This window comes from Thalia democratica, chromosome 5 (genome assembly GCF_965202585.1).
Source record: "Thalia democratica chromosome 5, ktThaDemo2.hap1.1, whole genome shotgun sequence".
Taxonomy (NCBI): Eukaryota; Metazoa; Chordata; class Thaliacea; order Salpida; family Salpidae; genus Thalia; species Thalia democratica.
Window position 1 is genome coordinate 13,552,170 of NC_139169.1, and position 72,089 is coordinate 13,624,258.

The window sequence follows — 72,089 nt, forward strand, 5'->3', positions numbered from 1 at the left end:
AAAGAGTCGCCGTGCAAAAGTGTCCTCTCGTGCAAAAGTGACCCTTCGTGCAAAAGTGACCCTAGTGCAAAAGTGTCCCCTCATGCAAAAGTGACGCTCGTGCAAAAGTGACACCCACCCCTTTTTACTATATTGGTATAAATATTTTTCTTATTTTCAAAAACTCTTGAACAACTTATTAGTTTTAATCTTTTTTACAATAGGTATTTTAGTTAAAAGTATTCACAAGTACTATCGTCTTTTTTTTTTTTGAAATTTTCTCTATCATAATTCTAAAGCATTATACATCTTATAAATTCACTGTTTTGCAACTAATTATAACTTCCAAAAAAATTTTAATTATGCTTTAGATTTTGTTTTAAAATATCTTATTCATTATTCTAATCTTAACAAGAGTAATTATTTTAAGCTGAAAAATCTACCTAAAAATTAAAAAAAAAAAGGTTATTGTACATAAGTTGATAACTATAATTTCTCAAGACCATTAAATTAATAAATTTACTTTTCTTAAACAGACAACAATAAAGATCAAAATCAAAACTTTATATAATTTGGAACTTGTTGCAAAAGCATAACTATTATTGAACTTTAACTACAAGTTTAAAGACTAAATGTTGACTTTTATTTAAAAATCTACATAAATGTTAGCCTTAACTTTATAAAAAAATCTAAAAAAAAACTTTAAATACGAATACTGCTTTGTATTATTACAAAATATTATGTTAGAATTCGTAGCTTTATATATTTGTAAAGCTACAAATACTTTAAACACTAAAATTTATCAGGTAATAATAGCAACAAACTTAGTTTTAAATAATTAAACAACTTAGCTGCATAAATTAACGACGCATTTATTTTACTTTAGTTTTTAATTCAGCTAAACTATAACTTCAAATGATTTTGCGATGAATTTGCTTTCTTATTAGCTTCTTACTGACGTAATAACGCAATATAACAAGCTGTATATACTTCAAATTGTATTTGATTAAAACCAGTTTTACCCTACATTAAGCTTGTTATGTGATTCCACAACCATCAATTCTTTTAACTTTCTCAATGAAAGTTTACGAAAAATTTAAATAAATAAAATACTAAAATATATGACCTTTAATTATTTTCTTATAATTTTGAATAAGTTTTTAACTTAAAAACAACAAACACTTATATCGCTAAATTTTTATTTATAAAAGTAGTACTATAAGTACTTTATACTTAAAATAACAACTTCAAGTAAAGTACGACAGGTTATCAAATTTTTAAATTAAATATACTATAACTTTTAGTTGTATAAAATAATAATTTAAATTGATTTAAACGACATATTTTTAATACTCTGAGTAAAGCAAATCTTTATTTACTTTGTTTCTTAAGTTTTTTTACAAAGTGAGTAAAGCAAATCTTTACTCACTTTGTTTCTTAAGTTTTATACATAGCAAGTAAATTTTTATCGAAGTATTAATGTTTTAAATCATATTTAAAATTTTAAGTTTTCTGATATTTTTATAAATAGTTTGCAACACCAAAACAATTACATTGAGTTATTGAAATTTGAATTTTTTGGTTTAATATTATTTAAAACATATACTTTGTTTTTACTTAAATTAATTTCATTACAATTACTCCGCTATACGTGCAAAATAATTAAAAAATGAAGTATTTTTAAATGTTTTTAATTGAAACAAATCTTTAATAGCTTTATTTTTATTTTATAAACAGTTTAAAATACTTTATGAACATTTTTCAATCGATTTTTGATAATATTATTTTATCTTTTAAAATTTTGAATTAAATCTTCAAGAAATATACAAATTAACTTCTTTGTATTTTTAATATATTCAAAAATTATATTATCTGATTACTTTATTTTCAAGCTATTACTTTATTCGTTTATTATATTTATAGCTGTACATTACATAAAATTGCAACAGCTTGAAATGCTTCATAAACATTAAAAGACTTTAACATCTACTACAAATAAAAGCTAATTTAACTAAGTATTCTTTAAAGATAAATTACTTTTAGTACAGCTTAAAAGTCTTGTTGCACTTAATTGAATGCACGCATAATTTAAAAAGCGACTTACATCTAGACTGCTTCGTGACGTAGCAATACTATAACAACACAAACATTTAAACTACAAAATGCATTAAATTTTAAAAATTGTTTTAATATAAAGCTTTGTCGTAGTAAACAGTTTCATTAGCAAAAGACTTAAACTTCCTTAACTTGGAATTTTACATCTAAATAACACATTCACAAAACAACCTATAATATATATATATATATATATATAATTGCATACATGCCAAATTAAGTTTAAAAAATTCATTACTAAACAAAGTAACAACTTTATTAAACAAAACTAAAGTATTTTTGTTTTAAACTTTTTCAAACTAATAAAACATTGTAATTTTATTGTCTAAGAAAAATTTTAAGAATTACCTTAACTATTTCTAGATAAAAGTATATTATTGTACAACTACTTAAAAAATTTTAAACCTTCGACTCTAGACTAAACTATTGAACTACTTAACTTTTTGTAATTTTATCTTGGTAAAGCCGCATTAGGAAAATTATTTATCAAAAAAGTAAAATGGTTATTTTTAGTTATCTAATGTTTCTACTTTTAAAAGTTTTAACTAATTTTATTATATTTAAAACATTAAATTCTTTTTGATTAATAAAGTAGAGACATTTTAATTATACTTTAAAAGGTGTTTAAGAAACTATGGTAGCTAAAAAAGTTTTTTTTTTATAATTTCTAAAACTTTAGGACCATATTATAGACTTATGCTGTAAAAACTTGTTTGTAAATACATTACAGTTTTAAATTTCGTGGTTTATTTGAACAACTAGCTTAACTTTGAATTATTAAGCAAGATATAATTTTATACTAGTGGCGCATTTTTGTATTCAAGGTATTACTAACAAACTTGCTCTTAAAAATCTATCAAAATCAATAATTTTTACACATTATCTAACTAAATATTTTTTGCGTTTGATTATCTAAACTTAAAACTAAATACTAATTTAAACATGTACTGTTTATTATAAAATTATTTTATTCAACATAAGAATACTAAACTATGTTTCATTCTAATTTAACCACAATTGATTTCTGCTTAAAATTAAAAACTAATAAAGGTATAGTTTCTTAGTTCAAAAGTTTTTTTTTTAATATTTAACTTGTATTAGAATAATGATTAAAGTTTACCTACCCAAAAGGCCGTGTATATTTGTTTTAAAAATTGTCTTATGACAACTAAATGCTTGCCTACCCCTGTATTATAGAAATATATGATTTTGAACAGATTCGAAACTTAACCTTCTTTGCAAATTTTTAGAATAATATTATGCATCATTAAGGCAAAAGTGACGCAACGTGTTAAAGTGATGCCTCTCAAAAGTAAATCATCGTGCAAAAAAGACCAACTGTGCTAAAGTAACGCACTGCGCTAAAATGACAAACCGTGCTAAAATTAAACATTGTGCTAAAATGACCCCCGTGCAAAAGTTACGCATTGTGCTAAATAAGGACTGGTGCTATCATGACACCAACCCTTCAATTTATTTGTTAAGTGTAGTCATACAAAAATTAAACTAAGTGTAGTTTTTCAACAGTGAAACATTCTTTTGTTTTAGATTAAAAATATAATCTACAAATGTTTTTTAACAAAGTGATATTTCACTTATTTTGTGTAGTTCTTACGATGTTTAACTTAAAGATTTTAAATGAATTGTGATAGAGTTTAAACGTTTCATTTAAAGAAAGGTTTTTTTTTTGCTTATGATAATAACTAAAAATGAAAAACTTTACAAACTTTGTTACACTTTATTCTAATAACTGCAGAACTTTTTATTCTTGTTTTATTATTAAAAATGTTGTGTCTGTATAATAACGTTTTTGTTAATTTTGAAGTTTTAGTGCGTAATTCTAAAATACCTTAATTATTAACTAGTAAAGCAAGGTAAGATTTAATAATTTATATGAACAATATCAAACTTTGCTTTAATAAATTACTAACATATAAGCTTAGTATCAAACAATCATATCATATGAATTCAATATAGTTTTTCTTCGTTACAAAAAACACTATTGATTGTTTTTTTAAACTTAAACTTTAATTGTAAAAAATCTACATTTATTTTTTTAACATTTTGTTTAACTTTCTGTATGAAAACACTTAAAAAGTTATAGTGTTTTTTGACAAAAAACACAACTCCGATTGTTATTTACTATCTAATATACAGTATTACTATAATAAAAATTAAATTTAAAAATATATAACAACAGCTAAAAAAAATTAAAACTTGGATTTTTGATCAATACTTAATATTACTTCTTTATATTAGATAAAGTTTTAAATTGAACTAAAACGATTAAAAAAGTAAAACGATATAAGTAGTGAAACAAAAAAAAAACAAAGTTACACAGCTAATTATTTTCTAAAACTTACTCTACAAACTATAATTAATTATAACAAAGTTTTCTAGTGACGTCATGTATTTAATCTAAACAAAAACTAATTAGCCAAATTATTTAAATATAAAGTTCGATTGCATCAAAACAATGCAGTTTGCCAACTTGTAAAGATAGTGCTTAATTTTAAAACTTCTTAAAAGAAGTTTATATATGCTTAGTTTAAAACCTGATTAAAACGAAGTGCTGATTTTATACAAGTGAATAATATAATAGCACAAACATTAACTTTACTACTTTTATTTTTTGTAATATTTGTTGTATACTTTTTTTTACGTACACATGTTATAAATTGAAAATTGTAACTTTGTTAAATAAAATATTTTGATTTTTTTTAAAAACTTAAGAACGAAACTTTAATACTTGTTTAAAGTTTTTCTAAAACTTCACAAAAACTCATAAAACTTTTTGAAGCTAATAACCTATTTATACTATTTATCGTTTTGAAAATCAATTAGACTGAATAAAAAATAAGCTTTTTCAGCTAGTTTTCAATGTTTTTTGTAAGTTTAATAAATTTTAATAAACAAATATTTCGAATTTGTTTTGATTTAACAATTTGTTTTTTTTATTAGTAAAATAAAACATTACTGCTTACAAGTTTTTATTATTAAACTAGTTACTTACTAGAAACTTTACTATAATTTTCTGCAACAATTTGTAGTTTAAATATGCATAAAACTACTACAGCTAAACTTGCTTTAGATGAACTAAAATCTGTTGCATTTTAAACTATTTTTACTAAATTTAAAATTATATTTTCAAGTAAAATATAAGAACAAAACATAATGCTAATATATAAGACTTTGCTTCAGAATAACAATATAAACAATTTCGAATTGTATTTTTATTGGTAAAATAAAACTTTTGAAAATAACTTCGTCTGCAAAGTTTTTATTTACTTTATTAAACAACTTAGCTTTAAAAAGCACAACGTACTTGTTTTCTTAAGCTTTTACTTTTAGTAAATCTTAACTTAAAATACCTTTGCAAAAAGTAAAAATAGATTATTGCAGCTTGCTGACGTAACGGCAAGAAAACAACAATACGTAACTACCAATAAATATATCTAAAAAAAATGGTTTTTAATAAATATAATGTGGTCATATCTCCCCAATAACCTTTTAATTCTTTCAACTTTCTTTCACGGAAGTTTACAGGATGAACATAATACAAAAAAAGTTTTGACCTATATTTTTTTTTGAAATTTACATCTTTATACTAAATTTATGAGCAATGAACAATTATATACCTAAACTATTGTATTTAAAAGTAGTACTATAAGTGTTCGATTTAAAAAAAAACACTTTATTTTTAGCTTAAACTTTGCTAGTGGTTTTTAAACTCGAAACTATAAACATTTTTATCTAAAATAAATAAACGGTTTATTTGCCTAAACAACGATAGTATTTTGAGTTTAATCATAAACTAAAAGGAATCTTGTTTTAAAAAATATCTTACAAACAATTTTAAATTGGTAAGTGTTATTCGAGTAATTAAAAAAAGAGTCTTTATTCCAAAATCTTAGGTTGTTTTTTTTATTATTCAAACGAATCTAACTATAAATGCTAAGCTAAATGTTGATAATTATTTAAAACATGTAATATTATAAATAGTTTTAAACAGGTTTTATATTCTAAAGCTTTTTTTTTGTTTACCAACCGAACAAAAACACTAAAAAATTTATCAATTTTTTAAAAACCATTTTCTAATCATTTGAATATAATTATACATTTTTATTGATTAAGTATTTAGCAACAACGAGCTTAACATTTTTTAATTTATATTTATATTTATACTAAACATAAACAAAGAATACTAAATATTTTTTAATTTTAAACCATAAGTTTGCACATAAGCTATATTTATAATTAAAAAGTTGAAAAAAAAATTTCATAGTTAAAATACATTGAACAAGTTTTAAAAACTATAATAGCTGCTTTAGCTGTGAACGCATTTACTCAACTAAAATATTGTCGCATTAACAACTACTTTTTGTAAACTTTGAAAGTTTTTCTGTTGCTAAATTTTTACATATTTTTATCGCATTTTGCATTTATGATACTCCATGGCGTAAAAGTTAGAAAAATACAAATGTTTTTAGTTTTAAATGGTATTTATCAACAACAAATTATTTAATCGAATGTTTAGTTGGCGAAACTTTTTAGCTTCCATAAACTAAAAGTATATATATAATAAAATAAGATTAATTAAGTCGATATTCACTAAGCCTACTAAAAGAGCTTTTAAATAACTTGCTACAAAGTGAAAGCTTTTTAAAAAACAGTTCAGTTGTTTTTGCATACAGTCCTTTCTATTTTAATTAAAAAATAACTAATGTAAGTAACATTAGTACTCAAAATACAAAAAAAAAAGATTTTGACGTAATTACAAAGTTTAGTGCAAAACGCATATCAGAGCAAAAATTCAAAAACTTTTATAAAATCAACTAAAATTTCAATACTGCGGAATTTAATCATAAATCTAATTAATTTATTTTCAACAACAGCCTTTCGCTTATCACAAGTATAAAACGAAGAACAACAAAAGTTTTACAAAAAAAAAATAAACAATTAAGTTCACCGCACGATCTACAACAACAGCATCCGAGACAATCCTACGACCGGTTTCTTCCTAATTAGGACTCATCGGGTAGGAATAGTCGCGAGAAACCGCTGTTGCGAACTAACCAAGCGGGCTAAATACGAAGTACGGACTTTACTGACAAACGGTCGCTTCAGTACTTCGTACTTAAGCCCGCTTGGTTAGTTCACAACAGCGGTTTCTCGTATTTATTACTGCCTGATGAGTCTCCTGAATTGTTTCGGATGCTGTTGTTGTAGATCTTGCGGTGAAATTCATTGTTTATTACCGATGGCATAAAAAATCTCGTCTTTCTTGATGATTACCGAAATAAATAATGGCTACAAATAAAAATAGAAAAATAAAAATTAGATTTCTGTTTTTGGTAAATCTCGGTAATATGCTTTTTATAACTCATAGATCATCATCCCATCCTTATCATAAACATATATTTGTTTAATCAAAAACAATAAAATTATTGTATAGCTATAAATGCATGTAAATTCAAAAAATGTATGATCGGATGAGAATATTAAAAAACTAAAAGTAAAGAAAGAACTTGTAAATCTAAAACATGTACTTTGAACAGAGAAAGTTCTGCAAGCTATTTAATAACAAAAACATAATAAAAATAGACAAACTTAGATAATATCATTAATTACAAACTTTAAAGATAATTACCAGAATCATAAAACAGACTTCAACAACATACAAAAATTATAGAAAAGAATATAGTATAAAATTAATGACACAAAATTAATTAAACTGATCAATTTTGCAATACTACAAACTTTTAATTAAACCTTACCGACTCATAAAACTTAAGACGAGCGTGAACTTAGCTTAAATGGTTTTTTTTTTGTTTTTTTTTTAAGCAAATTTCAAAATTTATTTTTTTCAATTTCTTTAATGTTAATTTAAAACACTTTTTTTATTATTCTAAAGAATGTTCTTTTGCTTTGCTTTTCATAAAATTTCCATCGAATTGGGGTTTTACTTTTGTAGTAGGGCATTTAGAAATTTACCGTTTTTTTGCGTTTTTTTACATAACACCTATTTTCTCTAAAAATAATAATTTTTGTTTTAATTTTTATTTTTAAACATACTTAATAAACTGAGTATAAAGACGTTTTTTTTTTGTATTGTTTTATACATAACATATGCCTAAAAAAAATTTCAGAAAAACTCCAAATTTGCACGATTTTTGTTTTTTTGATGCATGGTTTTATTGCAAAATTATAATATTTCAATAATAATTTTTATTATTAACAGGATTAAATATTTAAGTATTATGACGTTATTATATATTTTTTGTAATTTATTATTAATTTTTGAATATATGACCCATATAAGCTTTACCCAAATTCTTAGCACTTAAAAACTTTGTTTACGCAATTTTAGGGATTTCTTGCTAAAGTGATAAGATTTTAGGTAAAACTTGTAGTGGTCATATATTCATAAAACGAGAATATATTAAATAATAACTTTTTTTAAGAATAACAAAAGAAACAACCATGCTTACACAGCATTGTATAAGTATCTACCTAGCTTTCATTATGTTTTGTATTACAGACTATATCGTTCTAGTAAATAGTTATAATAAACTCAATAAAAAAAGATATGTTTGTTTATGATAAAGTCTTATTCAAATAGAAGTCTAGATGAAAATAATGTCAACGGTACAATCAGTTTTATTGAAGAATAAGAGATGGCACGTGATGCAATGTCAAAACCTGCTGTTACGGCTCAGTTTTCTCATACAAATCTTTATAAAAAACCACACAAACACCAAGTGGTAAAATAACTTGTAGCATATGTAACTGATAAATTTGTTTGGAGCAGTAAAAATATGAGGTATATTGAGTGTTCTGCCTGTAAGCAATGCTGGATAAAGTCCCGTAAAAAAAAAATAAAAGTCATTAAAATTATGCTGATGAGACAAATGCACTTCTAGTTGGTGGATTGTATACACAAAACTTTGATAGATTTTGCAGCCAAGGTCGTAGGAAAAACATGTTTGAGCGAAAAACGGGAAGAAGAAAAAGGAGGTACAGGGACAGAAAAACGTACTTCTACACACTGGATGGCGACGAAAGTCGCACAAATCCCAAAGCAATATTCGCCTTCCTCCAAATGAACTATTGATTCCAAAAGTTCCCTTTGAATCGATTGTTTGTCATTATTTTTATTTCAAAGGGTGGTATTATTTTGTAGCTGCAGACAGACTTACAGGTTGGACCGAACAACAAAGAATAAAATTAGGTACAAATGAGTCTGGTTCAAAAGGACTATGTAAAGCTTTGCGTCGTATTTTTGTTACTGTTGGTGTTCCAGTTGAAATATCTTCAAATGATATTCTAGAGCTTTCAGCAAAAATTACCAAGGATTTTCTAAAACAATGGGGTATACACCAACTTATGTCATCTGCATATTATCTTGTGTCAAACGGTAGAGCAGAACAAGCAGTAAAAGCCACTAAGCCATTGTTTAAGGAAAACGTTGGTCTAAATGGTCAACTAAATAAAGACAGAATGGTACAACCTTTACTGTCGCAGAGATAAACGCCTGATCCAGGATGCAAACTATCCCCTGCACAGATCCTTTTGGGACGAAATTTAAAGAAGTCATTACCTTACGTCAAAAAGAGTTTTATGACTTAAAATAACCCGCAGATCTTAAAGTTTAGAGTGACATATGGAGTAAAAAAGAAGAATCTTTAAGTAATCGTTATTTTAAGTCTCTGGAAAATATAAGTGAGAACATAAATTGTTGCAACCACTGAATTGCTGTTGTCCCGAATGAGAATATATTTATATATTTTTTTGATAATAATTTATATAACAAAAACATCCTTTTAAGTTTTTTTCCAAAACAATTTTCATTATTCTCAAAATAAGCTTTTTCAAAACAATTTTTATAACTTCCAAAACAAAATTCTTAAAACAATAAACAATATTGTTTACTTAAAGGAATTACATGTGTTTCAGTGCTTAAGTACATCGGTTGGTGTTTGGTGTATTTCGTAATGTTGTATTATAAAATGTTTAAATTTAAGTTTGAGATGCTTCGTTTTCTTTAGTTTAAGATACTTTTTGTTACTTGTGTTTAATTTAGTTTTAGTTAGTGTGTCGTGTGATTATTTTATATTTGTAAATAAACCTTTGTTTACTTTTAAGTATCTTAGATGTATTTATCTTGTCTACTCATATCTGTCCCCATTTAATTACCTCTAATACTTAGATTGGTTCCTCTGTGATCACGTCGTGATACTGAATCAAAAAGGTAACTTTTCTAGCAAGTGGGGAAAAAGTGGAGTGATGGTGGAAGTGAAGGACTGCTATCAATGTGTTGTCAAGGTGGGTACACGACTATTCAAATTCAGACAATTCAAATTCCAATAATTCAAATTCTTAAAAATAAATTGAAACAGCCACAAATAAAAAAGTAATGTATATTTGTCAAATATCAAAATTATATATGTAGGTCATATTAATATCTAAAAGTAGTTTTTTCTTTTTGCATAACGTTAAATTTTTTTGAGATATGGCTTAAAAAAAGTAAAAAACAAAGTTATTTTAGTAGCTTTAAAACATCTTGAAAAGTATTTTAGATTTTGAAAAAAAGGAAAAAGTAGCTTGTATATATTCATAATATCTACATATATGTTTTTTATATTTTTTAAAGTTTTATTACTTTTTGAGATATATTCTTTTAAATATTTTTTTAAGAGATTGAATTAGCGAAACTTGAGTTGTTCGAATTTGAATTGTTATGTAACATGTTGATGGATCAGGTCGCTTAACTGTTCGAAATCGTAAGTTTCTGAGAAGATTTAACTCTCCTGTTTGCAAATCTCTAATTAGTATCCCTTATCTGAGAAAAGCAAACATACCACTGTAGAAGTTTGTCTTTTCTGGAAAAGTTGAGAAGAAAAAGATTTTAAAAAAAGTTTTGGTGTTCTGAACTCCCAGAAAAAAGATTTTATTTGAATAAGTTATTGTTGTTTTACACTGTGAACATGAAAAATAATAAAATTCTAACAAAAATTTTAAAGAAATTTTATTGTTATATTTGTGAGAAAACTTTCAAATATATTTTACATCTTACTAGACACAACAGGATTCATTCGGGAGTCAAACCATTTAAATGTGATGTATGTGAAAAGATTTTTAATGCAAAACGTAATTTTAAACAACATATGTTGGTACATAGCGGTAGAAAAGACTTCTAATGTCGTGTTTGTTAAAAATATTTTTTCTATGGAGTAGCTTAACAAATCATTTTGTCTCTCATACAAAAGAAAAAGTATATAAATGTTAATTGATTGACAAATCTTACTCAAAAAAGTAATGTCTAAACTCATATGTTAGTTCATTCTGGAAACAAAGACTTTAGTTGTGAAACTTGTGATAAGAAGTTTGCTAAAAAGGGTTATTTAAAAAGTCGTATGTTGTCATATACTAAAGTAAAAGCTCACGAATGTGATATTTGCAAGAAGATGTTTTATCGAAGAAGTAGTTTAGTCGATCATTTGAAAATTCACTAAGGATAAAAACCATATGGTTGTGCAGAATGTGGAAAATGGTATACAACTAGCTCTCAACGTTGTAGCCATATAAAACTTGTCAGAAAGGAGCTAACAAAGGAACAAAAATCAGAACTTGAGTATAAAATATGTAGAAACATTGTTTATGATTACATTGCGTAATAAAAAAAAAATTTAGCACTGTTCTAACATTCTATTTACATAAGCATTGTGTAATTTTCTTCTGTACTAATGGTTTTCTTCAAAATTGGTGTTAAACTGGAACGGCTCAAGTTTGCTTTGATCTATATTTCCTTGACTTATATTTTCTACAAAAAAAAACAAACAGACCAATAAAGTTTTTTTGCAAACAACAGCTTTTCTGTGTAAGACTTTATGATGCTTTTCAAAAGCTTCCTGTAAAATAATGTTTTAAGGTCTAATCGATGAATTTCAGTCCTATAGTGAAGTCATAAATTTTTTTTTTGACTTTGCAGCAGACTTGTCTAACAGCTGTCTGTTAAAAGTGATATTGGATTAGGACGCAGAGATTGACTTTTAAAAAGTCGAACTGTTGGTTAGTATCGAGAACTTGGAAAATGTGTGTAGCAGTATTTCCTCAGTGTTTACTGTAATCAGTAGTGCACCTTATACTTTGTTTGAAGTTGAAATAATAATAGAGATGTTTATCAGCGAATTGAGTGAAGTTTCAAGGTGGTTAGATGAATTGCGTGTAGTTTTGGTCTTCAACGCTGAAAACTTCAAATCGGTGAAGCAATTAAGTTTTGAATGCCGGTATTCAGCAATTGAGTGAAGAAAAGTAAAGATTAAATCTCATAATTTTTTGTTCGAGTTTGTTCGTTTAAATTGTAGTTTGTTTTAATACTTTTATTTAGTAGTTAACTAAGTTAATCGTAACTTTTAAATGTTTTTGTCATTTTGATTTCAATTTCGTTGATTTTTAGACCTGAAAGCTGTGTTTAAGTTGTTAAAAACTGTTTTGAAATAATTTTATTTCGCTAGTTAAATGTATCGTTTTATCTCCTTTGTAGATAAAATCTGGGGGAGATGTATAAGTATTTACCTAGCTTTAATTATGTTCTGTATTACAAACTTTATTCTTGTAATTAGTCTTTGAATAAACTCAACAAAAAAAATATATATTTCCTTAAACATAATATATTATTTATTTAATAAACAAACTTGTTAATTGTACAACGTTTTGCCACTAAAAAATCAAGTACACTTAGTTTTAATTAATCTATTTAAGAAAACTCAAACTTGGAAAAGAAAAGCTGTTAGAAAAAATTGAATATTTAGTAAAAGATAGTTGGTTCGCAAAGTTCTAAAAAGACACGAAATCTAAAAATCTTAATTATATTTATATCCTAAATAAATTTTAACACGGCTATTTAAGCTAAGCGACTATATTTCGGTATTTACCAGACATAAACCTAAGATTTTCACGTAAAAAATAAACAGCTAGTTTTTGCAATTTGAGAAGGTGGTCATAGTTAAAAATAAATTGATATTTTTACTAAAATTTACAGAAAAACAATTAAAGTCAAACTTATAGTAAAATAAAAGCCAAAAAATTAAAAGCTATTTAAAAATGTGTAACATAATTGAAATAAACTGTTTTAAGCATATATATATATATATATATATTAGTAGAAAGACCACAAATTAAGATTCTAAACACTCTGTATTAATTGTTTATAAGTTATAAGTTATTTATTCATTGTTTTAAAATTTTAATTAAAACACAAATATAGAAGTTGTAAAATATAGAAGTTGTAGTCTTCTTAAACTATCTTGATTGGACAAATAAAAGTCATGAAATTCAATTTTAAAACACTTATTCTTCATTGAAATTTAATTAAAACTACTCAGAAAAATAAAATACATAGTAAAAAACTCCTGAAAGCATTAAACTACTTCCTCTTTCTGTGGTTTTAAACCCTATTTAGTTTGAAGTTTAAAGAATTTTCAAGGTAAAAATTAACTGCTTTAACAATGCAAAAGGTTCGATATCTTAGATTAAATAATGCAATGCAACGACACATACCTAGTTTTAAATTGGTTTATTAGCTTAGGTAAATAAACTTACAGCTTTTATAAGTTTATTTTTTATGAAAAGAGCTTTATTTGTTTTTATCTCTATGATTTAAAGTTTTATCACTTTAATTTCTTCCTTGAACAAGATATTAAACTGTAGCCATGATGTACGACTCGATAATCGAAAGGTTTTTCGTACAGCAGGTCATTGGACTAAACTTTTTGAGCGCTTATATTTTGTTGTTGATTAAACAACATTGGTGTATCTAATGGTATACTTTCAAAATCCAATCGCGTTCAGAATCCACCCGATCAAAATCAACTCGAGTCAAAATCCACCCGAGTCAATATCAACCTGACGAAAATCCACCGATCAAAATACACCTGAGTCAAAATCCACCCGATCAAAATCAACCCGAGTCAAAATCCATCCGAGTCGAAACATTCACCTCGCTTTATTTATTTCTTTTCGAATCAAATACCATTATAATAATTCCCTTTAAATATTTAAAATCTGCGGCTTGGAAGCATCAAGCATTTTTAATTTTAAATTGAATGCGGCCCGCAAAATAAAAAGCTGCAGCCCGCGTGAAGCATGTAAATATAGCCTTCGAGCATGTAAAGTTGGCCTGCTAAACTAAACTGTATTTTAAATAGACTTTTTTTAAATAAAGACAGGTAGTAGTTCTAGCAGTTTTTTTTCAATGAACAATGTTATATTGAACAATAAATAATATTTTATTTTATTTAAACGAAATTTCTCTGCAACTTAATATATTAAAAAAACATAAAACGTTTGTAACTAACTAATTGAAAACATGCAGATAAGAACTTTTAACTCAAATTGTCGGAAATAAATTGAAAGACATTTATTTTAGGTAAATTAGAGGACCTAAATTAGTAAATTTTGAAATGAGTTTTTAAACATCAACTAATAGAGATTAAGTTTTATAAGATTACGTAAATCATCAGCTTTAAAACTGGATTTGTCCTAAAAAATTTTTTTTTATGGTACAGACTAGTACAAAGTTTTTATGAAAATAATTTATATTTAAAGTTTAAACTCTGTAGTTGGGTCTGTAGTACATACTTTATTTAATCAACATATATACAAATAAGACATTTCAAAAAATGATTGGAAAAATTGTAACAGTTTTTGTTTTGTAGTATTCTTTTAAAAATACAGTGCAATATCTAAGAAAAATAATATTAACTTATTTGTTTAATACTACGTAATTTAAGTATATATTTTCTCTATCTTTAGTCTAATTGCTAACTTTTTTGTAACACTTACAAAATAATAGAGCAAATTAAATGAGTTGTACATACGATGTTTTTTATGTAAAAGACTTTAGAATTGATAAAAAAATGTTAAGCTTTTAAACTTGAACTATCGTTCTTTTATTTTTATTTTATTTTTCATAAACACTTTGGTTAAAATTTTTTATATATTAGAATATAATGAAAATGTAAGTAAAGCACGACACACAAAACACAATACTATTTTTATAAAAGTTTTTTATTAACTCTAAGCTTATACTTTTATTTTCTTCTTTTAACTTGTTTTAAGGTTTTTCTTAAAATTACATTCTTTTGTATATAACTTTTTTGATTTTTTTTAGTTTAACGCTTAACTGTTCTTAAATATTCTTCTAATTTACTAATCTCTGCAGTTTTAATTTTTTACTATTATTTTTTATATAAACATGATTTTTATAAATTATAAATGCTTTGGGAAAATAGAATTAGGAAGGAATTTATTTGGATTAGTATAGACCGTAACTATTTTTCTTTTTTTTTAACTAATACAAATGTTATTGACTATAATTTTAAATACTTTTAAAATTATTAAAAGTATATATTTTTATACACTAGGTTTGATTTTTCAAACACTCAAGTTGTTTTTATAGTTTACCTTAAAATTGCAATTATTATTAATTTTTTGAATATTTTATTTATTTTTTAAAGTTTAGTTATATTGTTTTACTTATCTCTTTCATTTCTTAACTAACTGAATTTATATTTTTTTCTTAACTATTTACTTTTATTCCAATAATTGTTTAAACATATAAATACAGTAGACTACCGCTTAAGTACGCAAATTGAACCCGACCAAAAAATGCGTACTTAGCACGGGTAGTGCGTACTTTTTGACGACATAGTATAATATGAAATTTAGTTGTTTTTTTTTTTTACAACTAGCCGCCAAATAATTAAGCCAAATAAACAAGTCTTTTTATTTTAAATAACATTTAATAAATAATTCTAATGTGCAAAACTTTTTAAATTTTAAAATAATTATTTTTTATATAAAAAGTTTCTACACAAGTAATACATAAATTTAATATAGAAAGTTAATGTCAGTCAATGATATAAAAAAGAATACTAAGCCATATTTTCAATATTTTTTTGTTAGAGGGAAAGTATCAAACTACATTGTATTTACCAAGCAATTTTAAAACATCAATGTGTGAACATTTAAATTAAATTATGACTTAACTATGTTGTATTTGTAGGTTTTTTAACTTTGTCATCTATATTTATTTATTTTATAGCATTACAGCTCAAACATCATTATTTTTTTACTTTTCTGCAACCACTACATGCGTATATAGTTTATTAACATTTAATAACAGGACTGTCACAATCTCAGGCTACTTAGACTACTCAGGATTACTCACCCTAGTTTAAAAGTTGTGAAAGTCTCAGGCTAACTCAGCAGGTTAGCGATTCTACCTTGAAACATAAAATAATCAGGTAAGATTTTGTCTTTCTGGATAAGTGCGTACTTAAGACGGGTGTGTACCAAAAAAAGTGCGTACTTAAGCGGTAGTCTACTGTAGTTTCGGTATTCAGAATTCTGTTAGGAATTGGCTCTTGTTTCGCAAAAAAATAAACAAGCAAATTGCTGATCTTATACATTTTTGCTGAGTAATAGCAAAATTCTGTGCAAAAGAGTTTCCGTGCAAAATTTAAGGTTGTGCTAAAGTAGACCTTGAGTAAAAGTAACGCCGTGCAAAATTGTAGAAGTGCAAAAGTACCCACTTTGTGCTAATGTAAAACTGTCCCCCTTGGTGTAAATTCTACGCTGTGCAAAAATGGATCACATGTTAAAGTGACGCTAAACAAAAATGTCAACTTGTGCACTAGTGACCCACAGTGCTAAACCGACGCAGTGCTAAAAAGACGCACCCTGCTAAAAAGTTAAGCCGTGCAAACGTGCGATGTGCAATTCTGAACTTTCGTTGATTTGGGTTATATTAAACAGGTTAATTTTGATCAGTTTGATTTTGAACGGGTGGATTTTGACTCGGGTGAATTTTGAATGTGTCCCGTATCTAATACATAAAACTCTTAGTAATGTAATTTTCAAAATTTATTATGAAACAATTAATAGCTATTTGTACTTCTAAAGTTGAATTGGTACTTTTTAAATGTATCTTTAGTGCTAATTAATTTATTTTTTGTCATACTTAATGGATCTTTATTTTTTATATAGTTAGTACTAAAGTTAGATTTTAAATAATATTGCAGTTAATGTAGTGATTAATCCTTAAGAAAACAGCATAATCAACAAAAAAATTAGTTCAGCGGATTTAGTATAGAATGAAAAAAAAAATCATAAGTTTTAAAAGTTACTATAATTCTAACTTCAAATAAAAAGTTTCATTAATATATCTTTTAGTTTATTTAACGACAAAAAAAGACGCTCAAAATGTTTGGTCCTAAGACCTAAAAAACCTTTCGGTTGTCGAGTCGCACACCACGGATACCTTTTAATGTCTTGTCCTGGACTAAGTAAGACCTATAAGTACTCTATAAGTAAAACCTATCTGGTAAGTTTATCCTATTGTAAAGTTTAAATAAGAGTTTTAGTCACGATAAATGAGTCAAAAGAAAATTTTTTGTATTTAAAAGCATTTTGATTAGTATAATTCATCACTTGCATAGTATCTTAGTTTAAAGTCGTGAATTTATTGCCTTTACTTTGTTTTTCAAATATGTTGTTTGCAAAAGATGTTAGAATATTGATAATGCTTAATTTTTGTTGTTTTTTTTAGATAAAAAGTTTTGAAAATAACAATTATTTATAAGTGTTTTGTAGTAACGTTTATTATTATCGTAAATTTTATAATTTTTTTTTTAATTTTGACTGCTAAAATATACAAATGTTTTTAAAATGCTTTTCTTGATATGGTTTTAGTTCTAAATTAAGAAGTTTAAGTATTACTGAGAATAACTACTTTGGTTTTTAAAACACATATTAAACCTAAACGTTACGAATGAATCAAGTTTAAAAAGTTTTTTATTTTTAATATAGTTTTTGATAAAAATACTTTTTAATAACAGCTTAAGTTAACATAGTTATAAATTGTGTTAAAAACCGGCCTTAGTTAGGAAAGTCTATTTTGTTCGTATTATTAAACTTATTTAGATATAATATCGTTAGGTGGCAGTATGGATCAAGGAACGGTTGTGAAATTTTTAATTTCATGTGGATAATGTATTAAGGAAGAGAAAATACATTCTGTGATGAAATCAACAATAGGAATAGTCATGCTGAATTTTTTGCTGGTTTAGAGGTAAGCATTTTTATATATAATAGATTAAATTAGATAATAATTTTGTTCATTTTAGTTCAGTTTTACAGAATTAAAAGTAATTAACCTAAACCAGTTATTTTTTTAATTGATAATCACATAACATTCATCCTTGATTGAAGGTTTTTTACAAGTTTTGTCTAGGTATTACTTCCTAAACATCATTAAATTTTAATCATTTAATAAAAATATCATTTTCATCTATCTAATAAGAACTTTAAGAAAAATATAGATAGGTTTTGTTTTATGATATTTTAAGAACTCAAGATTGCTTAAAAGTTTTTGGCTTGTAATTTTCAGGCTTTTTTGATGAAATATACAGGGTTGCCACTTTACCTGGAAACCTGGAATTTGACAATTTAGGCAAAAATAACCTGGAAAAACCTGGAATTTTAACAATTTTCAAATGTTCAGTAGTAATTTCGATTTGACTCATAAAATCTATCATACTAATGAAAAAAATTTGTCATCATCAAATTTTTTTTTTATAAAAAACATATTCAAAGTAGCTTTACATTATACATACTTTCAATGTTTTAATTCTATCTAACACAGCTTCTTACCTTAGACTTTACTTAAAACTAAAAATAGACCCAAAAATGTGTACTTTTAAAAACCTGGAAGAAACTTCAAAAACCTGGAAAACATTTGGAAAAATTAAGTGGCAACCCTGAGTATAGTAGGGTTGCCACTCACTCAGGATACCCGGGGATAACTCAAATAGTTTTTTAAAATATTTGGATGACTCAGGACAGCTCAGGATAGTTTTGTTTATTATGAATAACTCATGGAAGTATTAGCTATTTTTAACAACTTCAAAACTACTTTTGAAATTTAGATAATATAGTTTAAACATTTTGTTATTTTACAAAGTAGATTTTTATTATTGAAATTTATTAAAACTTCTTGAAAATTAGAAAGACTCAGGATGAATTAGGACAGTTTTTTGGTCACTCAGGATAGTTTTTTGCTTATAAAAAAAGGGCAGCCCCAGCTCAGTCTACTTTCTGGACATCAAAGTTATATTTATTACTGCAAAGCTAGCAAAAACCTGCAAAACTGCTAGTTTTTGATTCTCCAGGCTTACTTTTTTGCTACAAAAGAGTGTTAACCATGCAAATGATATAAATTAGTTTAAATCTGTTAAGATAATATATGTTCATTACTTTTAAATTTTGTTCAAACTTGTAGACATTCTGGTGATTAGAATTACTCCAACCAGTTTCTTTCAATGCCCAACTTCCATGACCAGAGGTGTGGTGTATAAGGTATGTTTATTCATATTTGTAGTAAAGTTGATTTATAGCCTTAATAAACATACCAACAAAAATTTTATTTAATTAGAAATTTTCATAAATGTCAACTTCTAAATTATTGTTAAAAATCACTTTGATGATATTCAGTAAAGGTGAATTATTTTTTATTATCTATGATGAAATCCTTATTTGGATTTATTATGCTGCTGAGTTTTTCTACTTACAGTTCTTAGCAGCTGTTAGTACGGTTACTTAAGTTCTTTAACCAAGTTAAAATATTAAATTAATATATAATATCATAAAGCAAATCTCTCAGGATATACAGAGTATCAAATTAAACTACAGAACCTATCATTCCAACAATAACTAGTGCAAAATTTTATTTTTCTGAATAATTGTAAATAGTTGAGAGTATCTATGGAAAACTCATTCTAACTAAAATATGGCAAGCAGAGTTATTCATAAATTTGAAAAATATAAAACTTTTAAGCTTTATTGCTACTGATCTCAACATTTTCAGCATTAGTAACTGGATAATTTTATTCAAAGTTACTTAGCTACATTTAGTTTATTTGATTAACATGTAGTATCTCTAACAGTTGATAAGTGTAGATAAAAATAGTTAACATGCTAAAATGTTTATCTATACCAAAAAGACAAAAATTCCTGTTTGAATTAGCAGTGCAAATTCAAAAAAAAATAATATTTTAATGTTCAACAACATTCAATAATTATAGAATTTATTGTTTTTGTACAAAAGTACCTGCAAGTATAAATTCATTGCCTTTTACTAAAGTTTTAAACTATTTTCTTTAAAATAATTTTATTAACTGATATAATTGATTAGATTACAGTATTATTTGTGCTTTAAAAATGTTATTAAAACATTAATTATAGGTTATTGGCTAATACAAGTTACTCTCTAGTACCTAAATTGTTATATTGATACTTAAATTGATCATAAAAGATACACATGCAAATGTAGAAAATGTACTTTGATATGCATTAATTACATGTTTTAGAAATAAAAGTGATAAACATTAAATGTTAAAGAAAAAGTTGTTAAAACCAATATTAGATATAGCAACAATAGGGCTGCATCTACTAAATATTAATTTTTTTTTAGTCAAAATGCATAGCAATTACACTAATTTAATTTAATAAAAATGGAGCTTTTAAACTACCATACTGTATCATTTTTTTTATATAGAGATAATTAAAATTCAATTTTAAAACAAGACAATGTAAATTTTTAAGCCACAAATTTTAAGTTTAATAACAATTTAGTTTAATTCCACAATCACTTATCCTGGTAATCTTAATTTATTTATCAAACATTTTACCATTTGCCTTTATAGTTGTATTTAAAGTTTTTAGTTTACTAACCAATAACATAATAAAAATATTATTTATTATTATTAGTTGCTTTTCATATAGTCTGTTTTATAATAAACTTCTTCCAGACATTTAAAGTCAATTTCTTGATTTACATCAGTATACTTAATTTGTATGTTTGTATGTGTCTAAAAATAAACTTAAAACGTGGTATAAAATAAGTTATAAAAAATCCTATTTAAATTTATTTATGTTTTACATCTGATTTGAAGTTCTTTATTAAACATTCAGGTGCATTATATTTAATAAATAATTTTAAGCTGATATATATGTTTATATAAACTTAAAAATTAACTTTACTACATATATAATTTCAAAATTTTTCCATTTAAATGTGGTTTCATAAGTAGACTTTGTAGTTTTTATTAAACTGCGTTTTTATGTATATGTAAGTATGTATAGAAAATACTATTATGTTTTTTAAAGGTTCTCATTTATTATGAAAGTTCCTAATTTTTTTGAATTTAGTCTGAATTGTGTACTAAATAGTATATTTTTTTTAGATGACCAACTAGAGGCTCAAAACACACTTTCTACCACCTATCTTGTCAAAGCCCACAGAACAGTACTTACTTGATGATGTAAGTTGTCTAACTGTTTTAATTGTTTACATTCATAAATTTATTGTGATTATTCTAAGAATTGTGCTCTATGAACTAATAATCTTTAATATATAGTTACTATGTTCTTTTAAATCAAGCTCTACAGTTAAAAAAGCTTAAGTTTTAAAGTTTATTAATTTAGTTAAAACTAGGTGTGTTTTTTATCAAATATTATCTAAAATCAAAAATTATCATTTGAACCCATACAAATTAAAAAAAAATGTAAATACATTTAAAAACTTAGTTTTATTATAATAAATAATTTTTATTTTGTTTCAATATTATACATAATTAAAAACTTGAGGTGTATTTGTACATTAAGTTATTTTAGTTAGTGAAATTTATAAATAAGTTAAAAATAATAAGTGTCTACCTTTATGTAATATATAAACATTTTATTAAACAATAAAAAAATTATTAATTAAAAGTATACTTTAGTGCTCTGTTTTTGTATACCTATTAACATAGTAAACAAATATATTTTTTATTTATTACCAACCTAATGTTTATCATTATGCATTTTATTATTGTTGCATTTTTATAACTCTGGTTTTTCCCACCAATGAGAACATAAACAAGATTTGGTTTTTAGAAATTCAAATAAACTTGACCAAAAATCTAATATACTAATATATCAAACTGTAAATTAAATCCTAAAATTTTTCTAAATATTAATTTTTCACTTATTGTTTTATAACAGTTAATATTTTATTATAAAAAATAAACGGAAAAAATTTATTAAAAATTTAAAAGTGCCAGGGTATTAAGAAATTATTCAGCAGCTATAAACTAATTTTCAGTAAATAGTTTATTAATTCATATGTAAGTTATAAATTTGCAGGCCTAAATTTAAAATTGTTAAATATTTTTAAAATCAAGTGTCATATTTTAGATTAAATTAATTATAAAATAAAATTTAAGTCAGTGTTGTTTACTTTAATAAGAACATCCCTGATGCTTTGTATTGATTTAAATGTTATTCTTTAAGCAATCAATGTTTTAAATTTTACTTTTAAGAGTTAAAATTTATGTAAGACTAAAGATTTTTTATATGTTTGATTTTTATTTTCTACTAATAAGTGTATTCATAAAAATTTGTTAACCTTTAAAGATTATTTGCAATGTACCAAAATAGAATAAGTTTTAAATTTTTAACCAAAATATTATGTTTTAAAATTAAATTAATTTATTGTCTACTGGTCATTGTAAATTTTATAAAGTCACTGTATATATAAAAAAAAATAATTTAAACAGTAGTATGTTTAATATACGGGAAATATTTTTAACTAATGTATTAAAATATAGTCAGTATTTTTAAATGAAAAATACTTTTTAAAAATTCTAGAAAGCTTTATGAAAGTAAATATTACAGAGTACTATATGTTCTAAAGTTATTAATGACTTCGAAGTATTCGATTTTTAAAACTGTTTGAAGATTTAAGTATGAAATTAGTTATTTAATAGTTTATGTTTTTGATATTATTTTTATTAATATAATCTTGTTTTCAAAACGTGTTAATCAAATTATTATCATTTATTATTCAATTAAATTCTGGTTTATTTAAATGACGTTTTCTAAAAGTTTTTTAAGTGAAATTTGATTATCTACATTTTGTTTTGTTTTCTTGTTAATTAATTTTTTACTTAATTATGCTACTAAAGGGATATCTTAAAAAACTTGCAAATGTTTTAATCAAAGAAGAAAATTATGTGCATATTTACTAAATTAGCAATTCTTAAAGTTTTTTTTATAATTTTCAGTTGTTTATACCCTTACCCAAACATAAAAAAAATATATCTTAAAATAAAGTTTTATTAGTTAAAACAAATATGAAAAATTTTTTTTTTGCTGACACAGCAAATATAATTTGCTACTAAGTGTTAATGATTTTCTTTTAAAGTATTGTATTAAACATTTTTATTTAAGTATAGCTGAGTTTAAAAACTTATTACATATTTTTTCTTAAACCATTATATTAACAGATTATACTTATGTAGAAAATAATGATTACTAAATAATGATAATATGAACTTGAAATGATTGTAATTTTCACCAACAGAAGATGAACGAGGGGAATACGAGAGGAATAGTTGGAGGAATCTAAGAGGAGGAGCGGATAAGTAGGAGGAGTAGCCACAACAGACGAACAACAATGGAGCGGTAGCAGTCACGGAACAACAACCACAATGAGTTTTGATGAAGCAACAACGGAGCAAAGTACTGGACAAACAACAATCACGCGCTGTCGTTTTAATTAATGTTTTCTGAATAAATTACAAAAAAAATAATACAACATGTCTTGTTTTGTGTATAAAATAAGTTTTTTTAAATCAATATCTGTAGTGATTAGTAAGTTGTCCAATTATATGGTTATTGCAATTAAAAGTATCTGACATGATATGTTACTACTAAGGTATCAAAATGGTCATTTAATTATACTAAGATGTTACTTATCTCCTAAATCTAATACAATGTGAGAACTAATCCAAGTACTGAAAACTGAGAACTTTGGTTTACAGTTTATAAGCATCAATAGGATAGTTTCATAACTTGTAGAACTCTTTGTGATTATATAGTGATTTTAATGTTTACAAAGTCTGCTGCAAATTCTGATAATAAACAAGTACTATGCACCATTGAGGACATTATTTATTTTCTAAATTGCCAGACAAGAGTTCGATTTTAAACAAGGCATTTGAGAAAAGGTGAAACTGAGTCCTTTTAGATTAAGTTGGTCTTTGAAAGACTCGTATTTGTTCTCCTTTATTTTAATGTAAGAACTTTATAAAGTCATCACTAACCAATCATAGCAGCAAGTCAAATGATTAAAAACACTATTAAACAAAAAGCAAATTTTCCTGTTTCAACTACTCGTATTATAGTAATATAATAAGTTAAAATCTGTTTCATTCAGTCAAAGCTTGATTTAAGATGCGGTTAAGTAGTTAATAAGCCGCTATGTCGATTTTTTTCTAATTTAGCTGTTTCTTTTTTAAAAAAATCTTTGCTAGCTTAGATACGATTGTGAAATCTTTGGCTGTAATGATTTATTTAACATGGAAATTTAGTTGTTCTCAACTTATCAAGTCCTTTTGTCATGTAAATCGTAGATATGTAAGCATTGTTGACTGTGTTATTGGCTGTTATACTGTTAGGCATTATCAACTGTTATTTGCCTTTTTACCTCAAGGTAACTTATAGCTTTTTAAACCGCCTTTTTGTTAAAATAGTGTCAAACTCGTGTAATGCTGATTATTTATAACATAGAATTAGTCGGAAAAACGTTTTACAATTGACATTATTCAACTTGTAATCCACTACCACGCATGCTAAAGAAATATTTTAAGGTTAGGCTAGTTTTGAAATTGATAATAAAGTCTATGCAAAAAAGACGAAATGATAAATAAATTATTATAACTAAAGCCAGTCTAGTTGCAAATTATTTCAAAAAAAATGTAAGTAAATCATTTTTTAGTATAAACGTAGGAATTAATTAATACCTATAAGTTTTGACCATATCACTTTGAAGTTAAGAATTTGTAAATTTGACTAACATAACTTTCTTCGATATTTTTTATCTAAAGAAGATACTGCATCAATTAATTTAATATTAGTTTATTCAAGTATTTTTCTACAAACGTTCAAAAATTTGATAAATGAATTAAAGAACTTGTTGAAAGCAAATCTCAAAGCATTTTGTAAGCTTGTACTCAGGTTTGATTTTTTTAGACTGATTTTTCTACCATATTTACTACTGTATGTGATTTGAAGTACAAAAACTGTTTTATATATTTTTCAGGTGCAATAAAGGTGAGACAAAACATGTTAAGTTTACTGTTTGAACTTTTTGTAGCAGTATTATTTAAGTAAAAAAAACGTAAAATGTCTAGTGAAGCTTTGTTTATACATTTGATTGTAAAGAAATTTTGTAAGGTTAACTTATAAATAAGTTACATTTATACACTCAATGTAAGTGTGGAAGGTTTATGTTTTAACTGTTGAAACCATTAAATGTTCACTTGATAACTGTCCATAATTCAAACTATTTGTAAGGTCACCAGTTTTTGAGGCAAAAACAACCTGAGCTTACAAGAAAGTTGGAAAAACAGCAGTATAAGTAAATTTTTACTGATAATGAAGCTTGAATATATAAAATTTTCATTAATACTATAAGAACTTATCATCTAGAACAGAGATTAGCAGGCTGCGGCCCGTGAGTTATTTTTCAATTAAAGACTTAAATGAAACGTTTATAATAATGCTCTTATTTTCATAGTTACTCCTTACTAGTGCTATTTTTGGTTTAACAAGTATTTTTATATTTTATTTTTTAATTAAAAACTAACTCATGAAAAGTTTACAACTATTTTCTAAATTTCATAGTTACTCATTTTTAGTGCTCTTTTCGTGATATATTTAGTTTAACAAGTATTTTTATGTGATTAACACTATTTTTAAGAATAAATGCAGCCTGCAAGCATCTTTTTCCCTTATCTAAAAAAAGTATGTTAAACAAACCAAATTGATTTTATAGACACAAAATTTGATTTAAGAAAATCATTGTGTTATTAAATAGCTTGCGTGCGCGGCTTATGTCAATGTAACCATGAACTAAATTTATAAATTTCTTAAAATGATTATTTAAAGTATAAATTCAATGAAAATAAATAAGTTTTACAGGAATACTAGGTATAAAACCAATTTTTTTGGTAAACATCCTAATCCTATAGTCAAACAATTTATAATTAGTCATTAAATAATTTTGTGTTTTAATTGTGTAACACACATCATTTCAAGCAATTAAATTTTTACTTAAATTGACATAAAATTTTAACACATAGTTGTAGTGAGTATCTTTAATATCTAAGTACTTAACTATTCAACTTAATTTCAGTTTTGGTCAATTAATTAATTGTTGTTCTTTGTATGAAAACATTTGCTAAAATATTTTAAAAAAGAAGAAGAGAAATTAAAGCCACAAAACCAATAAAACTAAGTGGAATTTTCAGCTGTTTATTTGATGTTATCACTAACAAAATTTATTATATGCTTACAATTAAATTACTTATTTTAAATATTAGTGTATCAAGTTTTCATAGTCTACAAATAACTAGTTTTCAACAAAAAATAGTTTGTAATGTTAACTTAATTGTGAAATTTTAAGAGGTTTAAAAAATGATCGGAAATGATCAATAAAAGACTTGAAAAAATAAATTAAGTTTAAAAAAAAAAATAATTAAACTACAACTTATATAAAGTATTTGAGCGTATGTAAAAAAAAAACTCAACAAATCTGTTATATACGTAATTTATTAATTTAAAGCAATCACCATATAGAAAAATGAAGTGACTTTTAAAAACATCTTAATTTTGGAAGGATTCATATAACAGCTTAAACATTAATACTTTAATTAAAACGAACAAATATGTTAAATATAGTCACCTTTTTAATAATAAATATCAATACTTTTTCTAAAACATTTTCTTTTTGAAACATGACAAAAATATAAAAAGAGACATAAAAAAAGGTGTTTTTGCCTAAATAAATATTAGGGATTAGGGAAGAATATATTTTTTGAAGTATTTTTTGGAAATTAATAAAAATATTTGCAGCTTGCATCACACAAAGTTATGACGTCACAATTAGTAATGGGTTGAATTTTTTGGACGTCGCAAATTACCTAGGAGCATTTGAAACTTTTCTTTCAACCAAAATAATACGAAATAAAAAGATGATGACGTCATAAAAAGAACCACTGAATACTTTTTCTTGCAAGCAAAACTTTCTTGTAAAACATTAGAGTTCAGTGTAAAATTCTTTAAAAAGAAAGAAGAATAGTTGCTAATAAATGTTCTAAACTTTCATTTAAAAAAGTAGCATAAACTGTTATCTTCTTAAGTTAAAATATTTTTACTTATGTGTACTGCACACACAAGAATAGCTTAAAGTATTAGACAGCAATTAAAAAGAATTAAAAAAAGAAACTTAAATGTAATTTTTAGTTAAAGAACAATTAAAACGGATAGAACTTTTGTTAAAATAATTGAACATTTAATAGAAGACACCTACGTTAAAAATTTTCTAATCACCAAATTTTTACTCTTCATCAGGCTGATTCAAGAACAATAAGAATGGGTGAACCTGTTTATATAAAATTTGATTAATAATTTTTAATATAAAAACTTATAAGCTGTCTGTTACCAATTTACATACAATAACAACTTAAATACTTGCTAAAATATCTAATACTATTCAAAAATAAACTATATGCATGTAATACAGCATTGCAGAAATTCCCAGTGCTTTTCAATATAAAAATTTTTGGTGTCTTTATTCAACAAAGATGATCTTAATCCGAATTCAAATCAACTTGCATTGTAAAAACTTAGACCTTAACTCAATCATGGTTTAATACTTTTAAATTAACATACAATTTAAGCTTAATTTTTTGGTATTCAGCCCTTTATTTTTAAACAAAAGTTTAACAAATACTCCCACATACAAAATAAAAATACTAGCACTTAGCTATATAGACTTATTTTTCAATATTCAGATTTATCTTTAGAATGTAAGATCCAACATACCTTACTGATGATTTAAGTCATCTCCTTATACTAATATATGTATATTATACAATTTTTCCATTCATACCTGGCTGACGGCTGTTCCTTTCCCCTCGGGCATCTCCTTGCTGTCCTTCCAGCTCTCGTACACTTCCATTTCCTCTATGACGTCACAGTCGTAGAGCAGAGTGAAGGAGTTTTTGAGGATCATCTGCGGAGGTGAGGACATGCGGGTGTTCAGGTGCTGCAGTCCGAATAACACCTGTGAGGTAGGAAGCATTAAAAATAAAAATTCTGTGATTGATTATCAATTGATAAATCGTTGGAAACCTTAGCAAATAAATATATTTACTTCTATTTTCTTGTGAAAGTTTATTATTCTTTATGTTGGCTATGTCATTAGTTTCAACTCTAGTAGTTCTTTTATCAAATATTATATATTAAAAAAAAAAAAACTACACCAAAGATTTCAAGGTCAAAAATCATAGAAAATCAAACTTTATTTAGAGAGATTTTGAAAAACTAAAGTTTTTTTTACAAACCTGAGTCCTGTCAACAAAAATCTCCCTATTTATTTTTAAGTACAAACTTATTTAAACAAGTAAAAGTGCTAAAACTTGTTAACAAACCTGAGTCTTATCAACTGAATCATTATTGACGATGTTGGCGATCAAATCCGAGTTGTTTTTGAACCAAACGTCGCTGATATGCCATCCTTGAACGTCGTCCAAAGCTGGTTTGTTGTGAAGCCTCGACAACAAGTATGAATCGTCTACGTGAAGCGATGATTTGTCTGTAATTACATTTATAATAGTTGTTATAAGTGATACAAATAAAACATTTTTGTCGTATCCAATTAGGTTCAAGTATTAAAGCAGTAATTGAATCAGTTACTTTATATAAAATGGTTCGTACAATTTTCTAACCCTGTTGATCTACGCTCAATCGGGCTTATAAAAAGATAAAACTATGTAGTTTACTTATTGGTTATAACAGCGTAACTTATTAATAATAAGACTTTTTAGTACTTTTTTCAGTTTCAATGTATTTTATTAGAAAAAGCCTCTGAACATATCATAAAAACTTGATTTTTCATGAAACCGCTACAGACACACTTATTTTAACATCAGAGTGCAAGCTCACAGGTAAGTAAATTACAAAAATAAAATACTTTTTTAGAAAAATCTATTCTGTTCGAAAACAAATATATTCTGCCAATAGTGCCTTGATTTTAGTAAAGCTAAGGATAAAAGACCTAGTTTTATTAGGAAAGAAAATAACAATATGATGATATTATCAAGTTAAAATAGTTTACCAAAACTCGATTTAAAAATAGTTTTATTTTCGGATTACTCCTGAAAAAAATTAACCTGACGCGAACGAACCCTGAATTTATTATGTTTGAATATGTGTGAAGGTTTTGTTTAAAAATAACAAAATTATCTTAAATTTGAACTATATGAAAATTTTACAGAAAAAAAAATTATATCTAGAAAAGTATCAACACTAACAGTGAAGAATTAGTTTACTGTATACAAATCATTAATTTAAATACAATAAAAAGTATACACTGTTATAAAAATATTCAGTATAACTTTAAATTTTTGCTGCCTTATTTGATTCTTGTTTAAAAACTGCAACTAAATTAAATTCAAAATAACTTTGAAACTTTCTTTATAACTACACCGAGTTGAAATAAATAAATAAACTTCAGAATATGTTTAAAATTAAGACATATAAATTAAAACTTTGATGTATTTTAAAGTCAAAAACTGCACAACATTGACAAGTTCAAATATATCAAGCGAAAAACTAATTAATTATTTATTACAAACTTAAAAATACGCACTTTTCCTAAAACCTCTTTATAAAACACAACTTAATCTTTAAATTGAACAGATTTTATGATAATTTTAAAATAGCTTTGACGTTCTAAAATAAAAGTTTGAAATAATTCTGTTTTTAAAAGACAAAAGCACTATAAATATTTAATTTCTCAAATTACATAAGTAACAACCTTGACTTTTATACTTATAGAAATAGTTGATTGCCTAAACACTTAAAAAATATATTTTTTTATCTGTTCCTGAAATATTTTACTACTTAAACAAGTGTAAGTGAAATGTTATGCAATAAAATATTTTCAAGGCTTCGTTTTATATGAAGTCACAACTTCATTAAAAATTTATGCAGGCGTCTCATAAAAGCCGGGTATAAATTATAATGCTATTTTTACAATGGAAATCGTTAGTACTTTTATCAAAAGTGAGGTAATTTTTTATATAAGTAACTGAACTGTATTTTTAAACTACATACAGCACAAAACTTTTTTTAGCTGTCTATAATATCAAAAACTTTTAAAAATACACAAAAAAACTATTAGTTTTTACAACTTAAAACGTATAAACTAATAAAACAAATATTTTTCTACCTGATAATACTAACGAACTCCAGACAAAGGCAATGGCGAGTGATCTGACGAAACAATCGCAATTCATCTTGTCTTTGAACTGCTTGTTTATTTCATCTGAGCATTTCGATATTTCAACCTTGCCTGTTCAGCATATTTGAATAAAACATTTGTATTGTAAATAGTCACTATCAATTTTAAATTAGTATAAATAATATTATTTATATATGATGAGCAATACTGAATGACTATAACAATTGATGTCAATTGTAAAAAATTACGGCTATTAACTTATATAACATTAAAATTTGTCTGTATATATAGGTGATACGATTAAGCACTGTTGTACTATGAACTTTTATGTTGTATATACACACATATATATATACATATAAAGGTAATGCATAAGTAGCTTATATCATCATACTTTATCTTTAAAAAATAGACGGATTTCAAAGTAGATTAACAGATAATTTGATAAAGTCTCAAGACAATAACTTAAATCAAAATTGATAGATTATATTTACTATAAAACGAATTAAAAAGAGATTAAATATGACGAAATTTCTGAAACCTTACAAGAAAAAACGTAAGTTCGTTTTATTTTTAAACAACTAATACCAATGTTTAGTTATCAATTTTTTAAGTGAGAAATACAAAATATTTTATTCAACAAACCGGACTCTTCACGCATTGAAGACCTTTTGGTTGAATTTGATTGGATGATTTTCAGAAGCATTGTGACGTAATCAGGTAATTGGGCGAATTTGTCATTAGGCGATGAATCCGACCAATCGATTCCCACGAATCCCTAAAACAATTGTTTGAATTTACAATATTAAAATTTAATCAAAAAAATTTTTTTGTTGTTCTGATTATAAACTATCGATTCCCACCAATCATTGATAATTATCAGTTCTAATTAAAATATATGCATTAAAAAAATTAACTGTTGTAGTTATAACTACGTTGAATGTAGGTAAAAATTAATAGTTAAAATAGTTTTACATCAATGGTTAATACTAATTGAATAGAAAAATATTGTAGGTCTATACAAATGTAGGTAATTTATAGCTATAATAGTTATTTTACTATTTGGCATAAAGTAGTTTTAAGATTTAAAATAACAACGGTCTGTTTTATTTGACAGCTACTTATAACAAAGAACTTTTGTTTAAATATATTTTTTGAAAAAAAATACAAAGAAAGGTAATCTAGTAAAACAAAATACGTTGTTTGCAACAAACTAAAACATGCAAAATTTTGTTGTTTTTTTAAAGATATTACTAAACAAGATGATTAAATAAAATTATCATTTTATGTAAAACCGAAAGTTTGTTACATTCAATTTTATTTACAAAAAAACTTACAAAAAGTTCACAATGTTTAAGGTAAATCATATGATTTTTAGTAACTACTATTTATTTTGATTGCGGCTTACTTTATAAACTTGGGTGAACTGAAATTTTTATTTTATTAAACTCACTACTACTCAAACATTTTTATAAAACTTTTGTTTAAATCGTACGAACTCTTACTAAAGTTGTTTTATTCAAGCTTAGTTGTTGAACCACAACTATTTAATTTAAAAACACATGCATTTTTGATACAATAGTAAATTTTTATTTAAATTATATATTTTTTCCATTTAAATCAATTTGTCGACATGAAAGTATATATTTTTAGTTATTCCAAAGGTCATACTATTCGTACAAAAAACCCGTATAATTATTGTGAGAAACATATTGTATAAATAATTATGCAGTTGATGACGAAATTCGAATGATGTATTTCAAGTTTGACAGGCCGCGCGTAGACCACTATAAACGCATTTGAATAAAACAAACATTTGATTAGATATCACACAACTGTTTATTGTATTGATTACAGGTTGTTATAAAAATATAATAATCTTGCTTAAAAGGTTTTATGTAAACTATTATTTTTAATTAGTACAAGTACTAATTTATTGCAAAAAAAAATTGTAAATGGAACTTATTAACTATTTTTATAAAAGTAGTTAGTTTTTCTACATTTAAATCAATAATATAGTTTTAACTTTCAAATTAACGGATTAAAATTACTTATTAACACTACAAACTGAAAATTTACTTTAATAATAAAATAAATGCATTTTTAACTTGACTTTAAATTTTAATTTTGTTGAAAGCTAATATTACACAACTTATCTAAAAAAATAACAATATTTAATTAAACTTTGTAAATACAAAGCTTTAAATTACATACTTATATAAAAACACTGGGCTCATTAAACTTTGAGAAAATATATTGTATAAAATAACATTTACTGTAAACAAAAACTACATAAATACATTTCAACTTTGCACAGATTTAACATAAAATTACTTTCACACTGTGTGCGACATTCTACAATTAGCTTTATGAGAAACTAGACTTTTTACAACCGTATTGATTTTATGTTATAAAAGTAAATTTCATTATCAATGTGATTCAAGTATAAATTCTAGGCTAATCAAACAAGAACAAAGCAATTTGACAATTTTATTTATTTTTCAATTAAAAATTCGATTGAATTTTCATTTTATAAACAATCCCGCACAACAAGTATACAACATGAAATTTTCAACAAAATTGTAACTTATTTATTTCATTCCTATCAATAGTGATTTGTTGAAGAAAATTATTATTAAAATAATTTAACACATTCATTTGCAAAAGTGTGTGAAATAATTGTTTACACAGACAGGAGCTATTAATCTAATGTTGCAAATAAACTGGTAAGCTTAGTTGATTAATTTTAATGAGTTTTACACTTATCTATATATAGCTTTTATTTTAAATAAACAATTAGTTACCAAGCTAAAATTAAACTGATTTTGTTAATATTTAGAATTAGTAAGATGTTGTACCAGTTTTTATATCTTATAAGGTTTGTAATTATTGTTAAGGAGATTAATTAAATTAGCATGAAAAACTGGTGCTTAAGCTTAAATAATTGGCAAAAAATATTTATACTTAATGGATTACACCAAGATATTAAAATCAACTAAACTAAAGTATTAAATTTAAAAAACTCAAATGATAGTTTATTCCTAATTAGTTTAAAACAAGAAATGTTTTGAAATTTATATTAAACTTACAATTTATGCTGTTATTTAGTTGCTTCTCAAAAGACAAAAAAAAATTAATCCAATTTAATTGATGAAAAAAGTAATTAGAAATTAGTTTTTTGTTATTTTCGTTGCAGACTACTCAATGAGAACGATTTGTCTATGTATAAGCATAAAAATAATATAATTCAAACTTTTATTTTCTCCGGTATTTTATAAGAGTTATATAACTCACAATTGGTTTTCTTTTAAATCAACATGTTTCATACTAATTTTACTTTCAAAAATACTTCAAAATTTACAGTTAATTTAATATTTGACTTAAACTACTCAGTACTGTGTAAAATTAAATTTTAAACTATGTTTTTGCTCAGTAGCAGCTTAAAAGTTTTAACTTAAAAACTTTTTATTTATTAAGGATTTATAACCCTGTAGGCTACAACTATTTTTAGCACCGAAACATTTTAAACATCTTTGTTCAAGTAATTTAAAAGTTCAATTCAAAACGTTTATTTTTAAACTACGTGATTAAAAAATTATTAACTTTAGAATTACCACGCATTTAGTTAAACGCAAAACTTAGTTAAAAATTTAAATTTAAAATAGTAATGGAAGCAAAATCCTGATTTTATCAAACACTTAATCTCACATGTGAGTTAAACTTTTAAACATACTTAAAACCTTACAAGTAATTAAAAATATATATATATAAGCCATTTTATATAGCCAACAAAATTACTTAAATTATAAAACTTTTCAAAAACTCATTTATATTTAAAACTTATCTATTTTACTTATTTTAAGCCTGAAAACTTTTTTTAAACTAACATTAAGATTTTAATAATATGAGGAGTTAAAATAAAGGAAATTTTTTTAACAAGTTTATACAAAAATATATAATGTTATCTTAAAAGATTTAATTAGTCACTAAAATTTACTTTACTACCCCTTACACTTTATTTTTTTCTTAATTCAAATTGACAACTAAGCATTAATATATAACTTTTTTTTTGAGCTATTTTATCTGTATAATGTACATTAAGTTGAAAATACTTTTATAGTGTTGAATGAGAAAGTATTCTTTATATCATTTTAATATTGATAGATATCTGTATTCCTAAGAACTTTTATCTCAAAAACACTTTGCTTCCACTCTAGTTTCTCATACTTATAAGATAAAAAAAAATTGAGTGAAAATTTTTAATATGTTTCTACTAAGTATAGTTTTGTTTTTATTATTCTTCAGATTTTATTTTGTATAGACTATTGCTCAACCGAAATTTAAAATATTAAATAGGCCACTTGTACTATTGTGGTGAACTTTACGCTGAACTGATGATAATTCAAAGCCGGAATACTAACTTTGAATTGCGAAGAAACTTTCCTGTATAATGTATGTTAATGAAAACGAACATAAAATCATGCTAACAAAAAAACAACACTTAATATTAGTATTTTTATAAATATTTTACATGTTGAAAATGATAAATAAAGCTTTATGAATTGTTCTTATTACAAAAAACTATCTTTTAACAGAGAAAATTACTTGATAACAGGCAATAGATTTTACAAGTTAATTAAATGAAATAATTACGACGTTTTTCGGGGTCTAGAAGAATTTATTCATACAATTAACGCAACATCTAACAATTAACAGAAATAAAAATTCAAGCAAATTAAGCGATAACAAGCAACTAACTAAAACAACAACACTGCTATTCCACTGTATTATCTATAATAAAATTACCTACGAATTGCACTGCCAACGCTTATAAAAATCTAATTGTGAAAAGATGTGTAAATTTAAACCTTTCACACTTAAATGGCAGCTTATTTCAAGCTACGCTCGAACCCAATAAAAACTTTATAATTAAACAATCATTGGACGAACTTATTTTAACAAGAAAAGAACTATCATTAAAAAGAACTAGACCCCTGTTTTAATTGTGAAAAAGCAGTGTTTGCATGCATGTTTAAGCGCAATGCTGTTGGAATTCGGCAAAGAATTCAAGCAATTGATTATTTTTTACTTGTTCTTTGATCTTGTCCGCGACTTTCGACTTGTCGTCGGAGAATTTCGACCAGCTGGCCTGACTCTGCTTCCAATCTTCAGCCACTTTCTCCATTGTCTGTGAAGTAATAAAAAGTTTAACGGTGGCGTCATTAAAAATGATTTATATAAAATTTAATCCTTTCAAGTCTCAGAATAATTAACTCACCATTGTTTGAGTATGAGTACCAATACAGTTATCATCATAGACTTTTATAATATATTTTAAGTAATTTAAATTTACACAAGTTGTCCTCAATTTAAACAACTTATGTCAAAGAAGAATCAACTTTAAATCTGACTGTAACTTTTTATTAATTTTCAAATGTAAAAAGTATTTAAGTTACATAACACATTAGTAAACTAACGTATTTGTTCTTGAGAGCGGACAATATGTTGGCGATGAAGCTCAGCCTGAAGTCGTCGGTTGGAGGCTCGTCGTCGTCGACGGCTTTGGAGGCTATGGTGACGACCCGCTTCATCGTGAGCTGCTCGTACATCTTGGTGACGATCTGCGCCATGTTGCACCACAGCATCGGGTTGTCGTAGATGAACTCCTCGAATATCACGTACTTGGACGAATTTATGATCCTGTGAAGAGATATTTGTTGTTGAATATTTTTTATTATAATTTAATATTTACTTGGATGATGCTATGATCCTGTTGAAAAAGAACTTATTATGCTGTTTAACAGGATAATTTTTTCAGGTTTTAACTCGGAAATAATATCTAATGCAGTTTCAGGTTTTAAAAATCTGGGAAAAGAATTACTTGATGAAAGGATTAAAAAGAACAACTCATTTAAATTGTTCCACTATTTTTTCAGAATTAAAAAAAATAGTTGATAATATTCGAGCATAAGAAAATACTTAAGATAAGGATTGAATTGAACAAATTATTTAAATGTACCAATTTTTAGGAGAAAAAAAAGCATGAGTACTTAAATCTCTACGAGAAGTTATCAACTCAATTGCTTAAGCATTTTGTTGTTTTAATCTTCCAACTGCACAACAAACTAACCCTTCTTCGGCTTGCTCGCAGGTGACGATGTTCTTCTCGATGAGATGGTTGAGCATGTCTCCCACCTGCTGGCAGTCTGCCTCCTTCTTCTCAACGACGAACGTCACGCATTCTGACACGAACTTCACCCCGTTCGCCTGCATGTCCATCTCGTTGCAGCATGCCTCCGCTTCCTGTGAATTATAATAATTTCAACACAATCTGTATAAGACACTTTGAAAAACGAGGTTGAGTTTTTTTCGAGCAGAATAAAATATTTTTTTGTTGCTTTGACACTTTACCACATCTCACAATTACGTCACCAATTGTTAATCAAAAGTACAAAAAACTTTAGCTGACACTCTAACGATTTATCTGTTTTATTTAGCATGAAAAGTGGTTGAAGCTAAGAAAAAATACTTAATTACATACATTTTAAACACAAGTGACATTAGAATTAGACATATTCTTTCACAACTTATTCAGGTTTTAACAAACGACCTATGTTATTTTATTTTAATAAAAAACTTACATTAAGATCGTTCAATGAAATGTATTCTTTCACGACTCCTTGAGCTTTTCTCTTCAATTCCTCAGGACTCATCTGAGGCTTTGGAGTGGAAGGCTTTGGTGCTATTATAAAATATTTAGTTGTTGAAACATATAATTAATTCTATGGTTGCCTAAAACTTTTGGCTGTTTAAAATTTTATCTGACATTTTCTAAAATGATATACGGGTGAAAACTCTTATTTTAATTAAAGTTTTGTCATTGCCTCGATATCCTGACTACATAAGTACCATCAATATAAATAAAAAAAAATTAATTTATCAATATTATACATACGTGCAGGCTTGGCGAACTTATCATCGTCTTTTCTCTTCATGGCTTGCTGGCTCGAGCTTTTCTTAGCAGGACCGCGTTCTCTTGATGGGTTCCTAATAAATGTTTTATTAAATTTACTGGTGTAACTTACTTAAATTTAACGAGCATGTTGCAACTAATGAATTTTTACAGCTGTTTAATGAAGTTAGTGGCACTTTGCAAGTTTTGATGCTTTAAGTTTATAAGCTAATCAAGTTTTGTTGATACTTAAATTAACGTATTTTAGTAATAGCATGGTTGCCAAATGTTTTTTGACAAACTTCTCAGGTTTCATTTCAGGTTGTTATCCAAGATTTGTTAGTCCTTTTTATTACAAAATTAGATTTGAGAAAAATGAACTGAATTTATTAGTATAATAACATTGAAAAACTACTTGTGTTTTTTTTATTAATTTTTTTAATGATACAATTTTTTTTTTATCTATATGGTAGATTTGTTGTATCTAGTAAAAATATTATTACTTTACAAATAAAAGGAGTTGAAAAATAATTTTTTAAATCCAGGTTTTTCCAGGATTCTTTTTTTTTTTGGCAACCCTGTTATACTTTAAAATATGAACATATTACTAAGCTTAACATTTCTGATGTGGAATGCTTTTATTGAATATTTATTTGTTATATTAGCTTTATTCATAAGTTGAAAACTAAAACTTGTATGTTTAATATGCAGTTGTTAGAAACGTTTAATAGAAAACATGTGTAGATTTTAATTAACGTCAAAATACGGGGTTTTTATTTAGTGGCAAATACCATAACATTTTTCAATTTATGCCATAAAAACGTATATAAATATTATTAGTTTTTAACAAAGTTCTGGTCGATAACGCTGACAAGTTAAATTGTAGCTAAATATTTATTAGATTATATAATAAACAAATAGATTTAGACGGCCGTTTCGTATATATATAGATTTATTTTTTTATTACTAAATTTATTTTAATACTTTTTAATAAACTTTAGCTTTACTGAGGATCATATGGGACGTTATATCTCATATACGAAATGGTCGTCTAAATCTATTTGTTTATTATATAATCCAATTAATAAATATATATAAATTATAAGAAAAATAAGATTTCAAAAATACTGGTACACGTGTTTCATAAGACTAGACGCCTTATTAATAAGACTTAGTTAGATTAAGGCGTCTAGTCTTATGAAACACGTGTACCAGTATTTTTGAAACCTTATTTTTCTAATAAATTATTTAAAAGCCCTTCAAGTGTGGCTCAGTAGAAGGTGTTCAAGTTTAAATAACAACCATATTTTATATACACATTGTTAAGATAAGAATTACTAAATTAGTTGCTTAAACAACATACACAACAAGGGCTTTTAAAACATCTTAGTATTTTTTCAAATTAATTAGCTATAACAGTTTAGTGGTCTAACATTTAAATGCTTAACGTTTACTATTCTTTTAGTAAATATTTATCAAAACTCTTTAAAGTTTTTATTTCATTTTTTATTAGTTTAATATTTTTAGATATCTAAAATCATTTAAGCCTACTAGATTAATATTACTTTTCATGTAGCTATTGTTAAAAACATAATTTAAGTATTAATTTATATTATTATTTGACTGCATTTATAACTTAGTATTAAAAAACAGTTTTAAATCAAACAGAATTACTGAAATATTTTAAGCATGTATAAGCAGTTGTGTTGTAAATAAGCAGAAATATTTGTAAACTATCTGAGCGTGCAGTAAACCATGCTAATTCATGCAAACAAAAATTAACAACGCATCAAAAAGAAATATGTTGCGCAACTTTACCGGAAAGCTTTAAATATGCACACAAAACTGCACTTTTGTTTGTAACATGGACAATATATTAAGTTGGTTTTGGCACTGATATACAAACATTGCACATTTAATGGCAGCAGAGCTTTTTTTTGGTGTTAACAATGCTTATATTACAGCCATACATACACTTTTAACAAAACGATTAATACATGTATTTTGAGTAGACTCCCCCCGTTAGAATTTGTTTCAAAATTTGATTATCATAAGGTTCAGTTTAAAATTTCAACAAGGCATATTCTACTTACATTGGGTGGATAGTTTGAGATACATTATATGTATTTAGATATAACTGTAACTTTTTAAGAAAATGGTTAAACCCATAAAAACTTAAATAAATGTTTTACTGTTCATTTTGGTTAAAACCTTTTATGGACAAAAAGTACACATTTAAGGGCAAAAAATAACCCTTAAAAAACTCAATTCTTAACTAAGTTTTAAGACAAGAAAGTTATAAACTGATCTGGTTTGCAAAGTTAAAGCAATACATACATGTGTATTTTGAAAACAATTTGTTTGCAGTTAAAGTATACACTTCGGCAACTCAAGAAAATTTGGACTTTAATGTATATAAAAAAAGCTTTGTTTTTAATTTAATCGGCCTTGAAATTTTAAACAGTTACCCTTCTTCACTATGTTGAATTTAATCCCCCTACATTTAATTTGCTTGTGAAGATTTTTATATGTATGAGGGAATATTAACTATTTAGGCAAAGCTATTTAATTTTTGAATGCTCTAAATGTTTGAATGCATTCTAGCAGTTTAAGGGAGCCTACATTTTATTTTAAACATCTTACACATCATTACCTTGAATTGTTAGGGCTGGAGCCACTGTTGGGCGACAAACTGGGATTATTCAGCGCTGAAAACCTGTTCACATCCAAAATTGTCGTCAATTTGTCATCAGATAATAAAAAAGAAATAATAACAACGTGTGTGCAGTGAGCTTTCGTGGTATTCAAAAAATTACAATTATTCAAATGATAGTTTTATTAAACATTCACTGTGTATTAAATGAGCAACGAAATCGAAATATTTGTGACAATTAACAAAAAATGTGTGTGAAAATTTCAGCTATGTGCGAATTAAATTGTTTTTAAAATTTTGTGCTTATTGTGTGCTCGATACAGTGTAATTGTTTAAACTTTGTTATTGTTTATCTACATACTTGATTGTCGAAAGCTCACTGAACAAATAACTTAAATAAAAGAAACAAATTAAAAACAACTCAAAATTTTGAATTAACAAGTCACAAACTAATTGAAGAATTTATGAATATTAAAAGTTTCTATTATTATTAAAGCCACCCGAAAAAAGCTAAGCTTTTTGTAACACACTAAAAAATCAAGTCCTACAAAAAAATTAACACAATTTAGACACCATAAAAAATTTTCAACCCTTAAAAATAACTTTTAAAAAGTTTATGTTTCATATTTATTTAAACCTCAAAATATTTTTCCCCAAAAAAAAGTTTTCTTACCCCATTTATTAAAAGTAAAAAGTTTTTAATTCCCCCAAAAAAAATTAACTATTGATTTAACTCCACACTGCAATCATTCCAACTATAAACATTCCAACTAACAACAAACCTGTTTGACAGCGATTTTGTTGACGCGGGATGTGGCTGGTTGTCCATGAGAGCCGAGAACTTGTTCATGGTGTGGGTCATGTTGCTGTTGCTCTTGTCCTTGCCCCTGGAAGAGTTGCTGTCTGTTGACGCGTTCTTCGTCATCGAACCGCTCTGTTGTTTGATTTTATTTTTAATAATTTATTTTAATCTTTAATTTTCATTTTATAGGATTTCAATATATTTTCAAGTCTCAGAATTTTATCAACTCATCATTGTTTCATATGAGTACCAATACAATTATCATCAAAGACTTGAAATATATTTATGTTTTTTGGAACGTATGCAGATAGTATAAGTTTAAACGTATTATCAAAACACTACCTTGTTGCTGTTGGTCCACGTCTTTCTACTTGGTCCCAACCTGACGTTTTGTCCCTGAGAAGTTGACGAGTTGTTGCCGAAATTCCTCATTCTGCTCGGGTCGTACCTATCAATATAAGCAAGTAATTCCACTGTTCTTACTTTAAATTAAACTTGTATTATCCTCAGAAAAAATTTAATGAAGGAAAATGTAAGTAAATGAAACTTGTTTGTTTAAAATTTAATTTGTTACACAACCTAAAAAAATGTTAAGCAATTAGTTATTACACTGGGGTAATCTTTCTCGCCATACAAGAGTATGAGCAGTACAATTCATTGTTTCAACAATTTTTTTTACAACTCTCTGCGGAGAAATTAAATAAACGAAATATTCATCTTACCCATTGCCTTTTTCTTGGTTGGTTCGTCCCCACGCGTTTTGTTTACTCCTATATCTATTTATTTGTACAAAACGCACTTTTTAGTATGAGTTATAAAAAAATCAAAAAAAAGTTAAAACTTTCTAGAAATAAAACTTTTAACAGTTAAAAACAAAAAATTTCAAACATTTTAATTCATCAAACATTTTACATCTTTATCTGACCAGGCGCCTGTAAAAAGCATTAGAAACACCAAGCAATAAAATTTATATTAATTTTTAATTATATTCAATTAATTAAATAATACCTGGGAGTCTTCTGCACGGTGTTCCACTCATTGGTTTCTTTCTTGTCGTTTTGGTTGCTGTTGTACCTGCCGCCTCCTCTCGACGACTGCCTTCCGCCGCCGTAGTTGCTCCTAGGGTCGCGGTAGTCTCGGGAGGTCTGATATTTTATTAAACATCGTTTTTTTAACTTTAATTTCGTACGGCTAATACAATGTTTAGTCTAATTTGTTTGAAATTTTAAACACCTTATCAGGCGTTTAACACATTCATAAGGCCCTGTATGAGTTTGTTAGTAGAAGACTAATGATTAAAATACTTATTATTCGTCTCACGAGCTTGCATGTTTTTATACTAGCATGACTCTAAGCTTTTCTTTCAGACAAGGGCTTTTTTAACTTTTTTTATAAAAAAAATCAAACTAACAGATTTGCTGTTTCTGTTGTATCCCATCGACGTGTTCTGCTTGGCCAACTGTTCCTTCTCATGGTCCCTGTGGACTTCGTTCAGCTTCTTCGGTCCCGCGTCCTTCTTTTTCTTGTCGACCCAGTTGTGCCTCGTCCTCAGATCTATCAAGTCCTGGAACATGAACCTGGAAAAATAAAAAGCTTTTTTATTTAATGTTCAGAAAAAAACTGTAAATACCATACGTTTGTGAGGTGTATGCCAGGGTTTCCTAAACTTTTTTTCATGAGGCCCCCTTTAAATTAAAGATTAACTATGGGCCCCCTCCAACAAGGTTACTAAAAAAACTACCATTAAAAACACCTTAGAGTTTTTTTTGCTCTTTATCATCAACTCCAGAATGTCTAGTGTAAGTTTTAAATTATGGCCCCCTAATTTTCTGTAATCATAACCATCAGCTAAAACTTAAACTGTTTTAGATTATCCTTCAAACTAAATTAATTTGCAATACAAACTGCTTCTTACCTGATTCTGCTGGTTTTGAACATTTTCCCTTGCACTCCGGCCCTGAACTTGTTGAACAAGTTGTCGAAGAAGTCCTTGGTGGATTTCAACTGAAATTTGTGTTCAAAAAGCTTGAAATCAAAAAAAAAAGAAGAAAAAGTTAAATTCGTCGTTGTGTTAATTAATAAATTAATTTAAGTAACTGGATTAATAACTTAATGGAGAACAGAGCTCTTCTTGTACTTATATTAATTATTCCACATGTTTTATACCATGTGTACTAAAACTTGAAATCATTACAAGACTAAAAAAAAGAATTTTAAACAGTATTAAAATAATCAATAAACATCAAAAACCTTCTTTCTTTGTTCTTCCATGTCGGCACGGTTGCCATTTTGGTATATCTGAATAATTTATTATTAATTAATTTAAAAATTATTTATCAGAGTACATATGTATACGTACAATTAAAAAACTATTCAATTTTTAGCTATGTTACAGCAATAAACAAACCATTTAATTTTTAATCTTATCATCAACCAAACACCCTCAGTTATAACAGCAAACGCAACACACAAACCCTCTTAATCCAATTTAATCAGACTTGCAAAACTAAATTTTTTATTCAATCTAAATACCCTCTAGTTTTTTTGTTTTTTGTCATAATGACATATTAAATACTTTTTATTCCGTGATTTAAAGTCACTAACAAAAACCCTTATATTTTTAACAAACCCTCCTGTTCTCCATCTGATCGCCCACGGTGCTGACCAGCTTGCACATCGTCTCGTAGTGCTCGTCCGTTCCCGCTTCGAACAGCTGCGTGATGCACTGCTTCATGATGTTCTCCGTCAGCATCCTCTGCTTGAACAGCTCTCCGATGAACTTGATGTTTCCCGTCATCCTCTTCCTGAACGTCTGCATCTTGTTTCCCCTCTCCTCCGCCATCTCTTTTTTCTTGTCCTGAACGTTTTGTTTCAAATTTAACAACTAGTCAATGTTCTTTTTAATAAATTGAATTAATTAATAATGAATTAATAATTAATAAAAAATTAATAAATTGAAAATGTTTGTAGGCCTTAATTTGACGGCGATTAATTAACTTAGCATAAAACTATTAAGCTATCGACGACATATCAAAGTTTATAAATTATTTACAAATAACAACTTTATCTGTTTATTAAAAGGACTAGTAGGTCATTTCACGTGGCCATAGCTTAAATACAGTCTTATTTAAATTAATAACTAAGCTACCATCGAAATGTTAGATTTTTGTTTATCTATATACTCATTTTACCTCATTATTTTCAATAGCAATTTTTTCGTCGAACTCTCTGAGATTGTCGTGCAATTTCATTGTGTATTCGAACTCGTGTTGACACCTTTTAATATTAATTTTTTATAAGTACAAACATAATGAGACAACTTTATTTTTAACTAGCTTATATGAGAAAGTGCTTAAAAAAACTCACTTCTTATCAAAGTTTTTTTTTAAGCTTTAAAAATTTATAACTACAAAAGTTGTTTTATTAAATATTTTTATTGCCTGTGGTTGGTGAATACGTGTAGGACTCAACTTCAACTTAATATATTTTACAATAAATGCTTTAAATATCAGACGCAAATTGATAGTTCAAAAACTAAAGTCGACAAGCGCAACCATATAAGACTTGATGAGGCAAATTTAACAAAACAAACTTTGTGAGGATTTTCTTTCTGAATTCGGAGTTGGCTTGCGTTTGCTTTTTCCTGCCGAAGCTGATGTGGTGGCACATCCTGGAGTAAGTTTCCGCGAAAACCGACTCGTCCAGCGCCTGTGAGTTGAAATCAAGCTTTTGATTATTTAAATTAATTATTTTTAATCTAAGTTGAGTTTACTTTGGTTGTCCAACGCCTGTAAAATTAAACTTCGGTTACCAGAAAACAAGAGGACTTGATGAACTATGATTACAACTTGAGTGGAATTTTTATTTTAAATATTTTATTCAACCTTTTGCAAAAACTTATACAATGCCTAAAATATTTTATTGTATAACTAGATTTACTAAATTTTTTGGTAAATGTTTTTTTTGTATTAAACATTGTAAAACATTTTGAAACGCCTGATTTAAATTTAGGTTTTGTAAACAAAATTGTAATTGGTAAATTTAAGCTAAAAAATTTGATTGTCGAGAAAAATGCAATAGTTAGACCAAAGTTAAACCAAAGTTTAAAAAATTATACACTTACTTAGCAAAATGGAGAATCTTGTTTGAGATTCAAATTATCACATGAAAGTATGGACAAACTTTTTCAAAGATGAGGCTGATGGTGACTTCCATTTTCTCCTCATTGTCCAGTTCAATGCCGTCCACCTGCTTCATCAGTTCGTCGAATTTTTGCGGCGCCAACTTGTTCAACACCGAACGAATCTCCCTTTGCACGAGCTGAACGAAAATTAATAATTTAAATAAGCAAACTACAACTTGTTCAATACCGAACGAATCTCCCTTTGAACGAGCTGAATAAAAATTAAAAATTTATCAAAGTAAACTACAACTTGTTCAATACCGAACGAATCTCCCTTTGAACGAGCTGAATAAAAAATAAAAATTTATCCAAGTTAACTACAACTTGTTCAATACCGAACGAATCTCCCTTTGCACGAGCTGAACGAAAATTAATAATTAAATTAATTGTGTAAAATCGCAACTTGTTCAATACCGAACGAATTGCCCTTTGAACTAGCTGAATAAAAATTAAAAATTTAAATTGAATTTTTATTGACTAATATCCTTGTGCCTAACATTTTCACTGCAGGGTTTTGATAAAACCGCTACAAACACCTAATTTACTTTTTTAATTTGTGTCTTTATAGTAGCTTTAAAATAAATAGAAAAAGCTTCATAATAATTGAAATAGGAGCTGATTTAAAAAAAAAAAAACAGAACAAATTCGAACCGTAGATAAACCACATAACTATTAAATTACTTTCACATAAAAGCTATAATTAAAAAAAATCGAACCTCGAGTTCGGAGTGGTCCTTCTTGGATTTGAGCTGGTAGGCGTCTGCGGTCCTCTCCAGCTTGGGCTGGTTGTGGCCCCTGTCCTTGAAGTTGAAGGACCTGTTGTTGCTTTTAGGTTGGTTCCTCCTGTCGTTTCTACCACCCTGGTACCTTCCGTGGTGTCCGTGGCCCGGTCGTGGCTGTTTGATTGAAGCGTTTTTAATTAATTGTTTTTTTGTAATTGATTGGTTATTTAAATAGAAGGAACTGGTGTGCATGCTTAAAAAATGCTTGTTTTTTAACTAACTTTTTATTATAATTCTATTAAATTATATGAAAAATAAAATTAACTATAGATTTTTTTAACTATAAAATTTTAAATAAAACCACTAAAATTGTTTCAATTATATGCGGAACACAGCAAATCTAACACCTCTAATTACAAATAATTTGAAATACACCAATCTTCCTTTGGAACACATAGTGGAACACAAACAGAAGATCGATGTATTTCACATCAATTAGTAAACTCACCCCTCTCATGTTGGGCCCGCCGTGGTTTTGGAATGGAGGGCTGAAGGGGTCGTCGGGGTTGTTGTAGCCGCCTCGGTGGAATCCTCCGGGTCCGTTCTGTTGTCATGACAACTCGGTTTATACGGGGTCCGCACATACGGTGATGGTTGGTTTTAAGAAACATTAAAAAAATGTCAATGGTACTTTTTGTATTTTAAATATACGGAAGGTTGATTTTCATAGGTTTAATCTTTATTTCTTATGAGATGAATTAATAGGGGCTATTAATAAATGTTTATCTTATTACATCTTAATGTTGAAGTAAAAATTTGCTATGATAGCTGGGTTTTTTAAGTTGTTTTATTTTAGGGAAATCTTGTAAATTTTCTTTTAATCAAAAAATAGGTTTGTGTCAGTAGAATTATTTTTTTTTTTTTGAGTTTTTAAAGTTTGATTAAACAGGTGATTGGGTGTACTTTTTTCTACTACTTTAAAGTTATGCAACTCAATGTTACTTTCTCTTTCGTGGTTCTTTTTTTATAGGATATCAAGAACTATATGTTACTTCAGTCATCAGATTTTATGGTTAAAAAATTTTATACTATACCTCAACCAAAACATCTACTAATTGTAATTAAGTTTGCTTTTGTAACATCATTTTTAGACTAGTACCTTTAATTTCAAACAAGCTAAAAATGTATTTAAGTTAAGATTAATTATAGTTTGACTTTTTTTAAAACTTATTTAAATTAAAATGTATTAGTTACAAAAGCATAACTTAATTAAAAAACCCACAACCATACTACAATTACAATTGAAATTAAATTAGTACAAAATTCTACCAAAAAAATAGTTATTTATGACTTTAAATTTTTTTTATTATGTTAAAAATTTTATCAGTGTAAAAATTTATTTCAGAAGCAGTATCTAATTAAACGCATTTGAACGTAAATTATCATTTAATTGTACTTGTAAGTCGCAAATACATTAAAGCATTAATATCAAAAAACTATTAAAATAATAATTAATTGGTAGTATAAAAAACAAAAAACAGTGTTCAATTGGCATTTCAATCAATGTACTAACCCTCCTGTTATTTTCCGACCCGGCGATGATCTCCGGCGGTATTTTCACGTCGATTCCCATGGGCTTCTTCATGGAGAGGGCGTTGTTGCGCATGTTCCACAGGAAATTCCTGCTGTACACCTTCGTCTGCGCCTCCTCTGGAACGATCTTCACCACTGTGGGTTCTGTTGGGAAATATGGTGAGGTTGGAAAATTGTTTTTTGAAATTTTTGGTCTGGATTGTTGGTTTAAATTTTTTCTATACTATTGTACTCAGACTTTGTACTTTTTGTGGTGTTAGAAACATATATTTCAGTTTCAACAGAAACAGTAATAAAGTTTTTCAAAACTGACCAAGATATTTGTGAATTTTTTGATTTTAATGTTGCCAACATGGCAATCTATATTATTTTTTATGAAAAAGTAAGTTTGACAGCCGAGTCGTGGAAAAACTTAAAAAAGTAAATAAATAAAAAGACCATCGTTGTCAGAGACAATTTCTCCTTCCTCCAAATCATTGTCTGTAGCATTTGAAGGATCCTTATTTTCGTCATTACCTGAATCTTGTGATGGTTCTTCTACTGATTTGGCCGGCTTCTCTACTGGTTTCTATTGAAATTATTTATTTATTACAAAAATACTTATACAGTTACTACTTACAAAACGTTAGTTTTTATCTAATATCTTTAAGCCTTTTAACTTAATCATAAACAACTATTAACCCTATCTTTTGGAAGAAAATGATGTCGCTCTCCCTTACGCTTCTGTTCAGAAAAGCAGCAATAAATCAAAAACTTTATTAATTTAATGGTGTTTATCATCTATTCACAATGCTGCATAGTTGTTAATTGTGTTTTATAGAAAACTCAACCAACAGATCTAATTAATAAAAGCTGTTATCCCAACAAAATTTTAAGAACTTTCTATCTAAAAGACTTCAGTCTCTTAATTCCCTATACTTGTACTACTATCACAGCCGTCTCAGACAATTTCTTTATTAGTTTAACACAAAGGTAATTAAATATAAGAACTAATAACAAATTTATCATAAATTACCTCTTCTACTTTGGGTTCTTCAGCTACTACAGGCACCTCCTTTTCCTGTTCTCTGACCTGTTCAGGTTCAGGAACTTTCACGGGCTCCTCAGGAACTTTTACCTCTGCAGGTATATCTGCTGGTTCCTGTGGGGTTTTAACCACTACGGGTTCGGGTTCTGCTGGTTTTTCTGCTTCGACTGGTTCTGGAGCGCTGGGCTCAGTAGTCTGTTTGGTGACAACATTTAATTTAATTTACAAAACTGCTAACTATGACTCCACTTTACATTACTGTGTATTTAAAGCTCTAACAAGAAATGTTAAAAAAAATTCATATTATCAACCTTTGAATAAATTCCAACGTATTGTTGGTATTGTTTAAAAAAGCGGTGAAGGTAAACTTCAAAAAAAAAATTATGTTAACATTTATCGACATAAATGGTTTTCTAAACTTTATAACATTTATATTTATTCTTTAATGAAATTTTATTTATTTTTAGATATGTTTTTAATTAACATTTATCAAGTTTATAAAAAGTGAAAGTAAATTAAACTTAGTACAAACCTCAGCGGGTGTGGGGTCAACTTCCATAGGAGTTACTTCCACCTCTTCCTTGGGTGTTTCTTCCACCACTTCAGCAGGAACATCCTCTTTTACAGGTTCCGCTTCAGCTGGAACGACTTTCTCCTCTGCGAGAGCTGTTTTCTCATCAGCCGACGATGCGGGAATCGGCTTCAGGTTTTCTTGCGAGGATTTCGAAGAACTTTCCGTCGGTTGATCGTTGATCTGAGTATTGTTTAGTTAAGAAGTTTAAACATCATCTGATTCATTTTTATTACTTTGCTTCCAATAGCTTAAGTAAACAGGTGGTAATTTTTTTGTTTTAAAATCAATAAAATACTATAGAAAGCCCAGCGAAATTAAACATTATTTATTTACTTAACCTTTACAGACTCAAATATTTAAACTTATTGAACATTTGTAAGCCTTTGAGAGAGCTTATATTTTATTCATATACTTAAAGTTAATTATAAACTTATTATACTAACCTCAACTTTGTCAAGTCCTTCAGCGAGATCTGCAACCTCGTCTTTTTCTTCCGTCGCATCTTTCTCCACCACTGAAGGTTGTTCTTCAACTTTGGGCTCTTCTTTGGCCGGGGGTGCTTCAGTTACTACTGGCGGCGGTACTTCTTCTGTTTGCTCGGGTTCATCGGGAACCTTTGGTGCTTCTTCGGCAGCTTTTTCAGCAGCGTTGGCTGCAGCCAACTGTTAATAAAAAAGATTTTTAAGCACAATTTCAATTAATTTCATTTGTATGAAAGAATATGCAATGCATTCAAGTATTAAAATAGCTCATCATTCTGATTTTATCTGTGGAGGTAGTCAACCAGGTTTTTAGTCCCCTTCCGTGTACTTAATTTTTAAAATAGTATTATTTTGCTGAGATAAGTTTATTTCTTAAAACTTGAGTGTCATAACGTTAGTTTATCCTAACTTAAAAATTACGTTTTAATACTATATTGTACCTGAAGTTTACTTTTACCTGAATTTTAAATAGCTAGTCTGAAAATAAAACACCTTATACCTTGCTTAATTATTCAAATAATTTTTGTTAAAACTAAATACCAATTGTTTTATTAGTTTGATATATATACTTTGTTTTGCTTTTTCTGTTCTTCTTTTCTTCTTCTCTGTGCTTCGTTCTTTTTCTTTTGCCTCTGAGCTTTACTTACCATACTAATAAATATATTTTAGCACTTTTCTATTCTGAAAATGTTCAAAATGTTTTTAAATTTCAATTACATGGGCAAACCACACTAAATAAAATTGCTTCAGCTAAATGTGTCTATCTACCAATGAAAAAATTGACAAAAAACAACATCAAAAAACACACAACAACATTTAAACAAGTACAAGCTCTGCTCATAAGAATTATTTTTAAGCAAAGCAGTAATAACAATGATGTAATTTTAGTGTTTTAAAATATAATTAAGCTTTTACAACTTTGCTAGAATGTTAAAGCATTAAAACCTAATTAAGAAGCAATAAAATTTTTGTGATTCAATAAAAGTTAGGCCTAAATTAGATAATTTATTATGAATCTTTTACTATTTTTAAAGCAATAATTAGAAAACTTCAAATTGCGTTAATTTAAGAAGAAAGTTATTCAAATAATTTATCATACAACTTAAAGTGAGTGTTTTATCAACAATTCACATAAAAACTTAGCTATACTTTAGATTGTGCAAGAATTTTTTAAATACCCATAATTAATTGAAAATAAAACAATTAAAAACACATCATTTTTTTATTTTATAAATATATGCATAAATAAAGCTAAGCAAACCGAATCATTAGAAAGGCTTTTCACAAATTAAGACATTTAAACTTTAAACTTTTGTTAGATTTTGAACTAATATACACTTATTAACTGAATGTAAAAACCAGGTTTTTCAAAATGATTATCATAACAATAACTTTAAGCCTGTATAAATCTTATTGTTAACAACATTGTTATTAATTTTTTGTTATTATAACTATTTATATTTAAATAGTAGTACTCATTTAGTATTTTCAAGCTGTGCAATATAGATACAACCTATAAATGAATTTAATTAGTTTTAATCAAATTTAAAAAAGAACTTTACAAAACTTAAAGAAACTTACATAACTTAGAGAAAATTATAAACTTTGAAGCTTTTATCATATCTTGAAGCTACATCCGTTTTAGTTTTTGGCTTTGTTAAACACTTGCTGTTTAACATAATTTAATCGGAAATAACAAATTTACAATACATTACTCATTAAACAGTTTTTATTATAATTTTATTTGTTAAATTAATTATTATTTTTTTACTTATTTATATATATATATATATATATAGATAGTTAAGGAGATGATAACTTCATTTGAGTAAGCTGTTCTTGAGTGACTTGATTTATTTTGTTTCAGTTTAGTATTACGGTTTATGAAGACATTTATAATATTATCAGATATAGGTTGACTCGATTTAAAATATTTACTCAACTACACTACCTAGTGGTCAAAAATTAATTTAGTAAAATGTTTTTTTTTTCTTTTTACCTTATATGTTTACCAATAATAGGCTAAATTATTTCTAGATTGTACTTATATTACACTGCCTTTGATAAAATTAGCAAAATATAATCATTTAACGCTTGTTAGATTTTACTATTATTTGTGATAACCATTCCGAAAAGCTTAATCAATCCTGAGCTTTAATATTAACAACTTTAGCACCAAATCAAAATTCTAATAATATTTTTGAGTTCAAAGTCTTATAACATATCAAATTAAATGTCATGATGTGAATTTTCTTCCAACGATAAGTAGCTTGTTGTCATTTCAACTCAGCAGAGGTGGTGTCGTTACAACTGAGAGGCATGTCAAATCTCCAGCGACGACTTTTCTCCTGTTCTTAACTTCTTCACACGACTTTTTTACGCAGCGACACTTTTTAACATTTGAAAGTTTAATCTTTTAATTGTCGAGCCTTCCAGCTTCAAAATTTTGGATTTCAAAATCAAAAACTCACTTGAAGTACTTTAGGCTGTTTAACAAAAATAGATCTATTTAAACTTTAAATTTCCACAGAGATGTTGTTTGTGGGTCATTGAAAAATGTCTTTGCAGTAGAAAAGTTTTTCGATTCAAATACATAATTGAGTGATAAAACAAAAATGAATGAAACTGTCATATGCTGAAGAAGTTAGAATGTTAAAAAGTGCCGCTGGAAAAATTGCAGCTTCTTATTGTGGTGACACCTACGTTCGGACAATACAAAACATTCGTGTTAATGAGTGTAGAATTAAAAATTAGAGAAATCATTCAAAACGTAAGGAAAGTCAAAAATTTTGTTGTGAGGCAAAAAGTTATGTTAATGAGTTTATTTTTTTTAAGTCTTTGATTTGATTTTATTTTCAAATTACAATTCATGCTTTGTCAAATATTTTGTTGCAGATTTTAATTTAATAAAATTGTTTAAAATGGTACAGTAAAACAAGTCAGAGTTCCACAACCCGAATAGACTTGCCTTAGTTTTAAAAACTATTAATTTTAGTTTTTTTTTTTGAAAACTTCATACAAGATCTTCTTGAGAATTTTACTGTGAGTATGCAATCATCATGCAAGTTTGAGATTAAGAATTATCATGAAAAAAACTTTGTTGAACTACGATTAAAGGCTAATATTTGTTAAAAAAGTATTTTCTTTTAGCCCATTGACCAATCAGGGTTGCCGCTTGTTTTTCCAAAATTTATTTTTAGTTTTTATAAGTACACATTATGGGTCTATTCTTAGTTAAAACTTAAGTTTAAGGTAAGAAACTGTATTAAATAGTAAAAAAAACATTGAAAATATACTGTTAAGCTACTTTAAATATGTTTTTTAATAAAAAAAATTTTGATGATGAAAAAAATTTCTTATTTATATTATAGATTTTTGATTCAAATTGAAATTTCACTACTTAACATGTGAAAATTGTTAAAACTCCAGGTTTTTCCAGGTTTTTTTAGACTAAATTTTCAAAATTACAAGTTTTTCTAGGATTCCAGGTAAAGTGGCAACCCTGAACTATTAAATAAATTTTAACTATTTTTCAAGTTTATATTTATTGATTTTTTAATTTACAGGTTGCAGAACACTGACTTGGTTACAACTAACAATTATTAAGAAAATTTGAAAAATCCCAAATCTAATTCTAAACAAACAAGTAAACTGTCACCATGCCAACAAAACCTCACCTTTTTCTGCTGGGGAGCCTCCATTTTAGGGGTCTTGGGGTCAGCAACTACCTTACTACCCATGCTGGGAGAAGGGACGTCCCCTACGCTGGACCTGGCCGCGTTGGTTACCATAGCTTTGAACTGCTGGGAGATATCAGACCCCTGGTAATTTAAATTCTGAACTCTTATTTTGTTCAATATTAACTTGTGAATTTTCATATTGTTTAATTTGATTTAAGTTGAAAATTTTGTTCATTTATATGTTATTAAAAAAATAGAGTTATTAATTATTTGAGAGTTAATTTAATGTTACAGTTTAACTTAAATGTAAAACCCAGCCCTGTTTATTTTATTTAAACTCAATGTTTTAAATTATCATTTAACGTTTCTTTATTTTTTAACTACCATTTACTTTTCATTCAAACTTATTTTTAAATAAAATATGATTTTTGTTTTAAATTGTCTTTAAACAAATGTTTGGTCTGGATTTTTCTAATGTTTTTGATTATTTTTTCTAACTCACTTTCTTTTCAGGTTTTCCCTCAGTCTTGCCACTGTTAGCAGTGGCCGCAGGCTTGTCAATAACAACAATCTCGCTCGTGGCTGGATCCTTAATTACCAGCGGCTTCTTTTCCCTTTTTGTGGGCTGAAAGTTTACATGAACACTTACTTTATGTGTCTTAAGTTTGAAAAAATTGTAATACATAACTTTTGTCTTTCATATTTAATTGTGTATTGATAACAATTTAATTTGTGATTTATCTATACATCTTTATTTTTTTTATTTTAACTGTCTGTATAAGCGCGTATGATCATTGGTTGTGTGATATGTATATGAAAATCAGCAAGAAAAAAAGAAATTAAAAACAACATAGAAAGAAAGTTTAAGCATATATAAAAAGAAAAACCAGATATCAGATAAAGAAAAACAATCAAAATCAGTAAACAACACAAATCTTTTGTCAATTTTTCCTAGCCTGATTTTCCTTTACTCAGATCAATTGTTTGGCCAGTACCTTAAACTAAATTTTTTAATGATTTCATCTTTTATACTTAATTTCAATGATCTTATTATTTATACTTAAAATTTAATGAAAGCTAAAAATAAATTCTCACTAATTTTACTTTTATTGCCTTTCTTTATTTAACTTCTTCTAACTTGATTTCAACCAAAAAAAATGTATTTAAGCACTTTGCATTTATCTATTTTTAAAATACTTAAGACTATAGTAAATAAACATCTACTCTTTAAAGTTATATGGAAAACTAAGCAGTTTTTTATTTTCAATCAAGTCACTACAGAAATCTACTACAGAACATATTAGACTTTACTATTTTTATATTAGATAGGCCAGAATTTTAATAATAACACCAAAATTTAAGTTGATAACTACTTCACTAAAAATTGCAATAACCAAGGCAGCATCACCAATAACAGCCAGTCTGAAACTTTAAGCTTTTTAATTATTATTCAAACTTCAATGTGTGAACTACAAGATCAACAATTTCATTGAAGTTTAAAAAGGATCAGTTAATTTTGAACTAACTTAAACAGCTCAAGTTGTTATCAACTACTCCAAACTATTTGTGTCAGAGTAAGAAACACTATCTTTTTTATTATTGTACCTAATATATTACCTTAACTATATTACTGTCATCGTGTTTCTTCTTATTCAATTCTTGTGGCGGTGCAAAAATGGGTATGGCCGCACTTTTATTTGCAGGAGATTTGCCACAGAAACGTGGACTGATCAACGGCTTCTGGTTGGAAGAAATGAGTCTCCACGAGGGTGGGTAGTGGCAAGGATGCAAGTGCTGGTGTCGGTAGGCCATGACGTGGGAAGGACAAGGTTTGACAATCTGCACGTAAGTGAGCGGCTGCTGATGGCACCTCATTATGGGGATGCAGACCTTTGAGTCTTGGCAGGCTGTTTGCTGGGTAAGAAACAAACAAGAGAAAAATATTTAGATTTGACATTAAAACATAAATTGGGCATCAAACGAAAAGTGTGCATATAAGAAAAACAAAGTGGGTTGTAGCAAGAAGAGGACAAAACAATAACAAAATAAAATCATACAAAATAAAGTGTGCTTGTGTGAATAGTGATAGTCGAATAATATTACTATATAATTTTAGTTATTTATTCAATTATTATAAATAAAAACAAACTTTGGGCTGTTGTTCAGCTACCGGCTGTTGGGGTTGCATTGGAGCAGCCTGGTAAGGATTTTGATTATACACTTGAGGGTTCACTGTATAAATAACTTATTATAAACACTATGATAAGAAACAATTTTTTTAATATCAAATGAAAAAACACATTTTAAAACTACATATGACAGTAAAAAAATTATAAAAATTTAAAAAATATATACAAATAAAAAAACTTACTACAGTACATGCCTTGAGGAGCTTGGTAAGCAGGGTACTTCTGTAAAAAAGTTTTAGTTATATTATAAATGTTACTTTAAGTTATATTAAACTTATAAATTTTCAAAGGAAATTTAACAGACATAGGGGGGTCCAATGTTTTGTTCAGAAAAGTTAACAACGGCTTTTAATTTATAAACCACAAGTATAAAGACTTTTAATTTTTTAAATAATAAAAAGTAGCAGGTAGCTCAATTATTCTAAAAACAGGACTAAAAAAGTGATTTACCATATATGCCCTCAATGTGTAACACATTTTATTTCTTATATCATTTAAGGCCACAGGTGTTTAAACATTTTAGATAAGTTAACATCTGCCACCACTTAGTTCTTAACAATAAAATATAAAATACTTTTTTTAGTATAAAGAAATTTGGAACCTATTACACCCTCCAATTTAATTTATAGGTGTTAACCATAAAATATAATTTGCTTTCTTCCGTATAATAAAATTGAACCCTCCAATTTGAAATTTGAAAGGTGATAAAAAGCTACTTGTAGCTAGTAATGTAAAAAAGTGAAAACTTTTTTTTTATGTTTTGGAAGTCATTGATCTTAATTTTACACTAGATTTAAGTTTGTTTATACAGCAAGTTTAAATAAACAAATCAAGACCTTAACAGTAAATTATATTAAGTGTATATTTAAATGCATCTCTAACCGGTACGTATTGTTGAGTATAAGGATTGAACTGCTGCACGACAGTCTGTTGAGGCTGAAATAATAAAAATATCATTAACTATTATTTTTTTAATTATTATCACACAAACAGCATTATAACAACATTATATTTGCTACTTACTTGTACTTTTAAAGTTTAAATTTCAAATATAATAATCAATGTTAAATACTCCTAAAAAAATTGTTTTGCCCTGTACGGCTCTTTACTCATAATAAAGTTCTTATCCAATTAATATAAAATCTTATAAATAAACCAAATTTATATAACTATTATTTATTAACTACCTGAAAAGGTCTGTAAAAATTGCCCTGAACCTGTCTGTTCTGTCTCATCTGCTGAGGGATGAACTCCCCACCCCCCTGCTGCTGTGGAACGGGGTGGCCAGGCTGCGGTGACCTGCCGTAAGCACCAGTGTAAGGGGAGCTGGCCCTGGGAGAGTTTGTGACCTGGGACAACATTATAATAAGACTGAATATATTAACTTAAATGTCTTACATAGAATGAAAACTCTTGCTGATACTTATTTAATAATTTTAATTTGAAACTTCTACCTAAAATTATCAAAAATGAAACATTTTCTTTTGATGAGTATATAAATAAACAAACATTCTGTTGAAACTGCTGGTACCTAGGACCTTGTGGCTGCTGCGGGTGACCCTGGTAGCCCTGACTTGGGACAGGCCGCGGCTGCGTACCTTGCTGTTGACTTTGAGGGTAACTTTGAGCTTGGTATTGTTGGTTGATGTTGAAACTTTTACTCATAATAAATATGTCAGTTACAATAAAAACTTTCTACAATGTACAATTGGGTGTTATTGCTGTTTAATGAAGTTATATAAATATGATTTAAGTATTTTTTAAACTAATGTTTTATAAAATAACCAAGCTGGCCGAGTCATCTTGAGCTTTTTTTTTTCAAACTAGCCTGAGTTATCTTAAGTGAGTGGTAACCTTAAATAAGTTATTTTTATTATTATCCAAACGTGAGAAAAAGTCAATAAAGTGCATACGGGAGTCCAACATTTTTTTTTACAAAGTGAAATGATTTAGTTTTGCATATTGTTTAATCCTTCTATTAAAAAGAGAGTCCTCAAATGTTGTTGAAAAATTTCTTCCAGATTTTTCAAGTACCAGCTTTTGGGTTTAAAATTAATTAAAAGTAAAAACTGTCTTAAATAGCATTAAAAAATTAAGATAATGTTAAGCTTTATTTAACACAAAAAATTAATGATAGAAAAAATCTCTACGACAGATTTTTTTTATCAAATTGAAATCTCATTACTTAACATGTAGAAATTGTTCCAGGTTTTTCAGTAACTTTTGTTTAAAATTCCAGGTTTTCTAGTCTAAATTCTCAATTTTAACATTTTTCAAGGATTCCTATTTTTTGGCAACCCCCTTAAGACCATATTAAGTGTTTAACTTTGGTCCAGGTTCTTTGAATTAAGAAAAAGATCTCCTAAGAGAAAAACTGTCCTGGGTCATCTTGAGTTTTTTAAGTCCTTGAAAATAAACTTTTAATAAAAATCTAGATTTTATACAAAATTAGCTATAGATTAACAAAATAAAGTAGCTAGATAAACTAGATCTCATTTGAAAAAAATCATTCTTAGTTTAGGAAAAGAAACTATTCTGACAGCCTAAGTTTTAAAGCAAAATTCAAAATTTTTGAATCATTCTGAAAGGGTGGCAACACTGACTTCAAAAAACATTACAATTGGTAGCTTAAGTAAAATTTAAAAAATTAATATTATCTTTTCAAAAAGTGATTTACAGCATCCCCTCTTTAGCTTTATTTAAAACTAAAGAGGTTTTGTATTAATTTTCATAAGGCAAACAATTTATATTTACATTGGGGGGGGGTAAATCTTTTTTTTATTATGTAGAGTTTTAACTAAATTAAGTTACAAGTTCTTTTTTCAAAAACCTTTTGAGATATATTTATTTAAGTCAGAGAGTACAATAAGTGCTTTATTAGAGGCAAGAACTAAATGAAAAAATTACCTCAAATTTTCAGGAAACATTCCTTGCAATATTTATAAAAATCTCTTTTGAGAAATTGTTAAGTTTTTAACTTTAAAAAACACAGCAAAAAAAAAATTTCTTGGTTTATTGTTAATAGAACTTTTTTTTTAACGTCATACAGTAGACCATCTTGTTTTTTACAAGTTGGTCTTATTTTGTTGAGTTTTATTTAAGCTATCAAACATTTTCAACCAATTAAAAATATTCAAAGAAACTTTTGAGATATAAGCGATCAAAGTAGGTGACCTCAATAGGTTCCAAATGGAAAGCACAAAATAAAAACACAAAAAAAAAGACTATTTCATTAAAAATCTATCTCTACTTCATTTCTTAAACAATCTTACTCAAATTTTTACAGTAAGTTCATTAAAAATATCTAAACTAATTTTTCTGGGACAATTATTTTAATTGTGTAGAATAAAAATCTTATTTGTTGTTTTTATTATCTCAAGTATCTATTTTTCAATATGTTGAAAAAACCCAACTTTAAAGTCCATCAAATTATAAAGAAATGTTTCCTGAAGACTAGAGGTCTCTAGCTCAAAAAATGAAGAAAACAGATTTTTTTGATTTTATAAACTTCTGGGAAGATTGACCCTGAAAAATTTGCAGTCCGTTTGTATTGGAACTTTTTTTTACAAAAACCAGGTTTGCCAATGATTTTCACAAATTTCCTCTAAGTTTTTAAAATTTCTTTCAGGTTTTCTAAATTACTTCTTTTTGAATCTACTTTTACTTTAAAATTAGTTAAAGGTAAAAAACTGAGTTTAACAGTACAACAACATATAAGAAATATTTTTAAGCTACTTTAAATGTGCTTTTTAATAATAAATAATTTGATAATGACAATTTTTTTTATCTGTATAATAGATTTTTTGTGTTGTATTGAACTTTCACTATTTAACATGTAAATTTAAATTTGATTTGTTTAGTATTTATGTAAAAAATTTATTGTTTAAATGCTATTTTCGATGACTGTCACATATCTTTTTAGATTTATTTAAGCACTGACAAGGTCTTTGACCAAAACTTGGTTTGTAAAATAAATTCTTGAAAGAATAAATTCATGTAAAAGTTGTTTATAATTTCAGGATTATTTCAGTTATTTTTTTTTTAATTTTCTCTAATTCCAGGTTTTTTCGGGATTCCAGGTTTTGTAGCAACCCTAAAAATCGTTTATATCTCTTAAGCTAATCAAAATTTTATATTTTATAAAACTGACTTATAGTTTATACTTTAAGCTTTCATATAAAAGTAAATGATAATTTTTGTAAAAAAATGTTGGACTAAACTAGCAAGACAAACCAATGTGCATAATTTACTTTATATTTTTTTTAACAAGCCCAATTTATTGAATAAATTTGTTTAATAAGTTTTCAAAACATCATAACACTCTTATAACTTCCACCATTATGCTTTTTCACTATGAATCCAAATATATAATTTTACTGATACTAGTTTTAATCCATTCAATAGCTCAGTTAAAACTATTAGTACTGGAATTATAATAAAATTATTGCTAAGTACTGGACTTATCTCAAGACAGCTTATATGGCTTATTTGTTATATAATGAACAATGGGATGAAATGTACTAACTAGAACAATTACAGGTACTTATATAATATTTTTTATTATTATGCTTATGAAACTAATTATTTTTTCTAAATTCAAAAATAGTTATAAAACTGGTAATACTTTTTCAATCTAAGACAGAGCTTATCACGAAATTTGCTTCATTTTACTTAAATTAACACAAAACTTTTATATTTTTACTTAACTAGTTTTAACTATTAAAACAAGATAATTTTTTTAAATGTACTGTTTATTGAACAAAAAATAGTTTTCTTAATATGTTTAAATATTTTAAACTTACATGATTATTCTATATAAGTTATTTACTTTTATAAAAAAACTTTAAAACAACTCAAGTTTTACGTTTTCAAGATTAAAACTGAAACATTATTTTCAGTGATTAAAGACTTAATCACATCTTAAGCTTACAAAACTTCATGATTTTGGGTTTTGAAACTAATAATTTTAATATATAAATATAAACTACAAAGATTTATAAGATGAAAATTAATTTCAAGCTGAAATATTTAAACTATAGTAAAATTCTTTGTTATAACAAATAAAATTACTTAACAGTTTATAGCTCCACACTAATAACACAATTGCTTTTTTTTTTCTTTTTTCTAATACTCACTTATGACATTTATAAAGATAACAATTAATCTATCAAAAAAAAAAACAATAATGACATCTTAACATTATAGAACATGATATTTAAATGTTGTTTCATTTTTCAAAATCATTTGATACTACTACAAGGTTTAGAATTTAAATAAAAAACCAACTTAATTAAAACTTGTTATAAGCAATTAAACAGATACTGATGTAATATTATGGTAGCTATACTTAGTTTTGAAATGGATCTTTAGTTTCTCTAGAAAGTTATTAATCTATAATATTATATAACATAATATATAATAATAAATCAATACTTATTTAATTATTAAAAATTAATGAAACTAAGCAATATTCCTAATAATCAGCCCCTGCTTTGAATAAATCTTAAATAAAAAAATTAAAACAAAATGACTTTTTTTTTATGAAAACAGGAATCAGATATTAAAAATAGCTTAAGTTTAGTAAAAAAAAAATTAAACTGGTTGGGAACTTTGCAATAGTAACTTAAACTTACAAAATCTTTTTTTGAATGTTTCAATTTGCCTGTGTCTACCTAAATTATTCAACTAGCGGCTAAATGATATTAAGTAGTGGTAACTACCGTTTTTTTATAAATATGATAATAAACTAAAATTGCTTTAGAAAACCAGTGTGAACATGAACAGTTTTATGTACACTTGCACTCACTAGTGTACATACATGCTTGGATTAGAAACACTAGTGTAAACAGTGTCTCCACATTAAACACTTGCTTATAGAAAACCATTGATGGTTATTGTCAACAAATTCCATTCAAACATTGCTAAAAAGCTTTGAGCAGCTTGTAATTATTGAGATGGTGTATCATCCAATTCTCTATGCTAAAAGGCAGAATGTTCACTTACTGAACATATTTTTGGAGAATATGGCTTTTTTAAAAACTGTATGTAAAGCAGGGACAAAAAAAGCTGAAAACTATAAATTTAAGCTAAAGTTTTTAAAAATGTTTACAGTATCCAAGTTAACAATTTTACTACAAAAAAGTGTTTGGCTCTAAATTCAACAGAAAATTAAATACCTAATAGCTCTTTAAAAATTATAATACAAAAAGATAAAAAAGAAATTTTGTAATTCAGAAAAAAAACACTAAGCTAAAACTTACATCCTTTAAAAATACAACCAAATAATGTTTACAGCAGAACTTACTATTCCTAAAAAAATATAAAATCTAAATCAATTCTCTATTAGAAGTATATTTCAAACCTTAACTAAATTATAACACTTTTAATTGACATTAGCTTCAAATATATACTGCAAAATAAAATTTCAAAAAATGAAGCAATTACATTTAGTCTTAAACAATTAATTTATAAGACTTTTTGACTTACCTAGTTTATCATAAACGAAAAACTTTACTAAAGTTTTCAGAAAAAAAAGTTACTAAATACATACACTACACAGTCCAAAGTAAAAAAATATAATCCATATCAAAAACTATCAAATGTTGACCTTTTAAAAAATATATAGAGTTAAAATTAAATTACATTAAGTTTTGTTTTTCAATAAACAAAATACATATATAACTAGAGTATTTGACAAAGTAAAACATTTTTAAAAGAACTTACTTTTGTAACATAAGTAAGAACCAAATATGGTGTAGATGGGTATATGTAGATAAAAAAGCACATAAAGAGCCTAAAATGCTTTTTTGCTGCTTTAGGTCCAAAACTAACGCTAGTATCAAGGCAAAAGGAAAGCAGGGCTTTATAAGTTAAATTTTTAATGTTTTTTTTTTTTTTTTTTTCTGAATAAGATACACTTATTTATATTTCTTTAAATTTTGAAAAAGTTTTTAAACAATACTCTATTTATTAAACATTGTTTTTTTTACAACAACAAACTTTTGAAAAAATAAATAAACTAGTAAACTTTATTAACAACACTTAAAATGCTGAGATTACATATAAAAACCAATAACTTAGTTTTTATAGTTACTTTAATGCGACATGGTAGAAAAAAAATCTTTAAAATTAAAACAAGACGTTAGCGTTAAAAAAAATATGAAACATAAAAAACTTGCATATTTGTTAATCTAAAAGTCTATTCAAAAATTTAAACAAAACTATGCGCTATAACATGTTTCTAAACAGAAATATGTCTCAATGTTAACACTTATAAAAAGCAGTTAAAAACTTTTGTAAAAATATTGTTTGTGTAATTTTAAAACATAGAAAAACGTCATGATCCATGAAATACTTTATTACTTATTCTTACTATTGTGTATTAAATAGCTAAAAATGAACAAAAATGATAACCTTTTTTACAAAAAAACAATCAACATCTTTACGTTGAATATAAACTGTTATAAACTTTTTTTTTAAATTAATTAACAAACTTAAATTTTGCTCAAAGAGCTTGTCAGTGCATTAAAAAAGATTTTAATTCGTCTTCTATGTTTTTTTTTTCATTTCTAACAAACAATTTCAATTGATCAATAAAATAAAAAAATGGTGAGTGATGATGTTTTATATTATATAATAGCATTAAAAGTTTAAAAAACTTGAATATAGCTTATTACTATTTGTCTAGTCTAATCAAAAAGTTGTGCCAATTTTAATTTTTTAAAACTCTTCCAATAAGATGTAATTCATAAACCTTGAACAAGACATGTTATAAATTTATGTAAAAAATAACAACAAAAACCACCTTAGCAGTACTTGAAGCCAAAGATGCTACAATTAATTAAAGCAGTTATAGTTTAATGAACGACAAAAAACACTCAAAATAATTGGTCTTAGGACCTGGTGCACGAAGAGCCTTTCAGTTATCAAGTTGATACCACGTATAACTTTTAACGTCTTGTCCAGAACAGTTAAGTTTTACAGTAGTTTGAACTAAGTTGTAAACCTTGTGTTTATAAATGTTCTTTTGATGTGGTGTGCACAAAAGATAATAATTTGTATATATAGTTATTGTAAATCTAAAGTAATTTATGTTGAAACAAACTTTAAATTTAAAGTTTTTGTATTTACAAGTACCATAATTTTTTAAGAAACATTTTGAACAGTTTATTAAGAAATTGTCTAACACTTCAGATCTAAATTTTTGAGAACGATGACATTAATACAATAAATGTTTTAGTTTAGAGTTATGGTAAATTTGTAAAATCATACTTCTAATTTCTTTTTTTATTTTCTAAAAGCAGAAAATTAAAATTCTTTTTATAATAATGAGAAAATTTTTAAATGTCAGCCGTGAACAAAAATTAATAAGTTACTTATTTTAGTTTCAGTGAAATTTATTGAACACCATGAGAAAATAAACGCTCAAACACTGGTTAAAGAACTTGGTGTATAAAAAGAACATTAAGTAATTTACACACCAACTAAATAATTCAAAACTTGTTATTTTTTATCTATGTAGCTTCAAGCTAGAATGATATCAACTCAAAAAGTACAAGATAGTTAATATAAAGACTTTTTTTTCATAGATGAATACTTGTTTTTATGCTACATTTATTTTGCTACGATAAAGCTACCGTCTTTTAAGTTGATAGAGTTAACGAAAACCATGAATAAAAAGTAATATTTTTTAAGCTACAGCTGAACAAACTTTAAACTTACTTCATTTAAAACTAGATTAAAGTTGAAATTAGTTTAAAAACTTGTATTAAAATACGTCATTTATTTCTTATTTTCATTTTTCCAAAGAAGCTGCGACTAAAATAAAATAAATATAAAGTGTTACCAAAATAATTTTGTTATTTTATTTGTTGGTGAAAGCAAAGCTTATTTAAAAGCTATATATTGTTTTTATAAGGCTACTAACTAAAGTAACATAAAATAAAGATTGATTGATAAAAAAGTTTATTTTACAGTGAATTAAAAAGGCGAGGTAGAACAAACTATAATAAATAACAGCAACTAAAATAATTTCAAAAGCAGAAAAGATATTTTGTTCATAATTTATAAATCTTATCGATAAACTTACTTTAAAACTTATAATGATTTTCGTTATCTCTTGTTAGTTTTAAAAAAAAGTTTATAGAGTAAATACATAAAAGTAAATAGAAGATACAAAACTAAAGATCTGTCTTAATGTTCTTAAAAAAGTCTTACTCAACTAAAAATTGTATTTTAATAGTTTTATTATTAAACTGTAAAAATGTAAAGAACTTTATATGTTTTTTTTCAGCTTTTGGTAATTTAAAAGTTTTTATTTAGTAGTTAGATGTTTAAAATAAAAACTTTTAAACAAATAAAAACTTTAAAAATAAAAGGTATTTTATGTACATAAAAAACCCTGCAATAAAAACTTTTTACAAACAGCTTGGTAAATAATAAGACAAAGCAAAAATATAACATTATGAAATTTTATATGCAGTTTCCTAATTATTGTTCAATAAGTACAGATTTCACTTTAGTTTGAGCTATATTCCATGGTCTGTAAATAATAAAGTGTAACAATTTAAATTAAATACTTAAAGTAAGTGATTTTTGTTTTAGTTTAACTTGTATAGTAATTTGTTTTTCTAATAAATAGTAGAATGAAACAACATTTTTACTAACAACAAATATACTTTAACTTCTATGCTAGTTTACTTCTAAAATAATGTAAGACACAAAAAGTTTATGATTAAAATAAATTTTTGTAGTTACAAAATTAACCCTGTAGTTAACATCCAAGCTGTATATATCACAATCATTGTTAAAACAATTCCACTCATTATAATACTCATTTTTATATTCACTCGTTTCAATGGGATTGAAGTGACTGTCATGTTGTTTTGATCTGAAAGTTGATTAAAAAAAATCTAAAAAAAGTGTATATAATAATTTACAAATTTTTACAGCAATGCTATTAAAATTACACGTTTATTAACATTAAGAAAAAACAAACTTCTACTAGGTTGTGGTAATTTTTGTGAAAATTTAGAGAAAATAAGTTTGTAGGCAACTTTTATGTTACTTGATTGTTTTAATGTTCAAAAATATTATTGTTATAAAACTTTTATAACTTTTTTTTTGTTTTTTACTTATGTTTTACTTTTATAAAATAGTTAAAAAACCATGCTACACAAGGTTTTGAAAAGAAAGAAAACTTTTCAAGTACTAAAACAAAGTTGAAAGCTTTTGTAAAAAACTTAAAAAGACATGAATAAAAGTTTTAAGCATAACAAACAAACATAAAAGAAAGTCTGTAAAGCATTCAAATTAGTTATTTGTTTTGATAAGTGTTTCAAACTTGAATTAAAAAAATAACAAACTATATCAAAAAAACAGCTACAAACAACAAAAAAAAAAACAAATACAGTAATTCTGAACAAAAAGTAAAAATATATAAACAAACAAAATAGTACTAACCAACGCAGTAAGGTAAGTCATGGGACCACTTATTATCATTTATGCAAGTCAGATTGACCGAACCAATCAAGTTGTACCCTCCAATGCAGTAAAACATCAGTGTTGTATTCCTACTCCAGTTTATTTCTTCTGATAAGTAAGGTAGTCCTGGATTATTACACACTTCCGTGTCTCCAGCATCTAAATGTTTTAACATTTTTGAATAAGCTGTCAAATTAAAACTTAAAAATAGATGAAAAAGATATTTTTTTAAAGTGTAAATTGAAACAATAAAGTTATTTAAACAGTTTAGTTTTTAGTATGTCAAATACTGTTTGTGAAAGAGTTAGTTTAATTAAAAATTTAAGAGCGCAATTTTAAAAGAAAACGTCTTACTTTTTATAATGCAAAAATACTTAAATTTAAAAATTTTATATATAGTAGATGAAAACAAATTAAACAAACTTGTATCGCATTTTTCTCTTTTGCAAGGATCCGGAGTTGTTTCTTTACAATAGCTAAAAAGTTTTTATTTGTATTTGTTTACATATCACATAAATCTCATTTGTCTTACTTAAGTAGTGGTATTTTTTATGTTCTTTCTTAAACATTAAAACAAGTATTAAGGAGAACTAAATTATAAAACTTTTTTGTAGGTTCAATTACTTTAACTAAATAAACGCTTTAAACTAGGATATCAAAACAAAAAAAAATTCACTAAAATAAACTTTACATTGTAACAGTAAAACTTTTCATAAAAACTATGGTTTAAATAAAAAGTGTACATAATTGTATTTTTACAAACCGTTTAAAACTTATCTAAACAATTTTTTTTGTAAGGCTGTTTCTAAAATATTTGAAAACCTTTCTAAACAACTACTACTGTTTGTAGTCGTCATGTTAGAATCATTATTTGTACTGTCCAGTTTATTTTCTGCACTTGTTTGTGTATTAGTCGTCTGATAAGTTGTTGTAACGTCAGGTGTAGTTGTTGTTGGTGTGGTTGTTATTGGTGTTGTAGTAATTGGTTGAGTTGTTGTTGTTGTTGCTTTTGGAGTTGTTGTGGTTATCGTTGTAGTAGTTGTAGTAGTAGTTGTAGCTATTGTAGTTGTTGTTGGCTCTATAAGATAAGGACTTTCAAACAAAATGCTACAGTTTAAACTTACTGCAATTTATATATGACTCAGATAGTAATACTTAAGTTTCATTTTTAAAGTTTTGCTAACTGCACTTTCGTAAAGCAGCTTTGCTTTTAGTTACTTAATTTTTAAGACTTTAAGATTTAGTAAAAGTAAAGAAAATAACAATCAGTTTGCTCAAACAACAATAGTAAAAAAATTAAAACTTTGATCACAAATTTTGCCAATCCAATCATCTTTACAATCACACTCATAGTGAGTGAAATTAGACGTACAAATTGCTTCATTCAAACAAGGATTTGGTGAACACAAGTTTATCTCTTCGTCACAATGTTTACCTATTAAAAAGAAGTAAAAAACTAGTTTTAGTTGAGATTAATACCTTTAAAAAAATAATGTTTTTCTAAATTAAAAAGTTTTTTTTCAAAGATTTACTCTCTAAGTGTATATACTAAAAATAAAAAATCTACCAAAGCTTAAGTAAGTTTAAATTAGTACAAAATTAAAACATTTGATTTATAGTACAAATCAGTTCACGTTCTTTAAAATTAAAAAACTGCTTGAGTTTCATTATAAAAATAGGTTAAATTTAAAAAAATTCAAAAGTTAAAAGTTTTTGTTTCAAACAAACCTGTGATTCCAGGCGGGCACAAGCACTTGTATGAGTTTTCATCGTACAAAGTCTCGCAAGTTGATCCCTCAGGACATGGATCTTCCCAACAGGGATCAACAAAAACATCTAAATAAACATGTTGAAAACAAGTTAAGTGTTTATATGTTTTAAGTTAAATGTATATACTTTATTTAACAACAAAAAAACGCTCAAATTATTTCGTCCTAGGACCTGGTGCACAAAAAACCTTTCGGTTATCAGTCGCACACCATGGATACCTTTTAACGTCTTGTCCCAGAAATATTGGTTAGGATATCAAAAACCACCCAACATAAAAAAAAAAGTTAAAAACTGCAAACTTTTATACAAACGTTTAAAAACTACAATAAACAAAATTTTAGTAATTACTGTCAAAAGTTACTTGTAAACAAATGACAAAAACCAGCCAAAATTTTCAATATACTTGAAATAAAACTTACCAAGCTCGCAATGTTCACCGTACCATCCCATCTCACACAAACAACTGTATCCTGTTCCTAGTAATTGTCTGCAAGTTCCACCGTTCATACACGGGTTACTTGTGCACTGGTCTATATCTATCTCACAACTCTCACCTGAGATATTTTTAATTGATAAACTTTTAATCACTTAATAAAACGAATAGTTTATTTGCAAATTTACAAATTAAGTTTCTTTAGCTGTTTCGGGGCTTAAAAATTTTTATTACAAGTTGTATTGGTAGTTTTAAAACATGCATCAATTTTATTGTTTTTGTAGTACATATATTAATTAAAAGAATTTCTAGAATCTAAATGGATTAAAAATTATAGACATACCATATAAAAAAGTTATTTACGACATGTTGATTTTTACATAAACTTAATAAAAACTTGTTGTACTAGTTTTTTAATTAAGATGTTATACATACCAAATTGATTGAAGTATTAAATAAAATATACCAGTGTGTCCTTCATCACAAACACAGTAATTATCAACTTTATTTTCAGAAACTTCACATTTTCCTTTTTCACATGAATTTGTTTCACAAGCATCGTAATCATCCTGTGCTATTTGATAAATATTTTATAAAAACTCTGCAATACTTTTAATTAACTACAGAAAACATTTATAAAAGTTTTATATTTCAGATAAAACAATAACAATACAATAATAAAACAGGCAAGAAGTTAAAAAATATTTGGATAGTTAGCATATAAAAAAATAATTTCTTATGTGTTTACGCTTAAATTAGGAAATAAAAACAGTTAACTTTGAAATATTTGTTTACATCAAACAGGTTTGTTAATACAAAAAATTGGAACAAAATTAGTTTATAATTGAAATGTTATATAAAAAATAATGGTGTAATTCTATAATAATGTACAAAATAGTTTTTGAAAGTAATATCAAACGATAAAAAATGTGTAAATAAATAGTAAAACATTTAACAGAAACAAATATATAACAAACAGTATGTTTTAATTCTAAAAGCATTTTGAAAAAAGAGAACAACAAGGCCATTGAGCCGACATTGTATTTCATTCTCATCTTTTACTACGTTGTTGAAACTACATAATAATAAACATAACAATTTTTCTATCAAAATGTTTATAGCTGAAAACCTCTGTAATACATAAAGAATCCAGTATTTTCTAGAGACACATCTTTACTAAGTACAAGATCTATTTTCATCGAAGAACCTACACCTTTTATATAATCATCCGGTGTCTTTGTTCTTTAAAATAAGAAAATAATAGTGTATTAAGTTATACTTTTTTAAGTTTAAATATTTTTTTTCTTCAAAACTAAATTTACTTAAAACATAAAAGTTTCATAAAGGTTAGATTTAGACTGAAACCTAATAAAATAAACTGAAGTAAAGCTTAAATATATAATTTAGTGCATTACAGTATTGTAAACTTAGATTTTTTTGTTGCTTTGAAAAAAAAAAAGAATTTTATACATTACTTAGAAGTGGTTTGATAAAACCATAGCAAGTTTTACATAAACTTATCAAAATAGCTTTTTGTCGAACTATAAGTTAAGTTAATCGTTTTTGAAGAACCAAAATGTTATTTTCGATGTAATAAAAGTATTTTACAGTTATTTTAAAATATCTATTGAAAATTTACAATTACAAGAAATCTTAGAGTTGAAAACTATTTATTCTAGCTAATTCATTGAAAACGTACCCACAAAATTTCTTACTACCAAATGACGGAATTGAAACTTCAAGATAATCTTCACAATTTGTATTATTTGCTGTTGTATTGCTTTGAAACAAGTTTATTCGTTTTATATCAATCTGTTAAAAAACAACTGCTAAAAGACCTTTATAAAAAACATCAAATTTTTTTTTTTAATTATTAAAATACAATCGACAATTAAAGTTTTACAATGTTATAACAATACACTTTTTAAGCTTTCAAAACTTCAACTTACCACAAATAAAGTATTGGTTTTTGTTGTAGTTTTTACCCAGGTACAACTGATGTCTGAATTCCTGATCAGAGGTATCTCTGGACTCTGTGAAGTATTTAAATATTCCAAGAAAGGTTAAAAAAATGTTTTATAAACTTCTGACATAAGAAAACTTGTAGTACTTTTAAATCTAGAAGATAACGAGTAAGTCAAGTACTTTAATTAAGCTTATTTTTTACAAGTTTTAGAAAACATAAAACTTTTTGCATTAGTGCTTGTTAAATACTTTGCTAAAATTATTAATTTTTATATACTTTTCCACAATAAACTTATTAAAAGTATACCAAACTTAAAGTAGAACACGCAGTTAAATAACAAAAAGTGTTCTGTAATACTTCTTTTTCATTATTTACTTTATCTAAAAACTAGTTACACAAACTTTTTGACTCAAAAAAACTTACTACAGTTACATTATATTATTTTTAATATAGAATTCGTTGTTAAATAAATAAAAAACCAACTCTAATAGCTGCAAGATTTGAATACAAAAGACCACCACATTGGCTATAAGTTACCATTCGTGGTCTTTGACCTGTTTATAAAAATGTTTAAAAGTTTTGATATTTAACTACTTACGGACTTAACTTTTGTAGAATATATTTGAATTTAATTAATTAAATGCAAACTAAATACAAAAAATGTCAGGGTTAAACTATAAAATTGTCTGTAAAAACAATTTCTAGTAGTTGTAATTAGACTAAAATTAAAGTTAAAAACGATGTTTTCCTGAAAAAACTCATACTTTAAGATAAACAAGTTTGTTAAGAAAATAATATTATCAAATTAATTATCTAATTGTTATTGGTACAAAAACTAAAACTAACCTTTTACAATGGCTAAACAACTTAAAGTTAAAATTATTTGATTAGATATAGCTCGCTTTCTATTTTTCATCAGTGTTTTTGTAATAAAACATCTACAATTTTTCCATGTTTTTATAAATAAATTGGCTGCATAAGTTTTATGCTAAAGTTATAGTCAAATTGTATTGAGTTAAAAAAAAAAAAGCATGATTTAGATGTAGTCTATCTGAGAAAACTAATAAAATTGACATCTATAATTAAAAAAAATGTTTTTTAAATAGTTTTAGACTTGTTTAAAAACACCTGAAACATAGTTTATGATTACAACTTATTGAAATTTAGAATTAAAGTTTAAGTTAAGTTTTAAGATATATAATAAAACAATAAAATGTCTATTCACAGTTTGTAAACAAAATGTACTTAAAAATTAGAAAGAGGACAAAAGAAAAACTTTTGAACTGATATAATCTATAAAGCTTAATAAAGTTTGTAAACAAAAAATGTAATTTTTAAATCAATTAAACATTACATAACACAAATGTTAAAAAAAAAATGAACAGATATCTTAAGAATGCTACTTGGCACTAATCTTAAACGAATAGTAAAATATTTCTACAACAAATGAAATAGGGATAAGTTTTTATGATCGGCGCGGTTTAATATGAATTTTATTCATGCCACTTATAAGTACTTGAAATGTTTCGATGGTAAAACTTTTACTACATTGTTTTTATCCACTTACAATAATGACGCATGTTTTAAATGAACTTTGTGCACTTGGGTTAACGAGTTTGTTTTTATTTTTATTTTGTGTTGTATTTTAAGATCTCATATTGCTTAAGTTTATTTTTAAACCTGCTTTTATTACTTTGAGATGATTAAAACAAACAAATTTTGGTTATAAACGCCTTATACAAGATTTTTAGCAAGAAAAAGACGAAATGATATTCAGCTAGCGTTCAAATTTACTGAGCTAGACACACATACTATTTTAAATAAATTAAAACTTATCACAGCTTAATAAGCATTTTGCAAACTTTTTTTCCTTTAAGTTAGGCTAATATGCTTTGTAAATTCGACTGAAAAATTACTTCGATGTTTTGTTGAATTTATTTAGCTTACTAAAAAGTATTACAATCTAAATTAAAATCTGATTGGCAAAAATTTCTTTTGACTGTTTATATATTAATTAACCAGAATCAAAAACCAAGTTTTTTATTTAAAACTAGCTGTAGGTTCAAAGCTATA

At 26.2% G+C, this 72,089-nt stretch overlaps 2 protein-coding genes and 1 long non-coding RNA gene across 6 annotated transcripts; 1 reads left to right on the forward strand and 2 right to left on the reverse strand.

The window, feature by feature from the left end:
• The first annotated feature begins 18,186 nt into the window (after window positions 1-18,186).
• Window positions 18,187-23,726, forward strand: LOC145837112 (uncharacterized). Its single transcript, XR_014369915.1, has 4 exons — window positions 18,187-18,229; window positions 19,439-19,515; window positions 21,402-21,479; window positions 23,561-23,726. It is a non-coding gene; the product is annotated as an uncharacterized LOC145837112 (long non-coding RNA).
• A 3,088-nt stretch (window positions 23,727-26,814) lies between these two features.
• Window positions 26,815-57,056, reverse strand: LOC145835347 (eukaryotic translation initiation factor 4 gamma 3-like). Of its 4 annotated transcripts, XM_082942899.1 has the most exons (36): window positions 56,875-57,056; window positions 56,553-56,714; window positions 56,248-56,301; window positions 55,548-55,587; window positions 55,326-55,408; window positions 53,679-53,801; window positions 53,174-53,317; window positions 49,458-49,676; window positions 48,973-49,194; window positions 48,429-48,635; window positions 48,095-48,136; window positions 47,852-47,981; window positions 47,394-47,557; window positions 46,329-46,424; window positions 45,815-45,994; window positions 45,098-45,235; window positions 44,508-44,623; window positions 44,107-44,191; window positions 43,545-43,772; window positions 43,166-43,213; window positions 42,831-42,919; window positions 42,327-42,492; window positions 41,924-42,060; window positions 41,258-41,363; window positions 40,896-41,047; window positions 40,114-40,176; window positions 37,464-37,555; window positions 37,150-37,250; window positions 36,639-36,811; window positions 35,986-36,208; window positions 35,598-35,696; window positions 31,154-31,286; window positions 30,497-30,619; window positions 28,695-28,858; window positions 28,154-28,327; window positions 26,815-27,643 (listed from the first exon to the last, which is right to left on the reverse strand). In XM_082942899.1, exons 1-36 carry the CDS (start codon window positions 57,028-57,030, stop codon window positions 27,599-27,601), a joined length of 4,677 nt encoding a protein of 1,558 aa, XP_082799025.1. In that variant the 5' UTR covers window positions 57,031-57,056; the 3' UTR covers window positions 26,815-27,598. The 4 variants fall into 4 exon arrangements, with proteins under 4 accessions (XP_082799025.1, XP_082799027.1, XP_082799029.1 ...); XM_082942901.1 differs by lacking the exon at window positions 48,095-48,136; XM_082942903.1 differs by lacking the exon at window positions 46,329-46,424.
• An 8,765-nt stretch (window positions 57,057-65,821) lies between these two features.
• LOC145836256 (uncharacterized) lies at window positions 65,822-70,064 on the reverse strand. The gene is made up of 10 exons (XM_082944075.1): window positions 70,000-70,064; window positions 69,750-69,862; window positions 69,180-69,292; window positions 68,517-68,624; window positions 68,037-68,171; window positions 67,576-67,683; window positions 67,151-67,282; window positions 66,670-66,925; window positions 66,271-66,323; window positions 65,822-66,006 (listed from the first exon to the last, which is right to left on the reverse strand). Exons 3-10 carry the CDS (start codon window positions 69,247-69,249, stop codon window positions 65,822-65,824), a joined length of 1,047 nt encoding a protein of 348 aa, XP_082800201.1. The 5' UTR covers window positions 69,250-69,292; window positions 69,750-69,862; window positions 70,000-70,064.
• Window positions 70,065-72,089: the final 2,025 nt, after the last annotated feature.

Excerpts from the sequence above, each read along its gene's own strand:
- LOC145836256 (XM_082944075.1), bottom strand. The coding sequence starts at position 69,249 with ATGAAAATAGATCTTGTACTTAGTAAAGATGTGTCTCTAGAAAATACT. Across the intron at positions 68,172-68,516 it reads TTGTGATGAAGGACACACTG|GTGAGAGTTGTGAGATAGAT; the intron begins GTATATTTTATT and ends AAAATATCTCAG. Across the intron at positions 66,324-66,669 it reads AGTAGTAGTTGTTTAGAAAG|CTATTGTAAAGAAACAACTC; the intron begins GTTTTCAAATAT and ends AAAACTTTTTAG.
- LOC145835347 (XM_082942899.1), bottom strand. The coding sequence starts at position 57,030 with ATGAGTAAAAGTTTCAACATCAACCAACAATACCAAGCTCAAAGTTAC. Across the intron at positions 49,677-53,173 it reads AGGCTCCCCAGCAGAAAAAG|TTGGCTGCAGCCAACGCTGC; the intron begins GTGAGGTTTTGT and ends TTTTATTAACAG. Across the intron at positions 35,697-35,985 it reads CCGCTCTCAAGAACAAATAC|ACAATGGAGAAAGTGGCTGA; the intron begins GTTAGTTTACTA and ends ATTACTTCACAG.